At 37.5% G+C, this 65,536-nt stretch overlaps 1 protein-coding gene across 8 annotated transcripts; it reads left to right on the top strand.

Moving 5' to 3' along the window:
• Window positions 1–34,288: 34,288 nt before the first annotated feature.
• On the top strand, window positions 34,289–64,301 carry UAP1 (UDP-N-acetylglucosamine pyrophosphorylase 1). Of its 8 annotated transcripts, none has more exons than XM_069478409.1 (11): window positions 34,289–34,525; window positions 39,867–40,195; window positions 45,592–45,796; window positions 47,870–48,045; window positions 49,423–49,595; window positions 53,846–54,039; window positions 55,106–55,246; window positions 56,106–56,294; window positions 57,702–57,752; window positions 61,319–61,385; window positions 62,381–62,960. In XM_069478409.1, the coding sequence occupies exons 1-11, from the start codon at window positions 34,440–34,442 to the stop codon at window positions 62,471–62,473; spliced, it is 1,704 nt and encodes a 567-aa protein (XP_069334510.1). In that variant the 5' UTR covers window positions 34,289–34,439; the 3' UTR covers window positions 62,474–62,960. The 8 variants fall into 8 exon arrangements, with proteins under 8 accessions (XP_069334510.1, XP_069334515.1, XP_069334517.1 ...); XM_069478414.1 differs by having other exon boundaries at window positions 39,859–40,195; window positions 57,705–57,752; XM_069478416.1 differs by lacking the exon at window positions 57,702–57,752 and adding an exon at window positions 35,156–35,328 and having other exon boundaries at window positions 39,859–40,195.
• The last annotated feature ends 1,235 nt before the right edge of the window (window positions 64,302–65,536 follow it).

Genomic DNA, 65,536 nt, shown 5'->3' with positions numbered 1-65,536 from the left:
GCAAGTCAAAATTCAAGAGAGTAGAACCAGTATTGTAAAGACCTAAGCTCTCCTAAAACATAAATGTTTGTATGGGTAGCACCTTTTGTGGTGATGAGAAACATCAGGTTTTTACATACATACTGATGCATACAGAATACTAATGAGTTCTTTTTAAGGGCAAGTATTCTGGTTAGCACATGTAACTTTCTCACCCCCATTCCTGAAAAGAGAAATCCTTACAAATAAACTGCAGGTAGGCTTTTAAGCTTAGTCATGCAGTATGCTGCTAACATCTTAATGCTGAAGTTAACAGCATTCTTTGATTGTCATCTTATTGCTGATGTAGTCATGTGTATATTTAGTGTTTAACACTGTAGAATATTTTTACAGAAGATGCTAACTAGATTTCAAGGGAGCTTAGGGAATAATTGATGAGCCTTGAATTGAATGCATTGAATTAAATATTTTATGTTAAAGCCACAGAATTGAAAATAGATGCCTCCTATGGTCATTTTATAACTCTTAGCCCAGTCTACCAAAGATGATCTTAGCAGACTCTCCCTCCCTCCTCTGACAGTATCAGAAGTTTAATCTTAATATCTTTCTTAAACCAGAACCAAATATTATCAGAAGCTGCAATTTTCATGATTCTTTTAAGATGAAATATATACACAAGGATTTTGATTCCATATGATTATTGAAAAATCTCCAAATTTTCTTTTTGAGAGGCAGGGTAATGAGGTAAAGGTTCATGTAATTTAACGCCTACTCCTTTGGGCAAATTTTATCTCAGGTAGTTTTTCTTTTTCTAAATTAATACCTATGCTTCCTTGCCTCTCACCTTCCCAATTACTTCTTTATTCTGTGGTATTGCCGTGACACAATTTGTCCCTGAAAAAGCATAGAAAGTGATTATTCTATAGGAAATTTTTGATTCTTTAGAAACATATTTGGAGAAGGTGGCTAGCTAGCCACTATCAAAACTATAATGCTATATTTAGCAGAGAACAACAAGTAGAGTTGGACACCTCAGTAAGAGCATTAGCTAGAAATAAGTATTGACTGCCTTTTAAAGGAATTAAAAAAAATTATCTTCTTGCAATAAGAGATCTGCATGTATTACCACTGGATGTCTTCCTTGTTTTTTGGCCATCGATATAGCAACTCTTTTTAGAGAAATTCCCCTTCTGCTATGCCTTGAGCCAAAACTATAGCTGCTCTTAGGACAAAAACCATAAATATAGTTTTATTCATCCTTCTTTTTGTTTGCATTGAGAGACAATATTGCCTTCCTTTTGGTACTCCAGCTGCTAAAGAGTGCTGAGATATGTTAAATTAACCTTTAAAAGAAAATCTCTGAATTCTTATTTAACTTGCCTTCTAGATTCATGTTACTTATATTTTAACTTTTGAGCAAATTTATTGTAAGGAATGCTGCCAGAAACAGTGCTGCCATGTAGAGGAAGCTGAAGAGAAACTATGGGCATAAGCCTTTTTTCTATCTTATTACACTGGACTTTCACCCTGGTAAGGGCATCAGTTACTTTTCTGGAATAAATTAAGGTAGAGTTAGAGCACTTATCAGATGCTGTTTCATGGCTTTAGTTCTTTCATCATATGCAGATAACTAACATTTTGGCATCATTTTCTTAGATCTTATTTTCTGACTTTGTTAAATTAGGCCTATTTTACATAATTTCTACTATCAGTTACATTTGGCAGCATGACATTTTATTTTTTATAATTAATTTAATAAAAGTCAGCACCATTGTAATTGATAGTAACTATAATAACATAGTTACTGGGTGAGAGAGTGGGGGAGACACTCAGTATCCATGTGTTTACCTAAACTCTTATGCAAGGGTACATGCTAGGTGGCTTTATACAGATTAGGGTACAGATGGAATCACATCATGACTTTTAGTCTGATGGATGTATAGATAGTTAAAGATTTAAGCAAGTGCCTTGTGTTTCCTGGAAATGTTAAAATTCATTTGGGTGAAAGTTTCCCAGATGACCCAAATTAATTGCACCTCTGCCTTTCTCTTGGAATAACTTTTGGATTGAGTCACATAGTGTAAAAGTCCAAAATTTCCTTGGTTTGCCTTTTTTTGGTATGTGTAAAACTATTCATATTTGATTTTATTCTTATATTACATATGATGGAAAAGCCAGAGTTATCTGGCAGAATTTAATTCTCCTTGCATCTAGTTTCATTTTTAATATCAGATTCCTTCTTCAAATCTTTCTACTCTAGCTCTCTGATATTATTTATTTATTTATTATCAATTATGGTCATATACAGACCAGTCCTTGGTTACAATTAGCTGAAAAGAATTCCCATTTCTTAAGGTGCTCAGTAAATCACCTTTATTTTGAGATGGTAATCTTTCGAGTTAGTATCACTTACTAGCTTTTGCAATGAATATAAAAATGTCTCCATCATATGGAGCTCATCTGAGCCTCTTGTAGTATATTTAGATAAGTTCCATTCTTAATTATAGAGAAACATGGATATTTTAGTTTTTAGAATGCCCAGAATTTTAAAGATTTTGTTTGCTTTGTTTTGTTTTAGTTAGCTGCTTCTCTATCTGATACCACAGGATATATCATGTTTCTTACACAAGCCACTTCCCCCAGATGTTTTTCACTATTTTTTAAATTGTATGATGACTAGTAGATTCACATAGTGGCATGCAGTTGACAAATAAGTACTATGGATATTTAAGAAGGTAAATAATTTTAACTATTTTTGCTGTAATTTTATAGGAGAAATTGGCTGTAAAAGAAATATCTATAAACCAGAAAGCTTTTAGGAAATTTTATATTTTATATGTGGTCATTAAGGTGATCATCAGGATGTAAGATACATAGTTTATACAAACTTTGTTCTCCTGATGAAGTTTTTATTCATTTTCCTACAGCTCAGCACTTTTGTTGTTCCTTATACTACTTATGAGGATTAATGCTTTAAGTTTGCTTTATTTGCGCCTATCAGAGAGTTGTCATAATCAAGACAGTTGTGGTTGTGGTACCATCAATGCTAGAATTCATGGGAAACTAATCAAATGATTGCCTGGGTTTTATTTCCCATTAAATTGGGTAGCTATCACAATAACCTGAAAAAAACTAATGGCTCTTCTGAAGGCCATGCTTATTTTGTGACCTGGGTTCATAGTATTTTAATTTAAAGGCAAAAAAAAGCATTCTTATTTGCCTTATATGTTCATTAATTCTTGCGCAGAAGAGAGCTAACTTTGTTGTATTACATTGTATAATGAAAATAAGTCACATTCTGGAAAGAAAAACCAACTAGAATTGTTCATTTTTCTTTTTGGGGGGTGGGAGAAACCCTTATGTAAAAATCAGAGCTACTTGCTGCTATAAGCTCTTGACTCTCAGCAAGAGAATTATTTGTAATCATTTTTTCATCCCAGGTTGGAATTGCCTTTCCCTGCTTAATAATCTTCATGATATCAGGACAATGAGTATGTAAAAGCAAATGTGGTGAGGTATTCTAAAATCACGCATATATGGACTCAAAATCTCTTCAGTTATTTGAATTATGTATAGCTATATTATTTTATCAGCATGGGTTGTCAGAAAACTGCTGAATTTAAGAGTAAGGAGGAGAAAGATAAGTAATAAAAAGAAATGAGGGGAAGAAAATGGCTCCCTTACTGGTATTAGTAATGTTCCATATACAGAATGATCTAAAAATGATATTTATTTTAAAAATTTAGGTTTGGTACCCGTACCATAGAAACATTGCCTTTCCTACACATTCCTCATTGTTTCCCCAGAAAATTATTGTAAAAGTTTGTGAAACCAGATTAAATAAATATCCATGTTCAGTTTGGCCTAATTTTTAAAAATATATATTTGTACTCCAGCTTTTTTGTATTTAGTGTACATTACCACTCATGCAAATCAAGGATCAGAAAGAAATTGGGGATTAGCCATCTCCGTATTTCCCTTTGCACATTGGGTACAGTGGGTGGCATTAGTATGCACTAGCTGCAAAGTTACAGCACCTTATGGAGCTAAGTAGTGTTTATTTATTAAAATAAGAAAAAAGTTAAGCTGGACCTCTGTAGAATATTTACTTTGCATAGTGTAAAGCTGTCTTATCTTTTCCAGAAGGATTTACTCTTTCATTCTTAATTTTCTTTTGAAAAATCTTAAATAATTTAACATTCCTTTATATCCTCTTAACAATGTCAAATCTGGGGTAGAAGGGATTTTATTTTTCCCAAAAAGGGCTCCATCTTTGCTATCTTTGGATCACTCCTAGAAATCCAATTATGATCAATAAATTTTAACAGTTTATGGTGTCCTGTGTCAGCACTGGAGTGGTTGCTTGTGAGTATTAAAACCTAGTACTGTGTTCCCTCAATAACATGTAATTGCTATGTTTTTGATAAGAAAGTATGGTTAAAAAAAATGTGAAAGATCACTTAAACCAAAGCCAGTTATAAGGAGTATTCTCTCCTGTTGGTTTACCTTCACCTCAGAACTACAAGAATATTACAATACATAGTGAATAGTTGTCTATAACATTTCTATCAGTTGTTTCAATAGCATATTGGTCTTGGCATTTCTTGGCACCGTGGTTCTCTGTTCTTTGTGATGCCTTATTGTTTGTGAGGTTTTTTTTTTTAAAAAAAAACAATTAAATAACTAAGTGGGACTATAAATGTAGATGTGTGTCAGTACCAGGAAGTTCTTTTCTCAAATCCCTAAATTTTTGATTTCCATTCTAGTCTTTTAAACTTGTTTTTTCTTGCTGAGTAGCAAAGGACTTTTATTTTTCACTTTCCTATATACCTAAAAAGTATGAACACGGTGTTTCAGTTGACTGTATTGCATACTTTTTTGCTGAACACTTTTTCTGTAAACACAATTGCCTTGTTCAGTTTTGGTGTAAACTGACCTACCATAAGATGCACTGTTGATATGCTTTCTGATGTGTGTTTGATAGGAGTGATAAAATAAAGCTTAAAAATAAAGGAATTGCTTTTTTATTTCAACTATTTCCATATTCAGGATAAATATTCTGATAACAGGTAAATATATTTATTTTATGATTTAATTTTTGCTAAAAGCTACTATTGAAAAAATTTCCATGTAACTTCAACCATCTGTTTCTAAAGGGTATGAATTTTCGTTTTTAGAAATAGTGTATCAAATTGACAATACTGAAATGCAATCTTGTATTTTGGAAAAATGTTCCTGATATTAATAGTGTGGCAACAGCCTGATCTGATGAAAAGAACCAGAATTCATAAACCACCATCAATTATGAAGCAATGCCATTTTAGTTCATACTATATGTAATGTTCTCTTATTACATATGGGAACTAAGGCCCAAGTAGGTTAAGTCAGCTTGTCCAACATTTCATAAAACTTAGAGGTGATATTCATATACTGGTCTGTGTAGGAGTGGCATTGACTTTTTATTTTTAGGAAATCAATGACTGATCTGGATGATAAATTTAAGGGAAAGATGTTAGGAGGGATGCCTTAAGAGGCTGATGTAGTAGCTCTTAAGATTAGAGATAATGAATGTTTAAATCAGCAATTCTGACACCTCAGCATATAACAGAATTACCTGGGAGGGCTTGTTGGAATACAGATTGTTGGCCCCACCCCTAGAGTTCCTAGAGGTGGTTCTTTGTGGGGTTTTATTATAAATTTGCATTTCTAATAAGTTTACAGGAGGCTGCTGCTGCTGCTGCTAGTCTAGGGACCACATTTTGAGAACCACTCACTAGTCTAAACAAGGGTATTGGTTGTGGGATTGAAAAGCAGAAGTAGGCCCAATTCAAGAGCTACTTGGCAGTCATTCTCAAACTCTTCTCCCTGATCGTTGCAGTAATAATAGTAACTAACTGAGCATTATTTTGCCCTAGGCATTGTGCTAAATGCTTTTTGTGCATTACTTCCAGCCCCTTCCCCCCCCCCCCACACACACACTAAATCCATACAACAGGCCTATGAGGAAGGTACTAGTATTCTTTCCATTTATTGGTTGAGGAAATGGATATTTAGATTAGCTTACTTCCTAGATTTTACACAGCAGGCAAATGAATGTCTAGCTCTAAAGTTGTGCTCAATGCCACTATACTAGATTGCCTTCTATTCAAGCCAGTAATTCCCCTCAGATCCTGCTTCCCTGTTTCATTTCCTCTGGTACTGCTTAGTTCAGGCCTTGATGTCTCCTTACTAGAGCTTCTCAAAAGATCCCCATTTCCAGTCTCCTTCCCTCTAGTCTCTTCACGCTGCTGGCAGTTTTCATTCTTAAAAATAAGTGTTTAAAATTTATTTTGTTTCCTATCTTGCCCGTTTGCCTTCAAAATAATATCTAATCCCCTTAAATTGGCATGTAAGACTCCTAGTCTGACTCCACCTATCAGTCCTGCCATCTCCTTTTCCCCCATTTATACTTCATGCTTCAGCTGTTTCTACTCATATTTTTGCAAATTCCATGCTTTTTCCTGTATCTGAGCCTCTTATCAAAATGGCGTTCAATTCTCTGCCCCTTTTACCTGTGTGATGAAATCTGTTGATGTTTTAAAACAGCTCAATTGTCATTTTCTCTAGTTATCGTCCCTGTACTCCCCCTCTCCCTCCAAAATTATTAGTACCTCTGTACCAACTCTGTATTTGGCATTTATATGGTTAGATTTACCATTTTGTTTTGCCCCAAGTACAGTCCTTAGGTTAGTGGATCACTATATTCAGATCTGTATTCCTAGCACCTAGCACCATGCCTGGACTATAGTAATTGCTCAGTAAGTGTTTGTGGAGTTGAAAATGAATTCATAGAATCTGGCAGCCAGTTGGTTATGGATGACTCCAGTATTTCACAGAATGGCTGTTCAGTAGTTTCTATTCAATTAACTATAAAGAAAAAGGAAACAGTTACAAATTGTAATCTATTGATGCATGAATAATATTAATAACAATATTGGCAATTAATCAAGTAACTTACAAAAAAATTTGGAAAGGTAGACTTTGGATTTTAAAATACAGCAAATTATTTTTGTGAAAGAGTTTGCATAAGTCTTAAAGTCAAGGAATTGGGATTTTTCATTTCCTTCTGTTAGATAAAACTGGAATTGGGATTTTTTCCATTTCTTTCTGATAAAATTGTGCATCTGAACGACCAAAATCCTTAAGAGTCTCTTCTAGGCCGGGCGCGGTGGCTCATGCCTGTAATCCTAGCACTCTGGGAGGCCGAGGTGGGTGGATCACTCAAGGTCAGGAGTTCGAGACCAGCCTGAACAAGAGCGAGACCCCGTCTCTACTAAAAATAGAAAGAAATTATATGGACAACTAGAAATATATATAGAAAAATTAGCCGGGCATAGTGACGCATGCCTGTAGTCCCAGCTACTCGGGAGGCTGAGGCAGTAGGATCGCTTAAGCCGAGGAGTCTGAGGTTGCTGTGAGCTAAGCTGACGCCACGGCACTCACTCTAGCCTGGGCAACAAAGTGAGACTCTGTCTCAAAAAAAAAAAAAAAAAGAGTCTCTTCTAGGCATGAAGTATATTTCTAATTTAAAAACACGAGGTGTTATATTGTGACTTATAGTTCTCTTCACTAGTCTATAACTTTTAGTAAGAATTCTTGACTTAGAGGTTGGAAAATGAAGGAATTGCAACACATCTACATCAACATTTCCAAAAGCCTGTTTTTCATGGAGTGTATAATGTCATTTGCATATATATTATAAATTATATAACATCCATATGTATTTTTCAACATCTTCATTTACATATGACAAAAATAATGCTCAGATTAATTCAAACCAAAGTGCGTGATTGAAGGCTGCATATTTAAATACCAGCTACATTAAATGTCTTCCAGAGTTGTGAAGACCTGGCAAGAGGATCTCTGAACAGCCTGTGCAGTTAAGATTAATCTGCAAAGCAATGAGACATTGATGTTTCTTCTGGAAAATATTCATCAGACCAGTAGCAAAAGATTACTGCTATGTAATTAGAACATTTACATTTTTAAGACCACAGTCCTTTAAAGAGGGATCAGTGATAGATTAAGAAAAATTAAGTTGAGATTTTGGAATAGCTTTTTGAAGATAAAGCTCTCAAAGAGAAATGCATTTTAGGTGGAAATGAGCACTTTGTAAAGGTTGCATTTGGTCACCTGAGTGGGATGGCCCATAGGGTCTCAGTTTTGTACAGTTGGCAATAGAGAGCCACTTGGGAAGCTAACATGCTAACTTTTGTTTAAAAGGTAAACCATATATGTAAATGTATGTTAAAACATATTTAAATAAAATGTTCTAAGAGAAAGGATCAAGCCTGTCATCTTTAAAGTAAGAATAAAAGCCAAAGTTTCGTTAAATAGTAAGTAACTGAACAAGTTGAAATTAGAGAAGTGCTTATTATTTAGTTCAAAGTTCCCCAAACTATATCCTTGGAATATTAGCATGTTGCGTGATATTAAGAGTAGCTTTGAGGGGCAAGATAAGTTGGAAATATTCCATGATTAAATAGGTTTGGATATGCTACATACTTTTTCCCAAATTTCTCAGAGAAGCCAGGAGTCTATTTAAACCTATAGAAGAGCTGGTTACAGGTTGATGCCAATATACCCTTCACCTGTTGTCAACATTTTTCACATTTAATTTTATCTCTTGTTCTCTCCCTTTTTATATACATAAATGTAACTGTTTTTTCAGAACCATTTAAAAGTTGCAAATATCGTAACACTTGACCCCCTAATTACTTCAGCATGACTTGCCTAAGAATAAAATTATCCTCTGTAACCAGGACACCTTTATCACACCCTCTTAATTTAATGTTGATACAGAAACATCTGATACACGGTCTTAATCCATTATTGTTGCTATAACTGAATACCCGAGACTGGATGATTTATAAAGAATAGAGTTTTATTTAGCTCTTGGTTTTGGAAGCTGAGAACTTCAAGATTGCGGGGCCAGCATCACACCTGGTGAAGGCCTCGTGCTGCGTCATAACATGCAGCACAGGGAGAAGTGGGGAGGGAGAAGTAGGTGCCCATTAAAGGAGCAAAACCCAGGGGCAGCCTTGCTTTAAAACAACCCTCTCTCAGTAACTAATCCAGTCCCACAAGAGTGAGAACTCACTGGCTCCTGTGAGAATTAACGCTGTCTGGCAAGAATTCCTCTTAATGACTTAATCACCTCTTAAAGGCTACCTCACAACATAGCCATACCAAGGACCAAATTTCCAACACATGAATTCTGGGGGGACACACTCAAACCCTAGCATATAGTCTATATTCATTTTTTCCCAATTGTCTCATATAATGTCTATTATAACTTTTTATTTCCCAGCCCAGGACCCAATCAAGGCTCTTTTGTATTAGAAGTAGCTACTGAGAATTTGTGGAATGTTAGTGATCTGCAGAACACAGTTTGGGAAAACTACCTTAGGCTGAACACTTAAATCCATCCCTTTCCTTGTAATTTAACGAACATTCATTAAAAATGTATTTCCTTTGGGTAGATACCCAATAGTGGGATTGCTGGATCAAACGGTAGGTCTACTTTTAGTTCTTTGAGGAATCTTCATATGGTTTTCCATATAAGTTGTACTAATTTGCAGTCCCACCAACAGTGTATAGTGTTCCTTTCTCTCTGCATCCACAACAGCATCTATTGTTTTTGGACTTTTTAATAAAAGCCATTCCAACTGGGTTAAGGTGATAATCTCATTGTGGTTTTAATTTGCATTTCCCTGATGATTAGTGACATTGAGCATTTTTTCATGTTTATTGGCCGTTTGTCTTTCTTCTTTTGAGGAGATTCTGTTCATGTCTTTTGCCCACTTTTTAATAGAGTTGTTTTTTTCTTGCTGATTTGCTTGAATTCTTTGTAAATTCTTGATATTTGCCCTTTATTGGATGTATAGCTTGTGAATATTTTCTCCAATTCTGTAGGTTTTCTGTTTGCTCTGTTGATTGTTTCCTTAGCTGTGCAGAAGATTTTCAGTTTAATCAAATCTCATTTATTTTTGTTGTTGTCATGATTGCCATTGGAGTCTTCGTCATAAATTCTTTGCCTAGGCCAATATCTAGAAGAGTTTTTCCCACATTTTCCCCTAGAGTTACTCATCAACAAGACACCTGCACTTGAATGTTTATAGCAGCACAATTCACAAATGCAAAGATGTGGAATCAACCCAAGTGCCCATCAGTTCACGAGTGGATTAATAAATAAAATGTATACCATGGAGTACTACTCGGCCATAAAAAGGTGAATTATTACCTATTCAACAATCTGGATGAAACTGGAGACCATTCTCCTAAGTGAAGTATAATATCTCAAGAATGGAAAAACAAACACCACATATACTCACTATTAAATTGGAACTAACTGATAAGCACACATGTGCACAGAGGGAAGTAAAACTCAGTGGAAATCAACCGGGGGCAGGGAGGAAGGAAAGGGTAAAAACCTACCTAATGGGTACAATGAATACTATTTGGGTGATGGGCACACCTACAGCCAGGACTCAAGCATTACAAAAGTGATCCATGTAACCTAAAACATTCATAGCCCCTTAATATTTTGAAATAAAAAATATTAAAAAATTCCTAAACTTTTTAAAAGTGTATTTCCTTTTTCAGGGGAAGCAACACTGACTAGACTGTATGCTTGCAGGTGAAAATAGAACTACCATTGCCAAATACCTGAATATACCGGAGAAAATAGCAAATAATGCCTACAAAAACTTAACTGTCTTCAAGTATGGCTTGAAAATTTAATATATAGTAATTGCTGAAAAGGTATAGACTCAAGATACTTTTTTTAAAAATGCCATTTCAAATTACATTTTTCTCATAAATTCCATGCTCAAAGAAAATTTGGAAAAAACAGGATGCTTCTTTCCCATTCTTTTTTTAATGTCACTAACTATGGATTTGGGGGCAGGAGAATAGCATGCTGAAAATGTCATCCACTTCAGGGCCTAAACTTTAAAACATTTTTAAAGGAATGTGTGACTTTTTTTAAGAGAAAAAGGATGGAGCAAGTATGGTCCAAGAAACCATCATAATTGACAAATGTCCTAGTGATCATTTAATAAAAAAACTATTACACAAAATTCCATAACGAACAATGCTTAACACATGTTTGGAAATAATCCCAGACAAAATCCCAGGGCCACTGCTCATTTGGGAGGTGTGGCAAAGTTTTTGATTCAATGAGGCATTCTGGTCCTCCTTTGTAGCTAAACTATGAAATCATTTCCAATTTCTTTAGCAAAGTCAGTTATATTAATACTACATCCTGAATTTCTGCATCCTATAAAGCAAGTGCAAATAGAGTCGTCAAAGTTGTCCACTGAGTAGTTGGTCTTTCCTAAGAGGAAATGGAAGACATTGAGCATGAATAGTTTTACTACTCTGGAATAAATACTATGATTTGCATGTAGAGATTTTCTCTTTATTGAAGTCTGTCATTACTCATTACTTATCGTATTATTAGATTAATTATCTTTATAGGCCTTAATCATACTTAATAATTCCAAGAGTTAGAGAACGTCCTGTTTTTTGTTTGTTTGTTTGTTTTTCATTCAAATAAGTTTTATTGAATGCCTACTATGTGCCAGATACTACATTAGATGGTGGGGACAGAGTAATGTACCAGGAAGCATTCAGCTGCAGGTAACAGAAATCTGGCTGAGATAATATGGACTTTATTATGTGTTATGGGAAGGTCAGAGGTAGGCAGTTCAGTGATTGGTTAACTAAGCAACTCCACATCTTTCATTCTTGAGTCTGCCGCCCTCGGCCTATGTGCCACCAGGCAGGCTTCCCTCGTGGTCTCAGGATGGCTGTGTCACTTGCAGGCATTTACAGCCTCACAACAATTCCAAAGGCAGCAAAAGGACCTTCTCTTCTTGGTATTTCTTAAGATTCAGAAAAGCTTTCCCAGAAGCTGTCCTGGTGACTCCTCCTCTTGTGTCATTGACCAGAATTGAGTCACGTGCCCATGCCCAGGCTCCAGCCCATCATAGAACGTCTTGTTTTTAGCCACAACACCCAAAGGATCATTTTTAGTCTGTTGGAAATAACAAGTCTTTAACTTTCCTCGAGAATCATTTTAGTATCTAGATAGGCAAATATAAGCGATCTCCTTTTCTTAAGCTCAATCTAGGTGACTAGAGCCATTCTCATTCAACTTCCACCTGTATGCCACACACAGGCAAATAGTTCATCTTAGCCATTCCCCCTTTTTTATGTACCATACCCATCTAGCAAGGAGCCTACTAGATGTTTCCATGTGGGTGTTCCATGGATACTTCAAATCTCCATATATCCAAAACTCGATCTGTTGTCTTTCTCCCTGTATCTTAGTCTCTGCCTCTTCTTTTGGGGTATGCCTGCATCATTAGACTCTCTCTTTCTTCCTCTGTTCCTATTGTCTTCTCACTGCTTCCCCATCCCATGGTGGGATATGGCTGCCCACTGCACAGATGGTTAAAATTTCAGCCACATTTAAAAACTGGCTTTCTCTTGGTCCAATCACAAATTCCCAGAAGACAATATTTAATTAGCACAGTATGTTTAAATGTTCATCCTAGGACAATAAATTATGGCCAGATATTGATGCACATCATACAAAGACTATTGTGGACTCTTCCTTTGGAGAGTGGGAAATTCTTAGAGGAGGGAGAATTGCTCATTAAAGAGATCTCTCAAAACCTACCTTGACTGTATTCTCTTGTCTGATAACAACCCATCTGCCCAGTGCCCTAAGTCATGGGAGCCATTTAGTTCTCTTCCTCCTTCAAGGTCAACGTACAATCAGTAAGTCTTTCCCATCCTAAATCTTAAATTAAATTTAGTCCCTGAACTTCATACCGATTGTCAGCGGCATATTTTGGACCATCATAACTCTTGCTTAAACTATACAGTGATCTCCTTGCCTTCAGGCTCAACTCTGCCAAATGTTAAAAATTCTGTTCTGGTCAGATTCCTCCACTTCTTGAAGCTCTTTAATGGCTCCCCAACTTTAGGCAGTGTTTCCCAAACTTTCCTGATCAAAAATTCCTAATTAAAAATACAGATTTCCAGGATACTCCAGAGATTCTGAATCAGCAAATTTGTGAGCCTGGTAATCTGTGTTTTAAACAAGCATCCCAGTTGCTTCTAATCCTTACCAAACTCTTCTCCATGTGCCCTGCTCACTCCTCCCCAGCTCTACCTTGGATGCTGGACCCAGTGTTCTGATGTCTGCTATGTACTTCCTCCATTTTCTTGGCAAATATCTACCCATCCTTTAAGTGTCAGCCCATGTATCACCATCTTGGCAAACCTGTGGTCCCTGAGCTGAATCGACTATTCCTTCCTTGATGCCCCCAATGCATCTTGTGCTCCACCTCTTAGAATTTCATCACACTGAATAACATTTCTGTTTCTCCCCATTGCATGTGAGATCTTTAAGAAGAGTGACTGCATCTTATTTGTCTTACAGCTAAAAAAACATGTTATAATAGGAATGCTACATTGTTTCTGCCACATAATGAGGGTGCTAAAAAAATTATACCCCTGAACCTATTGAGATAAAGTAGTCAGGCAGTGGAGAGTAAAGGGCTATTGTTTACTGATAGAACAGCTGGAGAATGTAGCTTAGGTATGCTACAAGTTTCCTAACACTGTATCACAGAATTAGGCAGACAACACCCAGTCACAGCCTCCCCTTCAAAGTACAGAGCATTTCCCACTAGTGTACCAACAGGCTGAGAGTACATGCTTTATGCATAACCAAAGAAAAGAAGAGTTACATGTGATCGTTAATTTGGGTTGTCAACTCTACTAGATTAAAGGATACCCAGATTACTGGTAAAGCACTGTTTCTATGTATATCTGGGAGGGTATTTCCAGAAGAGATTGGCATTTGAATCAGTGGACTGAGTAAAAAAGATCTGTCTTCAATTTGAGAAGGCTCAATCCGATTGGCTGAGGGACCACATAGAACAAAAAGGCAGAGGAAAGGTGAATTCACTCTCTCTTCTGGAGCTGGGACACCCTCCTTCTCCTACCCCTGAACATCAGAACTCCAGGATCTCTGGCATTTGGACTCTGGGACTTGCACCAGCTCCTCCTCTCCTACCTCCCTTCGCCTCCCAAGTTTCTCAGGCCTTCCACCTCCAACAAGAAATTGTACCATCAACTTTTTTGGTTCTGAGGTCTGGGATTTCTCAGCCTCCATAATCACATGAGCCAATTCCCCTAACCAATCCCCTCATATATATATCTCTATATGCATATGATATTCCGTTGATTCTGTCTCTCCGAAGATCCCTTATTAATGCACAGTGCAGGCCTAGTTCCCATTCCCAAATTCAACAGTTTTCTGGAAAGAACTATGTAAGGTGGTAGAGTGATGGCAAGAGTGCTACTCTCTAGGAGCTCCTTCCACAGGGAATATCAAGAGTGGGGACTAAGCGTTCATCCTTAGCACTTTGAATCAGGATGGCTCCCAGCTGTGGTAAAGCACTCTCTTCTTATCATTGCTGAGACTCTTATCCTCACTACTTAGACTGCTGCACATTCTTCAAGAGCCTAAGCATCTGACTTTTGAACAGTAGCCAAGAAAGAGAATTTGGAGGTTGCCTCTGATGATGAGTAACATATGGAGCTACGTAGCCCCTAACCTAGGCTGCTTCAAAGTGGTGTTTTGAGAGTCACTTCTGTCTGTGGTTTTGATAAACTGGAATTCTACTGCTCAAAATGGCTTCCATCCACTTATTTACGTCTGTTCATGCACATGACACAATTGTTTTCTTCTTCGTTTCCAAAGAAATGGGCAGGGAAATTGGCTAGCTGGCTAACCGTTAAGCAGTAGAGAAGATCTGGCCAGGGCTGGTTATGTTACGACATTAGTTGGTATCACAAGTATGCGCAGATGGACCGGGGTTAAGGGACAAATGTTCCATTTTAATGCCATATTTCCCCAGTATCTTTTTTAATGGAACATCGGGGCCACTTGCCTGCTGACAAAGACCCAGTTTAAGTAGGGAAGAAGACAGAGGGATGATCAGGTGCCAAATGTGTGTATGAAAGAGAAAGACAGAGAGAGAGAGAGAGAGAGAGAGAGAGAGGGAGAGACATTGAGAATTAGAGATTTGAAGACCAGGCAAAGCAGGTGGCTTGGAAATGAAGATAAAAAGGTAAGTTTGAATGATAAAGGAAGTTGTATGAGTCTCCATCACAGTTCTGCAGTTGGGGAGACTTTATCACACATTAACTATATGACCTTAGCAAGCTGCTTAAACTCTTCAAGGTTTGATTTCCTCCTTTGTAACATAGAGATGATAATTGCATTTACATCATAAAATTGTGGTGAAGACTAAATGAGCTAATTCACGTGAAACACCAGTGAGGTGGGTTTTTTCATTTTCTTTCCTTTTGCTTTGTTCTCACCACTATCCTAATTACTCTTCTCAGGCTATAAGCCGAGCTTTCAAGAACTTTTTCCCTTCAGTGTTATCCCCAGTTTTCTGATCACGTTGGTTTGGTACACAGCTCATCCTGACTGTTTTTGATGGTAGGAACATTCCCTAATAGCAGAGTTGTTTTTTGGGGTTTTTTTTTTTTTTTTTTTGCAAACCCATACTTTTTATTTCTAACAAGTTTATATTCAGAAAACTCATTGTTACTTGCAACTGTGGAAAATGTGTCATCTACGATGGATCCAGAATGGTAGTTATTAATGCTTTTTGCTTTTATTTTCCCCATTACTACTGTTATTATTCTTTTTATTAGGTTCTTAAGCCTGGCAAGGAATGCTTAAATATAAACTATATTCTCTACCCTTTGATGTTGTGGGAAAAATTAATATTGCTATTATCAATATTTTTACTTCATATAAAAATTAGCATGTATTAAAGTTAACCTCATTAACACAACTTCATTGTCAGGTCTAAATGAAAATTTGGGGGCATTTTTTTTTTTTTTTTTTTTTTTTGATACAGAGTCTCACTCTGTTGCTCAGGCTAGAGTGCCATGGCGTCAGCCTAGCTCACAGCAACCTCAAACTCCTGGGCTCAAGCAATTCTTCTGCCTCAGCCTCCTGAGTAGCTGGGACTACAGGCATGTGCCACCATGCCCGGCTAATTTTTTCTCTATATATTTTTAGTTGTCCATATAATTTCTTTCTATTTTTAGTAGAGATGGGGTCTCGCTCTTGCTCAGGCTGGTCTCTAACTCCTGAGCTCAAATGATCCACCCGCCTCAGCCTCCCAGAGTGCTAGGATTGCAGGCGTGAGCCACTGCGCCCAGTCTGGGGGCATTTTTGTTTGAGATTTTAACAGCATCTTTTCCTTCCACAGAAAACGAGCCCTTCATTTTGCTTATAGCCTGTGGCTGTGTGAGTAGGTAGATGGGGATTATCACTTGAATGAAAAACTCAGTAAATTAGCTAATGATTAATTCACAAAGAAAAATTTACTATTAATGTAGGTGTGGCTCTGTGTGGGCCAATTGTTACTTAACCTGTTTGCTTGATGTGTCAGAAATAGAGTTTCGTGGCCTAATTCAAATAGTCTATCCCCAAAGTAGCCAGAATTTCAAGCCCTAAATCTCTCTTTAATTGTGCTTTTCATAATTGGCTTCAACCAAACTGAATCATTTTGTATATGTGCCCTACATACATACATAGGTTCCATGTAGATAGACTACATTTCTTTGATAAAATTCATACTGAATTCATTGCTCATAATATTTCTTTGAGTTCCAGGAACATGACCAAAGATTAATGTTCTAATTTTCAAGGAAAACACATACACACACGCAGAGGCTAATAATGACAGGCCTCACAGGTTATGAATTGAATCTGTCTCTAGTGTGTCTCAACCATCCAGTCACCTGAATTCACAGGCATTTCCTATTCTTGCACCACTTCATATTTGACCCTTCTGAGGTTCCAAACCAATCTGAAACAACACCCTCCTTATGAAAAAAAATACAGTTCTCAATTGAGGGTAAGGATGGCAACTGTGGTCTCTGTTAGAACAACCCAAGAAATGCTCACATCCCATGTATAGGAGAGGGCAGGTTTGCTGATCACACTGGCTTAGCAGCAGAATTAAAAGCCCAGTCTGAGCCCGTGGGTTGACATACTTTTCTTTCTTGTCTAGGGAATTTGTGTTACACATGAAAATTATATTTTCCTATTCAAAGATATTGTTCATAATAAAAAGCATACCAAATTTTAAAGAAAAATATTCTAGATGAGATAAGATCCTGGTTACAAGCTTTAAACAAGAAACCAGGAAAACCTCAGTCATTTAAAAACAGTTTTTGAGTGGTAGTCATGGATTCCAAAAATATTACAGTTTTACAAGCTGCATTTTATAGCTCCAGAGAGAATTTATCTTGTGTTTGGGGAAGCAATTCAATGGGCCTTTGGGCTATGTAAAGACAGTACTCACAGACTAGTGTGTGCAAATGACAAGAGTCAAACTTCTCTGTTTATTAAAGATTCTGTTCCTTGGGTACAGGCAGTGTCAAGTGATTACCTGATTTTCTGCTTGTGGGAAACCCAAAGACATGAAATTGGAATTATTTTATTTGAGTAATAAAGATACGGTGATCTCAGGAGGTCAAAAAAAGAAAACCTTGCTGCAGTTGGGGTACATATTGATCCATCTGAGATAGTTTGAACTCTGGTGCAGTATCTGCCTCCATCCTAAACTAATCACTTCCCCTAGAATTGACTCAAGAGGAGAACCTCACCATGGCCACCAAATGGGTTTTCAGAGTCCAGACTGACTGATCAATTAATCTCTTCATCCACACAGTCCTCTCTTCCCTCCATTTTCTGTTCTCTTGCAGCCTCTGCCTTCAAAATCCCTCAAATGCATAGACCCATGGCTATTGTTGCCTTGGGAAATTTCAGTCTCAACTACTGGAAAAGGAAATTTTTCTTCTTAGTCTCTTTGTAAGCATGCAGGGGAACGCCTCTGGCTTCGATAGTGGAGGCTGTCTTCCACTCAGTCTGTGTCAGCTCCTGGAGGAAGAGGAACCAGCTCTACTTCCTGGAGTGAAAGTGATGGGATGCAAGGTGGGGGTGGGCAGGTGCTCCATGTCCAATTCGGTTTACTCATCAGTGAGAACAGCCAATGATCTCCCACTGACTGTCACCTGGAAAATGAGTACAATTCAGACTCAGCAAGAACAGCATTTATTTTTCTTTTCTTTGAGGACATTACATCTAAAGGTTAAAAAACAAAACAAAACACTAAAGATTGTTATTGGTTTGGCTGTGCCTTTCAAACAACACCCCCTGGTTATTGAAGCATTTGTTCTTTCCCGGGCCTGTTGGCCTGGCGCTAAATCACTTTTTATTAATATTTCTTACAAAGAGAGGGGAGCACCACCTCAGATTAAAATGCTTTTCCTCTGTATTCCAAGTTTCCTCCTGATGGAAGTCTATCCCACTGTCAATAATTTTTAAGAGCAAAGCAATCTCAATCCTTATTTATATTAAAAATTTTCATTTCCACTGGTAAATTCTGTCTGTGCCTAAATTCCCCCCAATACATTTTCTTCGAAGTAGAGACAAGGAGAAGTAAAAGATAAGCCACCTTGATTGGCACCCTCTAAAGCTAGTGGTTTGTAAAAAATACTCACAAACATGTTTTACACACACACACACACACACACACACACACAAAGTACCCCTTACTCACACTGCTCTGATTTGTTTTGGCATCATGTAAAGATAAAGAATATGAAAATGCCTCAGAGATGTAATGGCTCTTTTTCAAATATGTGCAGGGATTTCACTTCTTTAGGAAAGCCCTTCTTGAACCACACCCTCAAACCAATGTCAACTTCACAATATGTCCTGATACAGCATCATAACAGTCTCAGAGTACTTGCATGTACTTTGATCCCAATTGTACTTCAATATTTATTAGTATAATTATATTTTAATAGTTGCCCCTTCTACAGCTCCACTTGATCATGAATTGCTTCTGGCTTGGCCACTATTGTATCCACTGTATCAAACCTGTTCCCTGATACATCATGAGAGCTCAGTAGTTATTCATGACATGATAAAGGAATGTGCTGAGTGGCAATATTCAGAAAAATGGGTGGAATCTCAAGCAAGGCACGTATTCTACCATAGTAAGCAGAAGCCCTCCCATCCCTACCCCCCCAGTTGCCTGTGCCCCAATCCCTGGAACCTATAAATATATCACATTACATGGCAAAAGGGACTTTGCGATCTAATTAAGATTATGAACTTTAGGCTAGGGAGGTTATCCTGGATTATCCTGGAGAGGGAGGCAATCCAATCAAGGAGCCGTTCAAAGCAGGGAACTTTCTCTAGCTGGCATCAGAGAGATGTACCAGAAGGGAAGTCAGAGGTTCAAAGTGTGAGAGGAACTCTACCCGCCATTGTTGGAAGGGGCCACATGGAAAGCATAAGAAGTGTGGGCAGCCTCTGGGAGCAAAGCCTGACCATGGGCCAACAGCAGCAAGAAAATAGGGGCCTGTGTCTTATAACCTCAAGGAACTGTATGTGGCCAACAACCTGAATGAGTTTGGAGGTGGATTCTTCCCTAGAGCCTTCCATAGATCCCTGCCAACAGCTTGATTCGAGCCCTGATACCCCAAGTAAAGGGTGCAATTGAGTACACCCAGATTTCTGATCTAGAGAAACTGTGATATAATAAATTCGCATTGTTTTAAGCGACTAAGTTTGTAGTATTTTTTTATAGCAGCCACCACAAAACTATCTATTCACAGACCAAAGAGATTTTATGACATTTATTATCTCATAATACCTAATTTATCATTTCATTAGCTCCCTCTCTGTCAAAGACATTGAAGAAGTGATTCATGCAATGGTTGGGAGGTAGGACACGATGATTTACAAATGTCCTTCCAGATTGATTCTGTCCTCCAAAAATGCATGTTTAATATGAGTAACTTGAGATGAATGATGTGGATAGTTCTAATAGTTGCTATTGCCTATATATTATATCTTAAGTATTGATAAACAAACACATTTCATGTTTATCTAATAAATCAACTGTTTTTGTCTTGAAAACTTTTAGAAACACCACAAAAGTCATAAATGCATGTTTATTCCTTTCCTTAATACAAACAACTGAGACCAAATATCTTAGGCATATGACAAAAAAAGCTCATGAAACTATATATGATGTGAGCATTCACGAAACAAGGAATGTTTTTGCAAGGTAAAATATAACACTGTAGTATGTTACTAGCTTAACAGGTAGGCTTATTCATTAGGTAATAGATACTGTCTTTTTGAGACATTACTCTGCAATATTTATCTAAATAGGTGCTGGAGAGAGTATTTACTATTTTGGAAGTTAAACGGTTGGAGATATGGATACAGTAAAACCGTGATTAAGAGTATGAAATGTGTAATCAAATATGTGTTCAAATTTGAAATCTGCCACTAGTTGAGAACTTGGAAAAGTTACCTAACATTTCTCAGCTTCAGTTTATTGATCTATAAGAAGAAAATAATATCAGAATCAACCTAATAGGCTATGAAGATGAAATGAGAAAATAAAAAATGCACATGAAATTTAATAAAAATCATTGAGTACACTTCAGTTGTTATTGAGAACACATGCAGGTCCTCAAGAAAAGGGAAAAGTGACTCCAAAGGCAATTCTGCCTCTTCCACTACAGTCCCAGGGGGCAGGGTTAGCTCCTCTTGGTTTTCAAAGTGTGGGACTACCTGTCGGGATGCTGTCCGTCAGTGGCGAGGCCACTCAGGAGCTGGGCCACTGCAGGGAGCCTTGGTGTGGGTGGTGCCTTCCTGACCTGCGGGATGACATTGCCACCCCAGTGGGCCTGGGGAGTAGAGCATCTAACCAAAGAGAATTGTTTTCCAGCTGTGGAATTGACCTTGCTAGGTTTTGGACTTGCTTGGGACCAATCACCCCTTCCTTCTTTTCTACTTCTTTCTTTTGGAATGAGAATGTCTCTCCCATGCCTGTCCTGCCACTGTATTTGGGAACCAGATAACTTGTCTGGTGTCACAAGTTCCCAGATGGAGAGGAATTTTGCCTCAGGATTAATCTCACCTTAAATCTCACCCATACCTAATTTAGATGATAGCTAACATAGGATTTTAGACTCTGGAATTGTTGATGGAATAAGTTAAGACTTTACGGGCTGTTGGGATGGAACGTATGTATTGTGCATGTAAGAAGGGCTGGCACTCTGGTCTCCTACTTCCCAGCCTGCACAACTGTGAGAATAAATGTCTGTTGTTTAAGTCACCCAGTCTCTGGTATTGTGTATAGCAGCCTGAGCAGACTAACACAGAAGAGCTCTGTGATTTAGAAATGCCCATGTTTTCTAAACCATAATTAACTTGGTGTGACACTCTTTCATTAGTATTATTGCTTTCTGAAAGAAGTTATAACAGCATAGAATCACTTAAAGGGCACTTTAAAATTTTTAAAAAGGTTATAAATTAGACCTAATGTTTCACAATATGCATCTAAGACACAATATAAATTTTTCTATAGTTATAAATCACTAAAGGATTTGCATACATTATTTAAACCAATTTTGGACTAATCCAAAATTTACTTCACTGTGCTTTACAAATGGCAAGTCACTATAGTTAATAATGAAATTCTGGAAATCTGCCAATCTTATAACAATAAGTAATGCTTAGTTCATTGATACTTTTACTTATCAATTGTGAAAAGATAAAGGGATAAAAAAAGACCAAAATAATTACTAGAAATGATCTTAATTTTTGTGATCAGAAAACTTTCAAGCACATAATTGGAAATATTTTACATTATTAATTTAATGTATGCCTCTCTCATTCCAAAAATAATCCAAATCAGCTATCATTGATGCTATGTCAGAGAGTCACCAACTGCCATTTGGAAAGTTCCATTTACTGCATATTTTTATATTCCTATATTACTTTTTAGCAAATTACTATTTTTGTGTACTAAATTATAGCCTAAAGGTGTATTTTTATGAACAATAATAAATAACAACTTCTAAAGTTATTCAAACAAAAATGACCTCCAAGTAAAATTACAACGTTTTTATTAGTTACAATCGAACTTAATAAAACCTAACACTAATAGAATAGTATTCAGTGACAAATAGATAAATTAAAGGACACATCAATCTTTAAAAAACAAACAGACATCTGTAGAATTCCATCATTATGTAATTTAATGTGATGTTCCGGTGAGGGGAAGAAAAATCTTGTATGTTCACTTCAGTCAAGAGAATTCATTCTATTCTTGGGTGGCCTGTTTATATTTTATCACACATTCATTATAACTGCTAGGCATACATGCAATTAAATTTATTCTTTTTCCGTCAAGAGAAGAATCCAGATTATTTTTTAAAAAGGAGCCTTACAGCCAAGACAAACCCAGTCAGAAGTTACCCCAGTGAAAAACCAGAAAGGCCACGGGCTCATGAGCAAACCCCAGGGTGTCTTTCTAAAACTGCGGGTGAGAAATGAGCTCAGCCAGGGCAGGGTGTGGTGAACTGCATGAAGTCACCGTGCCTCTCACGCCCCTTGGGAGGGTTGCTGCAAATGGTAGTAAATACTCTTTGTAAAGTACTTAGAATTTCTAGTCTGTAAAGAAACATACTGAAGTGTTAGTAGGAATTATTTTAGGTAGTAAGCCCATGGGGTGATTTTCTTCCTTCCTTCCTTCTTTTTCTCTTTTCAGATTTTAATGTTATATAATACTTGTATGATAAAAAAAATTAAGAATCTAATTTTTGTCTTTTAAAAATACTAAAAGTTTCAGGTCTTTGAATTTTCTGCTTTTAATTTTTCATTACAAAAAGGAAAATAAGAAAGGAGTCTGAAGTAGCATCAACTTGGATCCTAAGGGATCCTTTGTACCTTTGCTGGGTCAGCAAGGCCAATCATAGCAATTTTGTAACGTAAGGGCCTGATACCCATAGGGTATGCAGGTCTGGGATATTAACCGTCTATATTTTGTTTCACTTTATAGGCAAAGAAGACAGAAGGATGGCTTATAAAAACCCAGCAGGGGTCCCCACTGCTCTCAGAACAAATTCTAAGAGCCAGTCTTGCTGGAGTCTGGCAAACAGGGGCAGGAGAATGTGGAGAACATAAAGGGGAGAAGTTAGAGAGATGGAAGGAGTGGGCCAAGTGTTGGGGGGAATAGATCCTGTAGGACCTTATGGTCGTTGATGATTTTGCATTTTACCCCAAGTGAGACAGAAAGCCATTAGAAGGGTTTGAGCAGAGGAATGATGTAATTCTAGAGATTATTCTGGCTGCTGATTATACCCAGAATGGCCTTAAAAGGGGCAAAGGTAGAAGCAAGACCTGTTTGGAGACTACTACTGTAATCCAGGTAAGAGATGGGGATGGGAGAAAGTGATGGTGAGAACTGATAGGATTCTGGATATATTTTGATGATAAAGCCTGTGGGATTTATTATAGATTGGAGATTTTTGGCCTGAGAAACCACAGAGATAAAAGAGAAGCAGTTTTGTTTTGGAAAGGTACAGGAATCAATCAGGAGCCCAGTTAAAGACATGCTAATTTTGAGATACCTAGTAAGAATTCAAGTCCTGGAATGATGTCCTTGAGTAGGCATGAGGGGGTGGGATCTACTATTAATAATAGCTCACAGGTAGAGGGATTGGGCCATGGATATTTTATCCCAAGCACTTGGAGATAAGATAAAAATATGGGCGCAGATAGAAGTAGATGGGTGATTGTAGTGGTGGGAGCTTGTGGAAGTTCTCTGATTGCTTTTGTTTTTCTCAATGAAAGGAGAAGAAAGGTTATGTGTTGAGAGTGAGCATGGGGGAGAAGATTACAGAGGTATGAGAGAGAAAAGATGTGAAATAGTCATGTAGGAAAAGGGCAAAATAAGTGAACTAGAGAAATACATAGTATTTGTCTGGTAGAGATTTACTTCAAGTCAGAACAGCTAGCATGTGTGTTTGTCTCCAATCTGTTCACCTACAGGAGTCTCTGGTTCAGGGTCTCTCACAAGGCTGCAATCAAGCTTAGGTGGTTTAGCTGGTCGAGGACTTACCTGGGTTTTCTGCTTCAAAGTCTCACCAGGCTGCAGTCGAGGTGGCAGCTCTGATGCCTTCTTACCTGGAGGCTCGATTAGAGACGAATCCACTCTCAAGCTCACTCTGTCATCTTGCATGTGCAGGATTGCAATCTTCAGGGTTTGTTGTTGTCATTGTTTTGCTATTGTTGGTTTGTATTGTTGCTGGCTGGAGGCTACTCTCAGCTCCTAGAAGCTGCATGAGGTTTTCTGCCCTGGTCCTTCCCAGAGGCTATTCACGACATGGCAGTTTGCTTCTTCAAGGCCAGCAGAGTGGTGAAAGTGAGTCTGCTGGCAAGAAAGACTCTTACATAATGTAACGCTATCTTGGGAGTGGCATCCTCTCACCTTTGTCATAAAGCAGAATGTGCCCAGGGGATATAGCCCATCGCTTTTTCCATATCCTACTATTAATAGTTAGAAGCAAGTCCCAGGTCCTGACCACACTCAGGAGAGGGTAAGATTATACAACCCTGTCCAAACCCACACCATTCTACTCTCAATACCTGATACCCAATAAGCCAAACTTAGCAAATATTATTTTTTAAGCAAAAACTTACAGAGCTCTTATTCTGTGTCAGAAACAGCTCTAAACACTTTAAAAATATTAATCCTCACAGCAACCCTAGGAGGTAGGTCCTATTATTATCCCTGATTGGGAAATGAGGAACAGAGACACCGATTAACTTGTTGAAGGTCATTCAGCTAGTAACTGCAGAGCCAAGATTCAAACGCATGCTGCTGGCTTCAGAGTTCATGTTCTTGCCTATTATGCTAAGCAGTCTAAGACAAATTAAATGAATAAATGAATGTTGTATGGGAACATGGGAAATAATTGCCCAGCAGCTCTGAGAACCCAGGGAAGTTTTGAAGCCACACCTTTATACTTCAGTTTTGACATCAAGCCAGTTACCACTGCCAGGCTTTTATTGCAACACCAGTTCTTTCTTCCATTAATATCAAGTAACACAGGCCAAGGGGAGATAATGGGCCTAGAGCAAGAAATATTGAGGAATTTCTTGCTGTACCTGAGATATTTTAGAAGTGACATCCCATTTTGATCTTTTCCTTAAAGATATTGCCCGGAAAATATAAAACAAATTTCATCTGTCAAAGATTCATAAAGAAGGAATAGGTGACTAGGAAGTATCTCCAACAAAAATAACTTGTGATACACCTTGTGTGTGTGTCACTTGTATTGAGTTGAGAAGCATCAGAGATAAAATGCACAATAAATTCAAACATACTGCACTTAAAGTAGAGCTGAGAAACCTGATCATGAAAACCATGTTATGAGAGATAATCCACATCTGAGAAACCATTTTATGAAAGGTCGACAGCTAAGCAGAGGTGGTGTCTGAACAATGACCAGATAGGTGGAGAGGCAGGTTTGGAACAATGTTGCCCTTCTAGTTTCGGTGTAGGTCAGATGCCATCCCAGGCTGAGTTTCTGAGGAATTTCCCCTGGAGACAGCATCACTGAGTGGCTACTTGCATTGGAAAGAGCCTGCCAAGTGGGCTCCTGAGAGCAGGTGTTAAATATTTGACCTACAATCCATAATGGTAATGAGCCCTGTAGCTTTAAGAGAAGAAAATATGGAATCATATATTATGGTGGTTAAGATTTTTAATGATTGGATTATTTTTACACTCATTACCTCCAGAGAAACCCTGTTAAATAGCAATAGATTGACTTCTAATCTTGCTTCTGCTTTTTAACTGCTTGTCCTGGGCTTCAGTGAACCACTTCGCTTAGGAGAAATTTTGTCTCCTTATCTATGAATTAAGAGAGGTAGATCAGATAATCTCTAGCCAACAGCGCAGGAATGGAATTTAAAGTCCACTCCTTCACACCATAAAAACCAGACCTCAGTGTGGAGTCCTGAGGCTGTGTGTCTCCGTAATTATCACACACCAACACACTTTTAGATGCTTACTCTCCAGTTCATTCCATTTTGCTCCATATCCACTTCTGAGGTTACAGTTTTGAGGGGTTGTACATTTACTCATTTTTGTATATCACCCCCAGCATCCCACCCACTGTAGATGCACAAAGACCTCTCTGACAACTTTAGAGATCAACATCCTCTGAAGGATTGCATATACTTTATTTGAGAGGATGTGGAAAACACTGAGTAAAAAGATTTGTCATTTCATATGGTGTATTTGTCATTTCACAGTATTTCAAAACACACCCTGAGCTACAGAAAATCTCTAGTGTGGGAGGAGTGGTGAGCTAAGTCAGGATGATCTCCTGGGAGGAAGAAATACTCATGTCCTAGGAAACTGTCAGCAGGAAAGTCAAAGCCCTAATCCCTCCACCGCCCATTTGTTTGTAGGCTCTTGGAAATGGTGATCTCACTAATGCTCATATCTTGCCTTGAACTGAGACTTGAGCTGGGCTAGACTCTCTTGGGGCATCGTGTCTACTGCTGGGGAATAAGCTGGGCATTCTTAAAAGTTCTGTGGACTAGCTGAGGCTATTGCATTCAGGACAGTGGAGGGATGACAACTCTGGTATAGCCAGGCTCACTTTCAATCCACTGTTAGAAAAACCTGGATGCATCATCACTGGATGTGCAAGGGAGTATGGACAGACTGGCACATGTCTGGCACAATAGCAGGGAAAAAGAAGCAAGCAGCTCTTCTAGTTGTTAACATACCTTCTTTTCTGAAATTAAAAATTATATATTATCCAAATTATAAAATAATTTCCACTGTAGCAAATTTGGAAAATACTTCTCAAAGAGCATCCAAAAGAATATAAAAATCACCATAATTCCATTGTTCTTAAAAGAAAAAACATACTGTTGTATGTCTTTCTGAATTTTTGACACAGGGTCTTGCTTTGTCACCCTGGCTAGAGAGCAGTGGCGTCATCATAGCTCACTGCAACCTCAAACTCCTGGGCTCAAGTGATCCTCTTGCCTTAGCCTCCCAAGTAGCTGGAAGTATAGGGCCCCGCCACTGCACCTGGCTAATTTTTCTATTTTTTTTTTAGAGACGGGGTCTCACTCTTGCTCAGGCTGGTCTTGAATTCCTGAGCTCAAGTGATCCTCCCCCCTCGCCCTCCCAGAGAGCTGATGATTCTGTATTTTTAATGGAGGACTATTCCATTTCACTTCTTTTCTCTCTTTCTCTTTCATCTTTCTTTTCTTCTGTCTTTCATTTGTTCACCTAACATTTATTGAATAGCTACTGTGTGCTACACATTTTCTCTTTCAATTCTCTTTCCAACTTTGTGGAATGTATTATTACCTTAGTTTTGTAGATGAGAAAACTGAAGTTCAGGGAATTTAGGTGACTTTTTTCTAGGTTTCACAGCTTCTATCTACCCATTCTTTCTTTCTTTCTATCTATCTATCATTTATCATCTAGCTGTCTAATAGATGAAAGTATTATCCATTTATCTTTTTAAAAATCAAGCTGAGATCATAACATACTACTGAAAATACATACCTTTTGGTAAATATTCCCTTTTTGTTGCTTCAAATTTCACATCTTATTTAATAGCAACCCCTAGGTAGATATCTCACTTCCTAAGTTCTTTACCTGAGTACAGATTCCTTGGTCCTTTTTTATTAAGAAGGCAGCAGGAATTAGAAAAGGTGATGGTGTTGCCAGTGGGAAAACATGTAAAGGCCTCCGTCACCAGGCTGAGTATCAAAGGGCAGCCTCCTATAAGGAGCAAGGCTGTCCCTCACCTCCCACCTCTTTCCCAAACCCTATTGGGCTATCCTTTTGGGAAACTTCATTCCTCTAGTCTCTCCCTCCTCTGAGATCCTAAATCCTTTATTTGTGCATTCACTATGGCACTTACTGCTCTTTATCTTGAAAAAGGAACATCTCTTCTATCTCTATTGTTGCCCTATAAATTCCTTGAGGACACAGACTCTTGATTCCCCATGGTGTCTGTTACAAGGTCTAGCACAGAATAACCCAATAAACAGATTTTGAACAAACATCAATTTGTTCTTTATTGAATGCTGAAAATATGCCTGTTTGCTCTTAAGAGAATAGTTTGGTCTCAGGGACATCCACATATAAACACAGAGGGATTCCAGGCAATCTTCACCGTGTACAAGTTCTTATACTCTTCATCTAAGCCTCACTGTTTCCAACTGGAAAGTTGAGACTCAGAGAAAAACACTTAATCATTATTCCTGTCCAAAGGACGCACAGATGCCACCATAAACAGCACTGCTGGTGGCATTTACAGCTTCTCAAGTGGTGTGGCATTCTGAGTGGACGCCAGAGGGCATGTAGCACAGGGCAGGCAAACTACACTGACTATCACACCCTTCTTCAATCCTTTTCCTCCAGAGGTGTGTGCTCAGTGGGTTAAAGATTTTCTAATGGGTGTGGTGCATGCTGTCTGGGGGATGGGCACGCTTGTAGCTCTGACTCGGTGGTACAAAGGCAATTTATGTAACTGAAGCATTTGTGCACCCATATTAATCTGAAATTTATCAAAAAAGCTTTTCTTTTGTGTTTGGACTGACAATGAAGAATTCTACCATTAGGTGTATTTTAATCTTTTGTATTTTACAATTTTTATATAATTTCAATTTTACAGAGAACTTGCAGAACAATACAATGAAGTTCTATATACCCTTTACCCAAATTCACTAATTGTTAGCATTTTCCTCCATTTGCTTTATTATTATTTACTGTACCTCCCAAATTTCTTCCTCTCCACCATGTGCATGCACATATATTTCTTTCTGAACTATTTAAGAATAAATTGCAGGCGTGATACGTCTTTACCCCTAAATATTGTAGTGTATGTTTCCTAAGAACACATTCATTTACATAATCACAGCACAATGATCAAAATAAGAAAATCTAACATTAGTACAATGCTATTATCTAGTCCAAAATCCATATTTGAATTTTGTTAATTATTCCAATAATGTCCTTTATGGCTATGTCTTTTTTCTAATTGTAGGATACAATCTAGAATCACATTGGCATGTATTTTTAGTCTCCTTTAATATGGGTCAGTTTTTCAGCCTTTATTTGTCTTTCATGACTTGGACGTTTTTGAAGAGTAAACCAGTTATTTTAACAAATCTGCAGTCTCAGTTTGTCTAATTTTTCTTATGATTAGATTGAGGATATGCATTTTTGGGCAAAGAAGGATATTGTATCCTCAGGGAATCAGATCAAGAAGCACATGAAGTCAGCTTCTCCCATCACCGATGATGTTAACTTTGCTCATTTGGTTAAGATGATGTCCATCAGGTTTCTCCTCTGGCAAATTAATATTTTCCCTTTGTAATTAATAAATAATTTGTGGGAAGATACTTTAAAACTGCAAATATCCTGTCCATAACTCCAGTTCCACTCACTGGTTTTTAGCACCCATTGATGATTCTTGTCTGAATCTATAATAGTACTATAATGATTTCTAACTGCATCATTTCTTCTACATTTATTAGTTGGTGCTCTGCTGAAAGGAAGTGCTTTCCCTTCTCTGTCATTTATTTGTTTATTTATCTATATCAGTGTGCCCTATGAACTCTTATTTTATTCAATGGGTAATAAATCATTTTTATAATGTTTTTTTCTTTTTTTTTTTTGAGACAGAGTCTTGCTCTGTTGCCCAGGCTAGAGTGAGTGCCGTGGTGTCAGCCTCGCTCACAACAACCTCAAACTCCTGGGCTCAAGCGATCCTACTGCCTCAGCCTCCCGAGTAGCTGGGACTACAGGCATGTGCCACCATGCCCGGCCAATTTTTTTTTTCTATATATATTTTTAGTTGGCTAGATCATTTCTTTCTATTTTTAGTAGAGACAGGGTTTCACTCTTGCTCAGGCTGGTCTCGAACTCCTGACTTCGAGCGATCCACCCGCCTCGGCCTTCCAGAGTGCTAGGATTACAGGCGTGAGCCACCACGCCCGGCCTATAATGTTTTAGCTTTGATGCTCAAATTGTTTTATTGGCTTAAAGATGGTTTCTGTTTCAATTTTACATGCCCCCATTAGTTTGGGGGTACTTTCTTACACTACGAGAAGTTTCTGACCTACCTGGACTTTTCCTGTCCAGCTCTGGAATCACACATTTCTCAAGTAGCACTATTTCCTTTTAGAGGGTAATGATATTTAGAAACTAGATCTGGGTGATAGGTATGCTCATTGCAATTGCTAGGAGTGCTCATTTCTAGCCCCTCTTAGGAAATACAACTGAGAAGTATGTATGTACAATGTACACATACATCTCTAAACATGTATATATATACATTTTTTTTTTCAGAGACAGGGTCTCACTCTGTCTGCTCAAGCTGGAATGCAATGGTGTGATCATAGCTCACTGCAGCCTTGAACTCCTAGGTTCAAGGGGTCCTCCTGCCTCAGCCTCCTGAGTAGCTAGGACTACAGACATGCATCACTGCCTCTGGCTAATTTTTTAAATTATTTTTTGTAGAGATGGAGTCTCCCAATGTTGCCCAGGCTGGTCTTGAACATCCGTCCTAAAGTGATCCTCCCACCTCAGCCTCCCAAAGTGCTAGGATTACAGGCATGAGCCACTGCTGCCAGCTAAATTTTTATATGTACATTTCTATCATATATACACACATATCTGTATCTGTTTCTGTATTTAGATCAAAAACCATGAGTTAATACTGATAAATTCAACTCCAATCTGGCACTAAGGAATTAATTCTAGTCTCTTTCCCTTTCCATATTTGTAATTTTCTTCTGTAATAGTAAAAGAATAGTATCCCATTATCCTCCATATATTTAGTCATTTACTGACATCCACAACACATGCAAAATAGTTCCAGAATTGCTAACCCATATCACTGTGAAAATTACTAACTAGAGTTTAATATTTGTTTACAGTTCTTTTTGTCTTTAAATTCAGAGTCTATGGTTAACACACTGCACTCATGGATATATTCGTATGTCAAAAATCATTAAATTATTCACTTCAAATATCTATAGCTTATTATAAGCCAATTTCAATAAATTTTTTAAAAAAATACTGTGTTCAAAAGTTACTTGAGTTAGTTCCTTGGGGTCCCCTTCAGAGAAGTCATGCTATTTAAGATACTGTTAGGTTGATTTATTTTTGTTTGTTTTTTATTTCAGGGTTTGACCCCCGCCCCACTTGTTCATTTTATTTCACTTTTTGAATAATATGTAAAACATTAACATTGTTCCAAAAATAAAACTATACAGAGAGTTATATTTAGAGACATACCACACCCCCTCCCTCCTTCCACTTGATTCATACCCCCCCTCCCCGCCCCCAGGTAACTAATCACACTGGTGTTTTGGGTTTTTTTGTAAATAAGCAGATGGATGTATATTTTTCTTATTTTTCCTTCTTTCATTTATGTATGCTCTTTTGCACCTTGCTTTTTTTGTTCATGTAACAATACATCCTCAAAGTCACTCTGTATCAGTTCATATTAGTCTCATTCTTTTTCTTTTTGTCAGCTGTATAGTATTCCATGTTTTCTTCTAGTACTTCTATGATTTCGTATTTTACACTTAGATCTCTGATCTATTTGGAGTTTATTCTTATAAATGATATGAAGTATGGATTGGGTATTATCTCTTCTCAAGTGGCTATGCAGGTGTCCCATTTATTTATTATTGTCCTTTTTTTTTTGCTCTGGTGGTTTAAGATGCCACCTTTATAATATAGTAAATTTCCATATGCACTTGGGCTCATTTTTGTACTTTCTAGTCAATTCCACTGGTCTATTTATTCACGTACCAGCACATTTTTTTAATAATAGAGGATTCATGGAATATTTTAATATCTGGTAGGTAGGCTTCCTATTACAGCATTTCTTTTTCAGTGTTTTCCAAGCTGTTCTTGCATGTTTTCCATGAGAACTTTACTATCAATTTTGTCTAATTTATAAATTCATAATTTAACATGGAGTGTAATTTAAGAATCAATAAGAGATATTTTTCCATTTGATCAAGTATGTTGGGTGGCTTTCAGGAATGTTTTACAGTTTTCACACAGGTTTAGCACATTCTTAATTTTCTTTGTTGCTATTGTAAATGGGATTTTCTCTACCATCATATCTTCTAAGTGTTTATAATTTGTCTATATGAAAGCTATTGATTTCTATATGCTCATTTTATAGCCTGCTACCTTATTGAAATCTTTTATTGTTTGTTAGTCTTATTGACTGTCTAGGGTTTTCCAGGTATTATCTCATGTCATTTGAAAGTCAAAGTAGGTTTATTTATTTTTTTTCTAATTCTTAAGCCTCTTATAATTTCTCTTGTCTAATTGCATTAGCTGATACTTTTAATGTAATGTTAAATAATCATAGGTGGGGTGAGCATTCTGGCCTTGTTCTCTTCAATCAGCTCGTAAAAGACCACATGTATATTCTAAGATTACACTGAAACCTTGCAGAGGGTAGGAAATAAAGACCACATATATAAAAAGTATTTTGAAGGGCAGAAATAACTTTTTAGTGTAAAAGTAGCTGGACATTTAGCTTGTAAGATGAGGTTAAGGCTCTTCTTTTGTCTAGTAACCAGAAAAAAAAAATAGCAATAAAGATAAAAGTAAAAATTTGATTTTACAATACATTTGTGCTGGACTCCATTTCTACCTTTTTTCTTTAAATAGTTTTAAAACAATGACTTTGCTCTTTATTAAGGCATTCATCTAAGATTTACAGAATGCCTGTAATAGTCCAGGCACTATCTTAGGTTCTTTCTCACTTAATTTTTACTACACTCATATGAAGTAGGTATTATCTTCATTGTATAAAGGAGGAAATTGGAGTTTAGAGAGGTTTAACGACTTGCTCAAAGTCACACAGCTAGTAAGTCTAGAACTATGATTTTGAATCTGGGTCTCCTAGTTCAAATTTTTCAACATAGAATAAGCGCTCAACAAACAACAATAACTAAAATTTATTTAGTGTTTACTCTGTTCTATATACTTTATTTGTATTGATTGGTTTAATCCTCACAACAGTCCTAATGGCATTTTTATTATTGTTTGTATTCTATAGATGAACAAACTGATGCACAAGAACTAACTTACTTGCCAGAGATCACAAGCAATAAAGAAGCTGGAATTCTGTCTTCAGATCCCCTGCTCTTACCCAATTGCTACATTATAAAGCTTTCCAATACATGAATGAAGTTCTGGGATCATGAAAGATGGAGAGTATTGAATCTCCTGAATGTAAATCTATCAGCATTACTTACTAAGTTTAAGTTTTGCTGCTGTTACTTGATGTGGTGGGTGATTTTGCAACTGATAAAAGAAATGAAAAGGCCCTTGCACTCAAGAAAGTAGAAGAAAGGCATCTAAATGCCTGAATTTCTTTGGTTCTATGTTAAATCTAGGTATTTTTGGCACTTTAACATACTGGACTTCTTGCAAAAACTGTGCAAAATGCAACACAACTTTAAATGTAAACACAACTTCTAAAGGTGTAGTACTGAATATATAACCTGCGCAAGCACACCCGCATTAGGTTATATAACAGGACAGTAAATACTGGCCCTGGAATGGCCTTGGAGGTCGTCCAGTCCAACCACTATCTTCTCGCAGAGTACTGAGGCCCAGCGAGGTTAAGTCCACAGACAGGCAAAGCTGAACTTGGGCTCACTCTCATTGGCGCGCATATTACTAGCTCAGGTTATCTAATACCTTTGCTTGCCATTTCCTCTTTTCTTTTGTGTCTGCTTGTGCAAAAGGAAACTGGCCTGGCTTCACCCGCTTGGAATCCAAAACCCCACCAGAGAGCGAGTTAGGGGCCCTGCCAGGCATCTGGCGAACTCGAGATGAAATAACTTGCCCAAGGTCAGAGAGCGCGCCAGGCCCGTCCCAAAGAGTTCTCCGCAGAGAAACCCGCCGCTCTTTCCCAACCACCCGCGTGGGTGTTCAGAAATCCGCCACCGAGGACACAGCTCCTTGCCCAACTCCGCGGCCCGCTTCTGGACAGGGCGTGTCCCCCGCGCCGCTGGGCCAACGGGACGACTAAGAGCGGCACAACCCAAGGTTCCTGGGACCCGCCCAGCGGTACCCTAGCGGGGCCGGGCCTCTGCCCTCCAAGCGCACGCAGCTGACACCCCTTCCCACCCAGACCTAGAGCGCTGGAGGGGCGGGGCCGTCTGCTGACAGGACTCCCGGGGCCGTCCCCATTGGGCCAGAGAATGAGTGACGCGCCAAGCCCCGCCCCGCCCCGGCGCCCGCCTGGCCGCCTGCGCTCCAGGCGCTGACGTGTCTGGGCTGCTGGCTTCCGCTCCTCCCCCAGCTGGCAGCCACTAGGAGCGGCGAGAGGGGCGGGGTGGCCGGGGCTGGCGCTCCCCTCGGCCCCCGCTCCCGGCCCGCCCTACCGCCCCGGCCTCCCGGATGAGGGTATATATTCCAAGCGGGTGCGGTACGCCGATGACTGGCCGTGCGGAAGGAGCCCGAGCCAGGCGCAGCTGCCGAGGACGGTGAGGGGCTCCCGGTGGGGTAAGAGGGCAGCGGCCTGAGATCCGGGCGGGCGTAGGGCCCGGTCTTGCCACACACACGCTCCCACGACCACGCGTGCAGACGTGGATACGCGTCTCACGTATGTGACACGCTGGCAGCCTGGCACGCGCAGAGGATCCCTCCTGCACGCCCACACCCTACCCGTGCGCCTCGCAGTCGCACCCTGCCCTTGGCGACCCCGCTGGAGCGTGTGTGGGTTGGGCTGCCGGTGGGTGAAGGGGCCGGGAATGGGATGGGGGCTCCCCCTGAGGTGGACTGGTGGCGTTGGGGAAGGAGCTTTGAGCCAGTATCTGGAGTCAGAGGGGATCGTCAAGGCGGTTGGGTTGGGAGTGGGGCCTCCCCTAGGTGGGCGATAGGGACCTTGAGGTTCTCAGGCAAGAGCCTTGTGGACAGTTATACCAAGTTTTGGGGGCCTTCAGTGGGGACAAGCGGTCGTTGGGACTGTCAGGTGGGAGCGAGTTGGTGTGTCTTCAATGTATGAGGAAACGAATTGGGAGTGCTGGCAAGAAGGACAGGAGATACTTGTGGGGGACCAGACAGTAGGACAAAACCTGCTTGCTTGCTACTTTGTTTTGTTTTAATACTGAGAGTGAGAGAGGATTGAAATTTCTGGGTTTCCCCTCATTTTGCCAAGCAAAAGGTTGGTGGTATTGGAGGGCTGAGAGCACACATGCTGAACATATGGCTTCTTGAAGATTTTATCAAGTTTGGCCTGATGCTGTGCTATATTTATTTGTACATGGTTTACAAAATCTGAAATCAGGTAATAGTGATTATGATCACACGTGTGTCATTATGTGGTGCAAAAGTTTAAGGCCTTTCAAGTGAAATTCACTGAGTGTGAACCCAAGGGTTTGCAGGAAACTCAAGGCAGTTGTCTTTTCCTTCACAATTAGTCAGTTGGCTCACTTAGCTGGGACTAAGAAACACTTCATAGGCTATGCTGCCAAGCATATATAGGATTCAGTTAGTGGTTGATTTTCAAAAGCTCTGAGAGGTTTACTTATCCATTTGGGGTGCATATGTATAGCGGTACAGATAGAGGTGGGGAGGAGAACAGAAAAGGAGGGGGAAATACTGGATTTCTTTAATACTGGTATATAAATTCTAATATTGATAATGGTGAACTATTATTAAATTTGTCACTTATTAGGCTATGGTCATATACCAAATTTTGCATAAGGCTATGGGCATATACCAAATTTTGTCATAATTTCAGGGGCCAATTTTTCAGATTTTGGTTGTCAAAATAAAAATCCTTATCTTTAACTTTCCGATTCATTGCTCCTTATCATTACACACACATTCATCTCTTACTAGGTTTAATGTGAAATATGGTACTATTTTTATAGCATGGAGGTGCTTATATCTACCTCAGATAAACATCATAGATAGATTATGTTTGTCCAAAATTCAAGTATGGTTTTCATATTATGAACATTACACATGTAAATGAGCACGTGGTATCTTGTCAACCTTTGCAGACCACTGGTGGTTTAGGCCCAGATATCAAAGTTGAACCTATGTGTTCTCTTATTTTCATGGATCCATTTTCTCAAGCATCTGAAGGCGGATGGGTATCTAATAACTCTTAAGGAAAAGTTTTATAATATATTTGCATATGCTTTTTAGTAGACAGCGTGCTCTCCACTCTTGACTCTCTTGAGAGTATGAGAGAAAGGTTGGTTGTCTTACCTTCATGAGGAAGTGTATGCACAGGGAGGTAAAATGATATGCATAGGGTCTTTGACCCGATAGGGAGGGACCAACAACTAGGACTTCCTATTCTTCTGTTCCCTGCTGATCTTCCCACCATTATATACTTTCTTAAATCTGGGCAAAAGTAGTAGTATAGATGAACTCTTAGGAAAGATCTCATTCCTTGGAAAATGATTTAATATAAATCTATTCCTCTTAACTGCCTTTTATGTGACTTAAAAAATGACAAACAATAGCATCATAACTCTTGAAACCTATATAAATAGAAATGCCTTTTAATGCCTTAATGAGTGTTCAAGGCTGTCTTCTGACTTCTTTGCTTTTGTATCTGTGTATGCTCCCTAGAGGATCACATTCAGTCTGTAACTAGGTCATGTATGCTGATGACCTTGAAAGTTTTATTTTTAATTCTGGTATGACCTCTTAAGTCTAGACTACTATGTTTTGCTCTTTCATCAGCTTTTCTATTTGGATGTCTAATGGGCATCTTAAACGTAACATGACCAAAAATGCGATATTGATTCTCCCCACTCTCTACACATATCCCTGAACCTGCTCCCTGTCGTAGCATTTCCCCGTCCTCAGTGAATGACACCACTATTTGGAGTCATCGTTGCTTGATTCCTGCCTTTCTCTCTCACTCCACGAATTCAATCCATTACCTAATCATTTAGGACCACCTTTAGAATCCACTTTCACTACCACTCTCAGCCATCATCATCACTCATCTAGATTACAGTAGTAGTTCTCTAACTTCTGCCTGTTTCTTTCTTTCTTTCTTTCTTTTTTTTTTTTTTTTTTTTGACAGAGTCTCACTTCTGTTGCCTGGACTAGAGTGCTGTGGCATCAGCCTAGCTCACAGTAACCTCAAACTCCTGGGCTCAAGCAATCCTACTGCCTCAGCCTCCCAAGTAGCAGGGGCTACAGGCATGTGCCACCATGCCTGACTAATTTTTTCTATATATATTTTTAGTTGTCCAGATAATTTCTTTCTATTTTTAGTAGAGATGGGGTCTCGCTCTTGCTCAGGCTGGTCTGGAACTCCTGACCTCAAGCGATCCACCCGCCTCGGCCTTCCAGAGTGCTAGGATTACAGGCGTGAGCCACCACGCCCGGCCTGCCTGTTTCTACTTTTGCCTTCATTATCGTCCTTTTTTTCCCCCACAGTACAGCAGAACAATCCTTTTATAACCTGTATCAGACCATAATATTCCCCTGCTCCAAATTCTCCAGTGGCTTCCAAAACCCCACAGTCCTTACCTTGACCACAAGGCCCTACTTGATCTGGTCTCTGCTCGCTTCTTCTGCCTCATTTCCAGTCATCATTTGCCTTAGCCACTCGGCTCCACCTGCATCGACTCTCTTGCTCTTCCTTGAACACACCGAGCACATTGCTGTCTTGGGACTACTTCCCTTGCAGCTTTCTCTACCTAGAATGTGCCTCCCTGAGATACTGACTTGGTTTGCCCCCCTCTTCATTCAGGTGTATTCTCAAATGTCAGTTCTACAGAGGCCCTCCCTGACCACCCTGTCTAAAATACCCACCATCACGCCTGTTGCTCTTTTAGCCCCTTATCCCACTTTATTTTTCTCCACAGCCTTGTCTCATAGTACTACCTGACATTTTATGTTTTGTCTCCTGCACTGGAAGTACGCATGCACGTTGTCACTTTCTTCACTTTGTGACTATCACCCACATAGTATCTGGTGAATAGTAAGTGCTCACTAAATATTTGTTGAATGAATTAATAATGGCACATGAAAGTTAAATAATTTTCCTTCCTAAATTATCTGTTAACATACATTTGCACATTAAAAGGAAATTTTTAGGAGTAACTTATTTACATAAAGAAGTGAGGAGGTTTTTTGTGGGCCCACAGCCATTCAACAGAAATAGCAACACTGGGGCTTTGGGTATGTTCTCTCTGCCTCTGTAAAATAATCCCAATACCAGTATCTTAGAGTTTTTTTATGGATTAAATAAACTAGTATCTATAAAGCAATTCGAGTTGTACTGCCACCCTGTGATATGTAAATGCTAAGTGTCATTATCATCTGAGGGAACACACAGATGTAGGTTCTCTTGACCTGAGCTGCTAAATGGTGTTTGATATTTATGGTGCTGATGAGGTAGATAGTAGTATTAATCTTATTTTGCAGGAAAGGAAACTGAGGCATGGGGAAGTTAAGTGACTCAGCTAAACCTAGAAATTGTGCTCTGAACTACCACATATAATGGCTTTTCACTATTCCTCTGGGAGGAGAAGTGGGTTATTTCTTTGGACCTGCTCCTCCTCTATCCCTCACATCCAAGGGATTCTTTACAGTGACCCTCAAATCTGTCCCTTTCACTCTTATTTCCTCTGCAACTAATTTGCTTCAGGCCTTTGGTTTTTTATACCTGCATTTGTCTTTCAACTTGTTTTCCTGCTTCTAGTTGTCCCTTCTTACAATCTATTCTATGCCATTGCTCCTTTCTCTCATCTCTCCAAAGCATAGTGACACTGCCCTGTTTGGTAATCTATTTCTGGCTTCCTATTATTCTATCAGGCCTAAATTTTTTTTCTTAGTTTTCAAGGCTCTCTGTGGTCTAGCCCTACCCTACGCCCTTTCCCATCATTCTTCATAAGACATTAAGTTAACTTTCTTACCGCTGCCTTCCCTCCCCTGCTTGCTTCTCATGGCCCCCAGGCTCTGCTTGTTTCCTAATCTTATCTACATAGTCTGCTAAACCCTTGATGCACAGCTAGAATCACGCCTCTTTTGCGAACTCTTTCTAGACAATGACTGCCTCCTCTTACATTTTTCTCTGTTAGCCTGGTAGATTAAATATTTCCTCATTTTCTCATTTTTTAGCACTATGCAGTTTAACATTTTACTATATTATCACAGAATGCTCTGTAAAAAACATTGTCTGATTCACTATTATCTATATATTGCTTGTCTCTAGGGTCCAAGTTCTTAGTGAGTAGACATAACGGATGTGTTTTTTATTGCTTCTCTGCAGAAGTTGCTGTTGAAATGAAATGTGCTTTTCATGATTATAGGCGGTTCTAACTTACTGAATATTGCTGTATTCTTAACATAACAGAGTTGTTTTCTATCATTAGAGATAAAAGAAGAACAGATGAAATTTGAAGCAGTTAAGTATTCTTTCAGTGGTAGTTCAGTGATCCGAGGAGTAGTACATAGGCATCTCAGTGTGGTAAAGAGTTTTAGCCCTGGAATCAGACTGCCTGGGTTCACATCCCAGCTCCACCAGTTGGCCAGCTTGCTTGGCCTCTCTCTGCCTCAGTTTCCTCAAGTGTAAAGTAGTGATAATATAATAATAGTATCTATGCCACAGAGTTGTTGAAAATTAAACACCACCATGAAGGTGAAGTACTTAACGCAATGACTGGTACATATTATTGTCTTACGGGTTTAGTCTCTTACAAATATTGAGTGATGGAAAGACAGAAGTTAATTTCCTTAATATCAAGTTTTAAAAATGTACTTATTTTCTAGTAGGGAAAAAACCCTTCGAATTTGGAGGTTGGACTTTGACCTGCTATTAATTCCTTTTGCCTTTTAGGTTTACAGGTGCATAAATTATACCACTATTGTCATAAAGCTTGACTATAAGAGCATTATGAATGTTAATGACCTCAAACTCAGGTTGTCCAAAGCTGGACAAGAACACCTCCTGCTTTTCTGGAATGAGCTTGAAGAAGCCCAACAGGTAGAACTTTATGCAGAGCTCCAGGCCATGAACTTTGAAGAGCTGAACTTCTTTTTCCAAAAGGCCATTGAAGGATTTAACCAGTCCTCTCACCAAGAGAAGGTGGATGCACGAATGGAACCTGTCCCTCGAGAGGTGCTGGGCAGTGCTACCAGGGATCAAGATCAGCTTCAGGCCTGGGAAAGTGAAGGTACTGAGCATGTGCATATTTGTTCTAAGGTTTGTTATGAGATCTACTCAAATTGTAAAGTAGCTGGATCATGTAACTAATATTTTGATTATCATACCACCTTAAACCAGGTGACCATGCAGAAAGTGATAAATTATCTTGCTAAGACCTCTGCAATATCTCCTGTTGTTACTCCCTACGTTCTCTTTTCATTTCTGATGTCTGATTCAAGGCTTCTCTCATTCAGGTCTTGTCTCCAGTGTCTTTCTCTCCTCAATTTCCATACTTCTTCTAGATTTCTTTTTCTGATGTACAAGTTAAACATTTCAACGTAAGCCGGCTTAGTCTGAAAACCTGCCTTAATCTGGCCCTAGCCGGTATTGCCAATCTTGTCTCCTGCTCTATGCATTTTAGCTGAACCAAATAGTTCACCTTTTTCCTGAACATTATGTTCTGCCTTTGCTAATGTTTATCTTTACCTTGGTCTGGCCTTTGCCCTTTCTCTACCTAGCTGGGACACCTTGTAAGGTCATCTCTTGGAGTTGTGCAGTGGCTCTGCCACTTGGGGAGCTTACACTCAATCTTTAAAGTTCACCACACATTATTTGATCCAGGACCTTTTCTTCCATGTCCCAAGTTGAAATTAGTTGTTCATGCTTTTATTTCATTGTGCCATATAATAAGAGTCATTTACCTCTGTCTTTCTCATTACATTGTAAACTCTTGAAGAGCAGCCCATGTCCGTGTTATCTGTTTATGTCATGTAGCATTTAGAATAGTTTGGCCATTATAAATTGGTCAATAAATGTTTGACTACCCCAATGCTTTTTATTCTAAAGTATATCATAAAATCTGTCCTCATAACTAATCCTAATTTGTGCTTTTGTGAACAGCAAGATAGCTCAACTGTAGGTTTTGGTGGAGTTGAGAGCTGTGGTTTTTATCATCTATTATTCCTCTGTAAATAAAAGGTTGACTAAATATTGTGGTCAAGGCCCTTGAGTATTTGTACATGATCCTTGTCAAATCTGGGCCTCATTTCCTCAACTGAATGAGCAGAATGAGCAAATAATTTTCTTTCTTTTTTAAAAGACATTATTTTATTGCAGAAATAATTTCAGAATAACAGAAATAGCCCATAACCTCATCAAATCTGTTTTTATTTGCTCACATTACCACTCAGTACTTGATTGTATTATATTTACTTTTATAGATGTGCAATATTATAGATACAATCTTATAGTCTATATTTGCACCACATTGTGGTTATTTTTATTAATATTTTGTCTTCCACACTTTGGCGCTCGGCTCCAACTAAAAGAAACATAACTGGCATTATCAGTTTTCTGTATACCTCTTCGTATCCTTCTCTAGGCTTATAAATTGACTGATTTTCAAACTGTTCCAAAGAGCCCTGGGGGTTCTACTGCTGAGGAGCTGTCTCCTGTAGGGAGGGGGAGAAGGTAACTAAGCAGGTAGGTCTCCCACCCATTTATCTTCCCACTACAAGAGCAGTTCTACTTTCTTCTGTTTTGTGTTTGGTCTTTACATGAAGTTTTGTTTAAAAGGGTTTGGAGATTTAAAAAAAAATAGTTCGAAACTAATTGGATGTTCTTCAAGGAGGTGTCTTTCAGATCTGAAATGCTTGGTAGCAGCTGACTAGCTTTAAACTTAGGATAGAGCTCTGCCTCTAAGATATGAGAGAATGACTTCCAGATGAATGCTTGTGAATGGAGAGTTTTAGTGATACCACGACTCCTGTTAATGTTGGGTTCACAAACCCTTCCCTTCTTCCCTGAGTTTCAAAAAGGTTACTACTCCATATAGATGAGAATAAGTTTCAAAAGAAAGAAAGAAAAAAGGCTACTACTCCAAACTAGAAGCCATACACAGGTCTCTTCTTACCCTCTAATATCCCAGCTGCCTGTATTTCTCCTTGGGATTTTAAGGGGGTGAAGTCTTAGTATTAACTCTTATGGAAAGTCAAGTCTTTGACCTTGTGTAATGGGGAACATAAGCAACAATCAAGGTCTCCTATAATTTTAATCTTCTTTGTGTCCATTTTGTTGCACTGTGTGGAACTAGTCTACATTTATGACTCTCATTTAAACTATAATCTGGAACTATTACCAAGTATAGTATAAGAAGGTGCAAAGCAAACTTCCTTTTGGCTTACTGTCAAGGGAACAATATTTGTGGCTTACACAGTAGGGGTGAAGAAGGAGACTTGTGCTGACATTGTATCCTTTTCACTTAGCCAGAAAGTACCATGTGTTCACAATTCATAACAAAGTGAAGTTTCTGTGGTAAATTCTTAGTAGTACACGTATCTGCAGTAAGTGTAAAGATTATGGCATTATATTTCAGGTAGTAGGAAGATCTTGGCAATTGTATCAAGGACAGTTTTTTACCCCCTCTGGATGGGGGGAATAAAAGCGTTGTAGAGTAATTTCAAAGTATCTGGGGGTTATTGACATGATAGTGGACATTTTTAACACCTAGAATGGAAAATTCTTTACTTCTGAAGCATAAATACATAAGTGCACTGTGGTCCTTATTGAAGAGAACATTTGCCTTAATTTAATTCTTAAAGTTTTCTGGCCAGTTGTAGAAAATGGAATATAGAGGAGCAATTGGAAAATCCTTATTTTGCAAAGCTGAGATTTTAAAAGAAAAGTAATTAGAAGCTTTGAGAATGTCATTTTAGTAACAATACACTGGGAAAATATGTTTGCTTAATAATAACCACCATTCTTTATTAAAACAAACACTTGCTTGAACACAAAACAATCTACCAATTTTATTATAATAGCTAATTACTATTCAATCTTGGCCTTTTTATATTTTTGCCTCTGAGACATTTTCCTATTAATTGTAATGGCATTTCTCAACCATAGAGTAGTCGTGTTTAGAAGAAATGGATTCATAACATCATCTCCTCTACATTTTCTGAATTCTATTATAGTGATATTTTTAATAGATTGTTTTCTTTTAAAAGTAATACGCTTATTTTAGAGAAATTGGAAAATACTAAAAATTACAAAGGAAAAAATACAAATCTTTGGCATTTCACCATCCAGAGATAAATACTCACAAGTAATATTTTACAGTATTTTCTTTCACATATACACATATGCACACATTGGGATTATGGTCTGTGTACAGTTTTGTAGCCTGCTCAAGAATTTGTTAGGAAAAATTCCAAGCATATTTTGAAATAAATATTTAGAGTCAAATTTAGTATAGTGAACCTGCACATATGCCATCTTGATTAAAAATTATCAAATTTTTGTTTCTTTTGTTTTCTCTCTCCCTCTTTCTTTTCTGCAGTATTGTAGGCCAAATCCCAAACATCATTTTATTTTTACCCTCATATAGTTCAAAATCCATCTCTAAATATATGGGTGTTTTCCTACTAATCACAATGCCATTATTATGCCTAATGAAATTCACAGTAATCTCTTAGTATCTAAAACCGGTTCAAACAGAGATTTCCCTGATTAGTCTGCTTTTTGTGCTTAACATTTTGGGGAAATAAGTTTCAGCTGTAACATGTGATTAAAAGTTAAAGACTTAAAATGTCTCGTCTGACTAATTGTCTTGGATAGCTTTCCTTCACTTCCACTGTTGAATAGCCTGTTTACCACACTCCACTTATTCTAGAGTTCTGACAATTTAAATGAAAGTTCTTACAGCGTTCTAGTTTGCAAGGACCTATGCTGTCTTCCTTGTTCCAGGCACATGTCCAAGTTAAAATGTATAGGAGGAACTAGTCCAAGCAGGAAGTTATCCAGGAAGCATTTGACTTCTGACAAACCACTGTAAACTCTTCTGTCTCTTGTAACCTCCTACATCTGCTGGGAGCAGGAGTAAGCTGCAGGCAGTGGAGTGAGAATGGCAGTGGGACACCCTATGTTTGTCATGCAGTCTACTTAAAGGAAATGATTGCCTCAGACAGAAGTCACCCAAAAAACTGCATTAGTGTCTAACATTCCTTTCCACCAAATTAGCCAGGTTTACAGAAAGGGTCCCACTGGTATTCACATTCTTATTAATGATCATAGTTTCAGAACTTTCAAGATGAGAGTTCCTTTTTATTCTCCACAGCAAAACCTCAAAATGGAGATGGTATCCACATAATTTTGACGTGATATCTTATGCAGGCTGAACTACATCTGGTACCAAATAAAGTCATGCTTAAAAGTGTGTGAAGACTGAATCCAAAAAGTCTTGGGATTAGATTTTACCATATGAAATGTTTCCTTTTGGAAACACAACATGACCTTTCTGATGAGCTGTATGAGAGGTGAATCTCCTGCCAGAGACCCAGTTTCCACGTAGCCTCTTCCCATAAGCTACTTTGCCTGTGGTGCTGAGACTGTATACCTTTGAGTGATGAGAAAGGTCTTAGAAATGGAATATGGCAAGATTTTGATATTTCTTAAATTCAAACTGAGAGCCTCTTTAAATAGCTTTTATAGTTTCATTTTGTTTGTGTCTGGATCTTGAATCCATTTCGAATTTATTTTGGTTCAAAGACTAACATTTTTATTCAAGCATTGTTTGATTATTATTTATTACTAAACATTCAACTGATGGAAACTGACAGGCTTCCAGACAGAAGTAAATCAGTAATGAAAAGACTGAATCTCACATCCTTCTGAGCTGGTGTAGATGGCCCATTTTTTTAAAAAGGCATTTTAATAAATTTTATTAATATATAATTACATATAATAAAATGCACTCGCTTTATGTTTTAACAAATATATATACCCGTATAACTATCACCCCAATCAAGATATAGAACATTTCCATCAGCCTACAAAGTTTTCTAAGGCCCTTTGCAGGTGATCCCCTGAGTTCATTCGGTTGAGTTGGATTTCAAATCAAAAATTCTAACTTCAGAGCCTGGATTCTTAACCGTTACACTTTACCGCTTTTCTAACTGAAGCTTCCTTTTCTTTACATTTACAGGGTAGTAGTTTGCCTAGTATATTTGCATTCTCATTGATTAATTATTTATTATTGATTTATAGGCTGGATTTAATTGCATCATCATTTATCCTGAAACTTTGGTATCTTTTTTTTATCTTTTTTCTTGACTTGCCACATCTAATAAGTAGTCGAGTTCTTGCAAAACATTTATAAATATCTCTTGGTTTGTGTCTCCTGACATTATCAGCAAAAAATATTTTATTAATTCATTAAAGTATATAATTCATTGTTTGGGTTATATAAATGTAATTGTTTTAATAATAAAATGTTTTCATTAGCAAGATAGTCTTCTAGAGTCTATGTAGATTCCATGTTCTCTATACCTTATACAGATAGGGTGAGTCTTTGCTGGTACCTATATATGTTTAATATTGAAGTATTGAATTGTAGAGGTTTTGTGATACAAGTGTTTTCTTTTCTAGGACTTTTCCAGATTTCGCAGAACAAAGTAGCAGTTCTTCTTCTAGCTGGTGGGCAGGGGACAAGACTTGGCGTTGCATATCCCAAGGGGATGTATGATGTTGGTTTGCCATCCCATAAGACACTTTTTCAGATTCAAGCAGAGCGTATCCTGAAGCTACAACAGTTAGCTGAAAAATATTATGGCAAAAAATGCATTATTCCATGGTAAGATATGTCTCATTGTGGGAATGTGTCTGGACAGATATTGTTTTATAATATTCAAAATGCATATATACTGTATTCATAAGGAGACATATTTCTTGTTACTGTTTTCTTGGGAGATAAATTTACTATATATGTTAAAAGTAATATATATTATAGCTTAATAGATGACCACTATGGACTTAATGAGCAATATATACTCAACACCAACTTTTATAACAACCCTGGGTACAGTAGACTCTTTCAGTCTAGAAACTTTATACTGATTGATAGTTCATTTAGATACAGAATTTCTGATTGAAAATCAGTTTCCTTCTGAAATGTGAAAGCTTTGCTCTGTTGTTTCTGGCATTGCTATTGAGGGATCTAATGCCATTCTGATTCCCAGTCTTTTTTTTTTCCCCCTCTCTGAAAGCATTTAGGATCCCTTCTTTAGTATCTGAAATGTCATGATGCTGTGCTATGGATCTATTTTCAGCCACTGCTCTGGATACTGAGTGGGCTTTCTTAGTCTAGAAAGTCATATCCTTAAGTACCTAGTTATCTAGCCCTCACCTCTTCCATGCACACGCCAGATGAAAACTGCATTGATTTCTCTGCTGTGGGCCAAACTTGTGTCCCCAGCCTCTACTAGTATGCTATGTTCTCAGGGTCTCTACCTTGGTCAGTGTTTGTCTCCTAAGCACCAAGAGGTTACAGGAAATTCTGCTCTGCTTTTTAGGAGTTTGGGGTTAGCTCTTTAATCTCTTTCCCAGAGCAGTTTTGGAAGTTAGCACATTTTGGAAGGGAAACCGCCTGTATGTTTGAAATCACTCAAGTCCTCAATCTTTTTTTTCAGTCCCGTGTGATCAACACAAGCTCTGCTGGTTTCTCTGTCCCTCAGCAGCAACCTTTGGTCCAAGCCAGATTCTCCACCATGAGCCTGTACCCCAAATCAGCAGATACCGTAGGACAAGGCAGCTGCACATTCTTAGCTCCCTTTTGAAAGATTTCTCCCTCTCTGGAATTTTAGTCCGATTCTGTGTTGCCTCTGGAGCTCTCTGATGCCTTTGAAGATACAGTTTTTGTAATTTTCCCAGCTTTTCTAGCTCTTCTCAACATGAGTACTAGCCTGCTGTGAACTGTTTTCTTCATCTTGTTTCCTGTGGGGTTTTCTTGAGGAGTATCTGTGTTCTAAGCAGCCAACATTCCAGTTACAGCTCTGGCTTCCTACTACCATATTGGATTTTCTTCTTTCTCTTTCTTCCCTGGCCTTACAACTCAGAATTTCTGTTCTTTCCTTATGCAGAGCAGTTTAGCCACCTCTTTTGTCATCTTATAAATCATGTCCAAACCTTTTGTACCCAAAGTTCCAAATACCCAGGATAATTTTTTATATAGACAGATACCTGCTAGGTATCTATTGTGGTGGAAAATTAGTTTTCTTTATTCATTTATTCATTCAACAAATATTGAATGCCTGCTTCTAGGTGATGGGGATAAATCAGTAACCCAGACAGAAATCCCTTCTTAGATATGTGTTTACATTCTAGTAAGGGCAAAAACTACTGTAGTCACTAATTGTGGTTTTAGATAGAATTTTTTTCCTTTGCTCCACTAGCATGGGTTGGATTTTTGTGACAACAGAGGCTATAATTATACTTTTATGATTCTAAATGGAGGGTTAGCAGAGTCTAGATTCCATTTCAAATTTTAATGAAAAGAACCACAAGAGATCATTAGACTGTATTGCAGTTGTCCTTTTCTCCCTATTTATTTAGGAGTTTTAAACTTAGAATACACTTTCACAGAGTTCTAAAATGTTTACTTAAGCCCTTTACAGGTTCTCTGTTGAAGGAGGTATGTTTAATATTGCTAAATAAATTTATTTTATACATAAGGATTGATGAAATTACTGGAAGTAATTCCCCTTGGGTAGCAGCTAATGAATGTGTCTTATCCAGGAAAAATATGAAGGAAGTCAAAATAAGCAAGTGCTCTCAGATTTTCTTTAGCTTAGGAAATAGACAAAACTTTATTTTGCCCCAATCCACGTAGCACCACTATTGCTTAGAAGATCTACTTTTCTCTTGCAAGGTATATAATGACCAGTGGCAGAACAATGGAATCTACAAAGGAATTCTTTACCAAGCACAAGTACTTTGGTTTAAAAAAAGAGAATGTAATCTTTTTTCAGCAAGGAATGCTGCCTGCTATGAGTTTTGATGGGAAAATTATTCTGGAAGAGAAGAACAAAGTTTCTATGGCTCCAGGTGTGTAATCATCCTTATTTAATGGTGACTAGAAATGGTAATAACATAAATCATTAAATTTTGATTTTTTTTAAATATGGCAATTTGGATATTTTAAAAATATTTTTTGGTAATTTGGAGAAATGATTTAAAAAGATGAAAATTGCTGAAATGGAGATACTTTTATACTTTTTTGTGCCAGTCTTTGTGGATGTCTGCCCTAGGGAGCAATTTGAGTAGGATTCAGGGTATTCATTCTTTTTAACCGGTATTTTATATATTCAACAATGTTCATGGCTATATTATTTATTATAGTGAAAAATTGGAAACCGTATGCTGTTTAGTAAATGAGAGTCTAAATTATGGTTTATAAATAGCATTAATTCTTAAATAGTATTAAAATAATTGGATATATTACATTGACAAAGAAATCATTTTAATAGGTTAATTGAGAGAACACAAAATACAAAACTGCGTACACAATCTGATTAGGGCTACTGCTTTGCACAGTTCCAGGTATTGAATGCTCATTGTAGTTTATTAAAGGCACCCACCAGAATTGGGCAGTGTACTGTCTGTGTAATCAAATACAGTGGCCCTGAGTATGATTGCAACTATAAAAATAAACCTACTGACAGATTTGTATTTATGTGAATCTGTACTTGGAGGAAAGGCTGAAAGAAAGAATAGTATTAACAGTAGTGCTCTACAGATATAAGCTTTTATTTCATCTTAGTTCTTTTTTAATCTTAATTTTTTTAATTAATGGAAGAGTTACTATTTTTGGCTCTATTTTGTGAAGTTGTCTAATTTTTTGTTATCATTTAACTTATGGCTGAGGTGGAACATAGAAGTATGTTAAAGCAGAATTAAAAATAGATGCAGAAAGAAGAGGCTTTACTTGGTTTAAATCACCACAGACCTTCGTATCAGTCTGTCTTCTTAACAAGTGATTTGATATAAAATGCTTATGTATTTTTATTTTTGAGATGAGTGAAATTGTCATTGTTGGGGCTATAAATATAGAGTTAACTTGAATCATACACATTAATAAAACTTGAAATGTTATGAAATCATTGCCTGATAATTTTATGTTTCATAGTATAGGTAGATTATTAAAAGGAGCTGAGTCAAAAAGAAATATCGTTTTCAGGGTTGTCTGGTCTTACATTGATAATGTTACTCCCCGGTTGCTTAATGCTAAATAACCTTCAAAATCTTGTGGTATAACTTTTTGATGCCTGATTCCTTTCTTGTGGATATTCAGTTTTCTTGGCTCTGTAATGTGAAACTGTGGTTTTCAGAGATCTTTACTCCAATTTGGAAACATTAAACAATCTTTGGGTTATCTTTGTCATGGGTTTTGGTGTGCTACTAATGGGCTATTTTATTTTCCAGATGGGAATGGTGGTCTTTATCGGGCTCTTGCAGCCCAGAACATCGTGGAGGATATGGAGCAAAGAGGCATCTGGAGCATTCATGTCTATTGTGTTGACAACATATTAGTAAAAGTGGCAGACCCCCGGTTCATTGGATTTTGCATTCAGAAGGGAGCAGACTGTGGAGCAAAGGTAATGCCTTTCTCAACTGCAGTGAGGCTTTCAATGATCTTTCTCTGTCATCCATTATTCCAGGAGTCAAGCTAAGTTTATTAGGCTGATTTGACTATTTTGGAACCATTCATCTCTCTAAAGTAACTAAACTGTCCCATACCCACTTGTCCTTAAACTGGCAAGACTTGATTTTAGAAGTAATGTTGCATACTTGTCAATCACAAGTAAGAGTTTAAAATATGTGAGGATGATTTATAAGTACCTAAGAAAGTGAATGATCATCACTAGACTTGGGATGGATTTATTAATATCAAAGTGTGTTAAATCAGAGTAGCCTAATTTTTTTCCTTTGACAAAGTTATTGGAGTTATAGGTAAGGGAAAGATGGTAGAAATAGAAGATACAAACTTCAGTAAGACATTTGATGGGGTATCTCATGATATTCTTGTGAATAAGATGGAAATATGCAGGTTGGGGATAAGAACAATTAAGGAGATTAATAACTGCATGAATGGCTGCAAATACACTGATATTAAGATGGAGGGAGGTTTACAGTGCTATATAATAAGAATCTGTCCTTGGCATTGTTCTTTTCGACATTTTTTAGTTGCATAGATGATACAGGAGGCATGTCTTTATGGTAGCAAACAAAATATATGGTATAGCTAGGAATAAAATAAGAAACATGCAAGACCTTAAAAGCACTTTAGAAGACTTAAAAATATTGATATAAACATTACTCACTAGAAGTCTGTAAAGTTTTCCATTCTCATCAAATAAATGTAATGCAATCCCAATTGAAATCCCTATAACACTATTTTGGAGACATTTGACAAAATGATTGCAAAATTTAGAATAAACATGTAAAGATATCCAGGAAAGTGTTGAAAAAGAAAGATGATTATAAAGGAGGATGGGAGATTAGAGACAATCTATCAGATATTAGAAGGACTTGTAAACAAAGTAACTAGGAGTGTGGTACTGGAACCATAATGGAATGACAGATTAATGGAAATAGAACAGTCAGAAACAAATTTGTCTGTGTATATATAAGAATGCATGATATAAAAATATGGCATTTCAAAACAGGGAAGGAAATGAATGAAATAACTGGCTAAAGATAAAGTAAGATCTCTCCCTCGAAGCTCATACCAAAATCAGTTTCAAATGGATGACACAGTTAAATATTAAAAAGTGAAACCATAAAGGTATTAGAAGATTTGGAATAATTTTATAATTTTGATGTGAAAGGAAGACCTTTCTGCCAAACACAATAACCATACAGGCTTCTGACAGAAACAAATTAGATTCACATAAATTTGAAGACTCTGGATTTAGAAAGAAGGCCTGCCATAAGATATATACAGTATCCTTGGTTAGAGATTTTCTATAATAAAGATGTTATTTCCCTTAAAATTAATCTAGAAATCTATCTAATGCAATGATGTCTAGAAGCTGAAATCTTAAATTTACCAGTACAACTTTTGAGAGATTGAGCTGATAGGCCTAATAAGACTCCTCTTAATTTTGAAAATAAAAAAGGAGTTGGTTTAGTTCATTTATTTAAGACCTCTATCGGGTCTAATACTCTCCAAGTATTTGTACTGTATTTTAAATAGCTACTAACCTGTAATAGAAACAGTGTAATGGATCATAAGTACTAAGTTTTAAAAAAAATAACAGTGTATTTCTGACTTTGTTCCACTTGGTGTCACTCTGTTTTCTAAAACAGAAACTTAAAGTTTACTGCTATAAGCTTTAGAATCAATTTAAACTTTATATGATCAGAGAATGTTGAGCCTGGAAGGGACCTCAGAGATCATCTGGTCAACCCCTTTGATCTCACAAATGAGATCCAGTACTTCATGAGTCCCAGGCTCAAGGTTCTTTATCAGATTAGCAGAGCCAGGATTAGAATTCATATTTTTCAACTCCTAGTCTTGATATTATATCACATATTATATCCATACTTTTTAGACTAGTTATGCTTTTGGTGGTAGCTCAAAAATCTTTAAACTGACGTGCTAACTTTTGTGAGTACACAGAGATGCAAGTGTTAACCAGTCACTCTTCTCCATCACCTGTGGGCTCTCTAGGATAAATCCAGACTTAGTCTTCCTGCAGACTCACTGTTTAGTCATGTGTCTGCATATGATGTAGTAGTCACTTGGTGGATGAATAAGTATTATGATGGAACCAAAATGACTAGAATGGTGTATATTAAAAACCTTTAGAAATGTTACAAAACATTTATGTTATCTGTCCTCCCTCTTTTTTTAATATGAAAATCAAGGTATTAAAATATATATTTAAAAACAAGTAAATTAGAGTGACTCATAGTGTGATAGCAGAAGTTTTTGCAGTACTTCTTTGATAGGCCCCTATCTTGAAGCATTAAGCATTTTTTGTGGAGTGAGAGCCTTGAGAAAAGACTTCAAAGAGTGAGGTAGTTTGCCAAGTACAAAGCTAAAAGAGTAGGAACCATTGTTAATTGAGGATCATTTTGTAAAGCAATTGCAGTAACTTTGAGGTTAAAGTGTTATTTTGGATTCAGCTTTTCAGGATTTAACTTGGGAAATATTGAACAAACCTCTTAATTTTATATTGTATATCTTTTCTGTAATATAAACTGATTTCCAACTTCATGTACTTTAAAAATTCTTTATTCTATAATTTAGACTTCTGTAATATTTGGAGGTTCATAGTTGTCATAGAAGTAAACCTTTGGGAAATGTAAAATGTGAATATGCTTATTTTTATTTTCCATGGCTGGTTCAGAGTAGGAGTATATAGAGGTAATTGGAAAATAAACCTTGTGTGCATTTAAAAAAAGGGGAATGAGAGGAATCTATTTAAAATTCCCTGTCTAGTAAGATACCCATGGTAGAGTACATGAAGAAAGAGGTGGTGATGGGTTGACAGATAAGAGTTGCAAATAAGCGTCTGATTGGGTGAGATCATTTTGCTGTATAATGTTTTCCTCCAGTTTAATCTACTTCCTTGGTAGAAAGTTTCTTTTCATTGAATACTGTGTTCCTTTCAGGTGGCAAACAGTGAAACTACACAGCAGGCTACTTATCCAGTAGCCCTGCCTCCCACAGCTAGACTCAAGGCCTGTATCTCTAATTGCTGTGTAAACCAAGTTCTCAACAGTGGCTTTCGTTGTCTGGAAGAAACTGCTACTGGCTGTATTTATTTTAAGAAATCAGTTGCTGAACAAAATTATATTGCATGTATGCTTAGGATAGACTTGTCGAATTGGGGACAGATGTTTAAAAAATACTTTGAAGCATGCTCAGTTGATAACTGTACAGGACAAAAAAATAATAACTTCAAATATTTTTTATTGATTGATACTTCTGTTGGATATTCATCTCATCTGAACTTTGATTTTAGTGCACTGAATTCAGTTCTTTCATAATTTTCTTCTACATAATTTAGGTCAGTGTTGTGTAGGATTATGGTGGTAGCATGTCAGAATCACCTGTGAAGTTTTTTAAATTTATGTACTTTTACATTTTCCCTCTGATTTTGATACATTCTTTTCTCAGATCCCCCACCAGCACAGAGCCATTGATAAATTATCAAATCACTGGTTTTCAAACTTTTTTTAAAAAAGTACAGAATCTCCTATTTCAAACAAAATCTAGTATGCAAAACAGATAAATATGGGTAGGTTTTCTGATTAAAGTTGGCATGGCAGCCCAGTGACCTACCTGCTCTAAAGCTTCTTCTTATCAGGTCCCTGAAAAACAATGAAAATGCCTTATTCATGAAGGAAAATTAAATTCTATTTTCAAATGAAGTAATGATTTGGGCAATAGAAAGAGAGACAAAAATGCCTTCCTTATGTCTTTTGTCTTGTGAAACTCAAAGAAATTTTATTTCTTTCATTCTCAAGTAATTGAGGGTGGTTAAGGATACATTAAATAATAAAAAATACAAGATATTTCTGGGATATAGACTCCTCATTTAATTATTCCCCGGCCAATGTGACTTCCTCTGTGCTATATATATATGTATGTGATGGAATTTCTACTCCATGGTTTTGTTAGGTGATACGTAGGAAGGAGATAACATACCTCATTTCCAGTTGGAAAGTAAGTCTATCAAAGTATACAAAGGTGCATAGTTGATTGTCGAAGGATTCTTCTTGCCTTAAAGATAATGCAAACAAAATTATAAATGTGGCCTCTGACAATGGCAGATCTCCAAAGACGGATTTAATGAAATTTCTTCCTTTACTGTTGTCTTTCCTTGCTGGGCAGGTGGTAGAGAAAACAAACCCAACAGAACCAGTTGGCGTGGTTTGCCGAGTGGATGGAGTGTACCAGGTGGTAGAATATAGTGAGATTTCTCTGGCAACAGCTCAGAAACGAAGCTCAGATGGACGACTGCTATTCAATGCGGGGAACATTGCCAACCATTTCTTCACCATACCATTTCTGAGAGATGTTGTCAAGTACGAACAAAATGGAAACCTTTTAAAATTGTATTTATTGTTAATCAGAAACTAAGTCACTTGAGCAGTAGGCAGTTCCCCCAAGTCCATATCCCACAGAATTCATCCTTTCTGAGGATCACTTTTATCAAATGAACATTTATCTCACACTGTGATTGTTTCAGTAAGATATATTAATACCATGAGGTGGGGATTAGTAGGAGCCCACTCCACAGTGCATTAACTGGAGTCCAAAGCATTTCTCCTTTTTCTTCTTACCCTCCTATCACTCAACCATGTGCTAGGTTCTGTTGAAGTGAAAAATAAGAAATGAAACATTCTCTTCTACAACTGGGAGCTTTTTAAAAATATAGATGTTTACCCTACACCAGCTGAATCTGAATTTCTGGAGGTAGATCTGCAGCATCTGTATTTTTTGAAAAGCTACCCATACAACTCTAGTTCAGCTGGCATTTAGGAACTAGTACATTAAAGAGTGGGGAAAAAAAAAAAAAGAACTTGAGAGGTGCATGAAAATCAGCTTGGTGGTGCCCCAAAGGATGAAATAAGAGCTATTTTATCTCACCGTATTTTAAAATGAAGGATATTCTTGCTTTTTGATTGACTTGGTGGCTTTTAGACATTCGAGATGACTGTCTACTTTTTACAAAGTTAATAAGCTTTACTTTAAAATATCAACTCCAGTTCTAAAATATTTCCCATTCTATTATGTCATTTGTAGCTGTGTTATTAATTCATAACAACTTTTAATACTCATCTTTTTATCCCATATTTGAAGAGATTTGGGCAAGTTAGGACATTTTATAAAAGACAAAGAAATTATGAGAGAGATATGGGGAGTGTGTATTTTTAATGTGGAAATTATTATTTGATTTTTTTAAAAATAAGGAAATGAACCTGGAAAAACCTATTCACTTATTATTTAAATATGAAATGAAACTTAGCATGTGCTCCTCACCTTGAAAATCTTAGTTCTGGTTGTTGCGCATTTGCTCCTGAGTGTTATCAGATTTTCTAGCATTTTAAATCTGGAAAGTGATTATATCTTTTTCTCCCTACTTCTTAGTGTTTATGAACCTCAGTTACAGCACCATGTGGCTCAAAAGAAGATTCCATATGTGGATTCCCAAGGGCAGTTAATTAAGCCAGACAAACCAAACGGAATAAAGATGGAAAAATTTGTCTTTGACATCTTCCAGTTTGCAAAGTATGTTTTGAATAGCACCAGTAAGATTTTAAAAATGTCTTGAAATGCTGCTTTTTATTCTGATAGGCATGAAACTCTTTGCAGGAAACATCTGCTAGCATATATCTCAGATACGACATTTTGATCATGAGTGTGGAGTCTAGATGCATTATCATTCTCTGGAATAAAACCACCACTCCAGGAGTATGGTCTGAGTTGCCTAATAGAACATCTTTCTTTTTATCGACTAGTTCCCGGGTCTCTTGCAGAGTTGTTAAGGTCATTTATTTTGACTGAGAGATTAAAAGGATGAAGATAAAGAATTGACCCATTTTGTATTTAGGATATCTTACTACCCTGTGAGTAGATGTTTCAGTAAACATGTTTTTTAGATTATATCATTTTCTATAAAGAGCACATTTGATGTTGATTTGTATTTGAGAATTTGGCAGTAGGAAAATGCAGAAGAAAAATTACCTGTGTAAAATTAATCTCCCTATATTTATGAATCATCTTTTTTTTTGCCTTTTTTTTAAAACCCAAGACAGATACTAATGTGATCTTTGTTTATTTTTTTTTACCCAGCACAGATACCAATGTGATCTTTGTGCATTAGGATTTCTAATCTTTCTGATGCACAAGAAGGAAGTGTTTTATAGTTGGAAATGGAAACGATTTCTCATTTTACACTGTAAAAGAAAATTTCAACGTTTTTTGGGTCCAGGGATGAGCATTATTTTATTCAGCATTCATTTGAAATAGGGTTAGAGGAGCCTATTTTTGAAGACCAAAGGCTTAGCTATAGAGGGAGGAGTCAGAGGCTATTTATGTATTTTTTTTAATTTCATAATAAAGAAGTCTTTGTATGGTTTCACTCTAGGAAGTTTGTGGTGTATGAAGTATTACGGGAAGATGAGTTTTCCCCACTAAAGAATGCAGACAGTCAGAATGGAAAGGACAACCCTACTACTGCAAGGCATGCTTTGATGTCCCTTCATCATTGCTGGGTCCTCAATGCGGGGGGACACTTCATAGATGAAAATGGCTCTCGCCTTCCAGCAATTCCCCGGTAAGTCAGTATCTTCTCTCTTTTGTATAAATGCTCTCTTGGACTTCTTTCTTTCTCTCTCTCTGATATATTCCTAGATTGTTTTTAAAAAAGCAACATGTTGATGTGTGGGCAGTTCCTGATGTTGAATAACAACAGCTTTGCTATTACAAAGATAATGATACATCCTCTTGAAGAGGAGTCTCTTCTAAATCTCTTCTTTTTTTGGAAACAGCCCCACCATGGCAGTGAAATGACTCCTACTACGTAATGGTCTCCTACTAAGTAAGATAATTGTTTTTGTATGCCATAGGGGTAAAGCCCGTTAGCAACACACTATGCCACAGGGCAAGTCCTTCAGCCACAGAGGATTGGTTGTGGCTGCCTAAGTCATCTGTCGCCTCATTACAAGAACCATCTATGAGACCCACCCAAAGCCCTGCCAGCCCCAGGCTACCTGCGAGATGTAGGCCCATCACAGTTTTCATCATAGCCCTTTTAGATTAGAGGGAGGTGCAAAGAAGTTAAGTGAATGGCAGTCACATTCACTAATACTGAGACTCTAGAAATGTTTTCCGTTTTCAGAAATTAAAAAAAAAAGTAGGTACTTGTAACTATTCAAATTCAAAATAAGCACCTTTAAGCACAGTGGCTCATGCCTGTAATCCTAGCACTCTGGGAGGCCAAGGAGGGTGGATCATTTGCGCTCAGCAGTTCAAGACCAGCCTGAGCAAGAGTGAGACCCCATCTCTACTAAAAATAGAAAGAAATTATATGGCCAACTAAAAATGTATATAGAAAAACTTAGCTGGGCATGGTGGCGCATGCCTGTAATCCCAGCTACTTGGGAGGCTGAGGCAGGAGGATTGCTTGATCCCAGGAGTTTGAGGTTGCTGTGAGCTAGGCTGATGCCACGGCACTCTAGCCTGGGCAACAGAGTGAGACTCTGTCTCCAAAAAAAGAAGAACCTTATTTATTATGATGAAACCTTCATTGGCACCTAGAATTTCCCCTTCTGTATCATCCATTGTTTCTGTACTTGTGTAAAAGCATTTTGTCATTTAATTTTATCATTAAAGGATACAGTGGATGGCTGCAGGAATGCCTGAATAAATATTAGAACATTGGACATTGCAACTTCTTGGTCCGAAACTTTTTTACAAGAAGGAGCGGTAGCTTCTGTCTCCCAGTCCAAGGCCATTTTCAGGCTCTGTATTGTCAACAAGCTTGCTCAGCAGCATGTCACATTGTCCTCATGTTTCATCTTTAGCCATTGAGTTTGTTTTTTTACCCCTTTAGGTCTCTTGTGTCAAATTTATGATTTAGCATAAATACATGCCATTCAGTCAAGTATATTCTATGACTCCACTTCATTGTTATTGTTTGATTTGTTTCCATTCCCATTAATGCTTATTTATTCCCACATAGCAGTGCTACAAATGGGGAGTCAGAGACCATCACAGCTGATGTCAATTACAAGTAAATATACTAGCCTGCCTACAGTGCATGGTGATGGGGCTGTGCTTCCCTCTGTACTAACTGGCGTTGTAGTTTAGTGCTCTGCCTTTTGGGGGTCTGGAGGGAGGAGGACGGTTGAATCATTGGTGGGGGCTCACTGCTTACTTGGTGGCAGGTCTCTTTCTGGATGGCACTAACTCAGAAGCTCAGTGCATGCTGGAAATGGGGGGCTGCTTTACTAAAGAATCCGACCATAGGTGTTAGAGCCCTCAGTGACAAATTTACAGATGATGGATAAGATCCAGAGCAGGTTACAGGCCAGGGAGTAAATTTGGATCTCAACTTACACCTTTTAGCATAAGCTTAAATTAGATGATAATAACATTCTAAGGATGTATCTTACTGAATTAGATACATGCTGTCCGTATGAAGGCTAACTGTTCCTGACATACATGATGGCTCTTAATACTGAGAAAACTATTCTTTTGATTTATTCCCACACTAATAGCTCTCCTTTTTGGTCACTGTCCATTGATTTTAGTTATTATCTTCTAAAGAATCTCTTTGTCTTAACAGCAGGTCATTTTTAGTTAGAAGTAACATATGCCCTCTCTCATCTGGGTGCTGATAGATTTTGAAAAAGCCATTATCTTTGTAGCTAAAGAGACAGCTTGATCTTCTTGTTACACTTTGAGAGTTATTAGGTTTAGCTTGGATTTTAAGTTGTTAAGATAGTTTGGGAAAGTGCACAGGGTAACAGATCTGGAGATGGAAGTCATCTCGGAAACAGAGTAGCACTGATGTCAGTGTCATGCATGTGCTTTTTCCTGTCTGAGCCACTCCTCTTTGCCCCACGGAGTGTTTCTGGGATGTGGCCCTGTAGATAAGGAAGTGCACTCGACGATCTGGTTAGTTTCTTCTAGGAGCCATAGATGACTATTGCCCCTCATGCTATGGGAACTGGGATGCAGGGCCCTTTGTCACTTTTGGTCTCATCCATTTTTAATATGTGGAAGCAAGCTGCTTTTATAACTTAAGAAATAAAACTTTGACCTTAAATTTCTTTCTCATTGAACCACAGCTTTTAACCTAAAAGTGAAATAGTGTCTTAATTATACAGCCAAAAACAGCATCCAGCTATCTTAGTTAACATACAGAAAGTTGTTAACATTATTTACAACGTTTTTCAAATGTCTTTTTCTTCTATTTTGGTCCCCTTCCAATTTACTTCATTTTAGCCATTTGTAAAATAATTAAACTGAAATTAAAGTCTGGCCCTAAATGAGATCATGGACTTAGGAATAGTTCCTGCTGAAACTCTTAGCACCAAAGGATGTCCTCAGACAGTTGGAAAAGATTACTTACAAGTGAGAGATGAAAAGGAAGTATTTTGTCTAAAAGAGGGAGGAAACTGGAGATATTCTGAAAGAATGGAAACGAGATTGCTGAGTTTTGATAAATGACCTTGTCTTTATTTTTCACCTTAATGCATATTGAATAGTGTTAGCTACCAAAAGGATGCTTGGCTAAAGAATTGGGGGGCAGTAGTGTTATTGGGCTAATTGGCCTGTATCCTGAGATTTTACATTTGGTGATGGTAGCTTCTGTCTATCCTCCTTCAGGGCATCTAACTTTGTTTACTAAAGTTGACTTTCTTAGTGTCTTTGGGTATCTTTGTGGTACTTAGAATGGAAGGTTCAGGGAAGCTATTCAGGGAATATTCAGGGAATATTCAGGGAAGCTAAGTATGTGTTCCTCAGGATCCTGGTACACTGAATCCTTTAGGGATTGAGATGGGACTGGGTTATATACATCTTATCAATGGGGTGGGCCCCCATTTTCCCATTTTGTTTATTAATAGTATGACTTTGAGCTGCCCCCAGAAGGTCTGGACTAGACCTCTTGGTTTCTTGTGATAGAACCTGGCTCATATCTGGAGCAATGTGTACCCAGCCTGTGCCTTCTCTTTTGTCCTTTAGTCTGTCATCTGTCTACCCTCATAGTTCATTTACTATTCATTCAGCCAACAAGCACTGGTGAGCCTGCTTATAGGCCTACAGGTGCTGTTAGTATCCTAGGTGCTGAAGCATCTTACACAAGAGGAATAAATCATTTCTTAACAATGTGGCAGTTCAAGATGCACATACATAAAAGTTAACATTGTCAGGCGGTATGTGATTGTGTGCTCAATGTGTGGTAGAAATGATAAGCACTCTAGGAGGCAGTGACTTAGCAGTTATCTGATAAATTATTTTTATATGAACAAATCAATGGGAGCAGTGACTATGAAATGCAGCCGTCAAGGAAAAGTTAGGTTTGAGCTAAATCTTGGAGGATGGGCATGGTTTTTACCAGTCAAAGGGACCATAGTTGAGGATGACTTGGAATAATCCAAAGAGTGTGACTGGCCTGGACTGAGTGGAAAGTAGCAGGATACGTAAGTTGGAATGGGATATGGAGGAAGGTTGACCGGTGGCTGAACTCAGAAGCCTCTGATTTTATTGACTTCACAAAAGTTTGAGACTACATACTTGGGAAAGCAACGAAGAGCTACAGTTTGACAAAACACTGGATTTTTGTGTGCCCTGTATCCTATTGGTAAGATTCTTGAAATGTCAAGTAACACAGAGGTCTAATGACTGTAAATGTATTTAAAACACTACTTATTGACTTTTGTGTTAGATAATTTAGAAATTGAGGATTGCAAATGACTATAAATGTTAGATTGTCACCTAGAAGAAGCTAATGGTGACTTCGGCCTTGCCTTTGCTTGGATGCATTCTGGTTTGGGTCTCTAAAAAAGGAATTTTGGAAACAGAAGTACTTTGAAACATTGAATAAATCAGCTCAGTTAATCTAGAAGATTTGGGTTATACAGAAAAACATGTACTGGGAAATAATTTAACTGACCTTTAGAATAGTACTATCTAATGTTAATAGAACTTCCGGTAATGAAGGAACTGTTCTTTATCTGCGCTGTCCAATTTGGTAGTCATTAGACATTCATGGCTCCTGAACACTTGAAATGTGATTACTAGGACTAAGAAACTGAACTTTAAATTTTTAATTAATTTTGAGAATCTTAATTTAAATTTAAGTAGCCACATGTGGCTATTGGTTACTATATTGGATAGTACGGCTTTAGTATGTCTGTCAACATTAGTACCTAATTTGCAAGGCCGTGGTGAGGATTAAAATGAAATATGAAGGATTCAACACCTAGCAGTGGGCCTGGCATGTAGTGTAAACTCAGTAAGTAGTTCCTTTCTCAAATGGGAACTTGGAAATGGTAAAAAAGTGAGATGTACATTAGAGGATAGTGTATAAAACTGGTGAAGTGCTGTAAAGAGCTACTAGTAATTATGGGCACTTGCTCCAAATGGTGTCTTTCTGGCCTTAAGTAAGCATTTCATGTTTACTTAATACTCAGGGAATTTAGTGATTTGAGTAGTATCTATTCCACTTTTTTTTTTTTTTTAACTAGGAGAATTTTGTTAGCTTCTCAGAGGAAAATATGGTGTGTACTTTCACTCTGGCAAGTAACATGGGAAGCAAAATCTTTAACACATATTTGGTTTTTTCCTTAGCTTGAAGGATGCCAATGATGTACCAATCCAGTGTGAAATCTCTCCTCTTATCTCCTATGCTGGAGAAGTAAGTTTGCTTTGGTTTTTCCCCCTATTCTTTTACAAAGTATTGTATATTTCAAAATAGCTAAAAAGGTGGATTTTAAATGTTCTCACCACAAAGGAATGATAAATATTAGAAGTGATGGATATGTTAATTAGCCTGATTTGATCATTCCACAATGTATACAGCATTGAAACATCACATTGTACCCCATAAATATATATAATTATTATTTGTCAATTAAAAATGAAACAAAACTTTTTTTAAAAGTAAGATTCTGGTGTTGTCTTATGGTTAGGTAGAGTTGCCGTTAGAGAAGATGTCACATTTTCTGATAGCCCTGCCCCGAGGAGTCCTTCCTGGGGTCAAGCTGAGAAGCTGCATTTATTCTGAATTCTTCTCTTTGAGAATTCCTGCATGGCTTTGCATCTATCCCACAAGTGGGTTAGTTGCAATTAACAGAAATCCATTGTATCTAGTCCATTTCACCTACTCATTGAAATACAATAGACTTTTAAAATAGAATAGCTTTGTTCTTTATTTAGGTAAATCATCTGGCTCATTCTAATGCATGTAATTTTTCTTTCAAAGGCTCTACTTTGTGCATATACTTAGTTCTGTCACTTTTAAAACCTGGAGATTTCAGGGGTCCCTACTATTGTAATTACGTAATATTTTTTTGGAGATCCTTGTCAGTATTGCTTAGTTGTAGCTTCAGAGACAGCTATCTTGCTTGGAAAGTTAACTATATTGAGAGATGATTATGGGAAAAGAATATGATCATATTAACTTTAGAAATTATAATCAGAATAATTTCTTGTTTGATTTATGCTTACATAAATCGGTCATTAAATCTAGTTTAAAAAGTATTTTAAATAGGTTTTTGACTTTTAAATTCTGCATCTCAATCTAACTTTTAGGCATTCATGCTTTAAATCATTATTACAGCCACTAAGTCCAGCATGAATAGTGCCCACCCACCAATTTTCTCATTGTGTTTCATTTCAATCCTTTCTTAGGGATTAGAAGATTACGTGGCAGATAAAGAATTCCATGCACCTTTAATTATTGATGAGAATGGAGTCCATGAGCTGGTGAAAAATGGTATATGAACCCCAGATATCAAGTTCTACCACAATAGGAATAGCTTTTATTTTTGATAGACCAACTGTGAACTTACAGGACCTCTCCTGGAAGACTGAAGTTTGAATATCCACAGGGTTTCATTTTACCTGTTGAACTCTTGTAATTACTACAAACTTCCCAAGATTCAGATTACTGAACTTCAGGTGGCATTTTTATGATTCTCAACTCATTGAAGGTCTTATTTATATTTTTCAATTGTATAATTTTTTTTCCAAACCAAGGAAAACATTGGCCATCCAGGAAATTTCCTACAGCTTAACTATCGTCAGGATGTTCAACATCACTTTACTTGTAGCTGGAAGCACTTGTTTTTCAAGTTGTATATAGTACTAAAGTCATTGTACATGTCAAAAGGTTTCTATGGTACTAAAAGTTTGTTTTATTTTATCAAACATTAAACTTTTTTAAGAAAATAATTGGGCAATAAAACAAACTTACGTTCTTGTCTCTGGAGTGTCATTTGCACCTTGAAGAAATTATTCCACTGGGAAAATACGAAACTTGGGAGAAACTTTAAGATAATGCATAAAAACGAATTGATGGTTCTGTGAGGTTACAGAGTCATAGAACTTTTTTCAATGAATATCTAACTTCGGACTTTTTCTTCTTATCACTTTATAATAGGGGATCTCAACTAAAGATGATTTTTCCCCTCAAGGGGCCTTTGGCAATGTGTGAAGATGTTTTTTGTTGTTACAACTGGGAGGGTATGATGGTACTACAGGCATCTAATGAATAGAGACCAGGGATGTTACCAAACATCCTATAATGCACAGGGAAGTCTCTTACAACAGAGAATTATCTGGCCTAAAATGTCAATGTCAAGGTTGAGAAACCCTATTTTAGATCATCCATTTACTCTCTTTTGCTCAAATATTTGATGGTACTTAGGAATCCAAAAGAATATGGTTTCTGGATTTCCTCAGCCAAGTTAACCACTACCATTACAGTTTTTTTTGTTTTTTTTTTTCCAGCAAAAAGACAAAGGTGGTTCTTTAAATATGAGCCATAGATCATTGGTCATTAGTAAGGTTTCTCTGTGTCTACACTAGTTTGCATGAAAATACTGAGCTTTCAAATGCATTTTATATAACATTTAAGTTTTGATCAAAAGTATACAAACTAACATCTGGATAAATGAAATATTCTAAAAATTATGTCTAGAGAAGCGATGAATAAATTTTATTTTTTACTAACACAAGATAGGATGTCATGGGTGGGTCTTTTGTTTAAGGATCACTTTTTTTTGAAGAACATATGATATTGATATCCATCTAAATTTTTTTTTTTACTAAGACCTAAGTAGTTCATCTAGCATATTTTCTGTTTTGTTTTATTTTGATAACCGCCCAATTTTGCTATTGTTATCCATTCCATTTTTCAAAAAGATTTATAAAGTTTGAGTTCTCACTGGAATGAGCTTCAAATGGATTGTGAGAACAGAACTGCAGAATTTTTAGCTTCTGAATGGTGCTAATGGTGTGATTCATCTTTTTTTCCTGAACCTTCACTTGCTGTTTCCTCTCTCCCTATCTTTATGATCATACCAGTAATGCTAGGGAAAGGGAGGAATGGAAGCATGGGCTTGTGGTGGTGATTGTGTTGGAGAGGTGCAGTAACAAGAGAACCTTGGATAGTTAAGGACAAAGAGTCTGAGAGCCTCTGAACTGTGAAGTTATAAGGTTATATATAGCATTATGTATCTTATGAGTCCTTGTGAAATAATTGTTATAAATTCAAAAAATGCAGAATTGGGTAAAATGCTTACAAAAATATGAGAATCATTTGGCAATAGTGTGGTAGAATTTATGTGAGAGTTAATAATCACTTTGAGTCTGGTGAAATCATACCTATTGTGATTTGATAACTTTATTCATAGTCACAAATGAACATATAAGCCCAATGGGTGTTTTATCTGAATATTTGATTTTTCTTCCTCAATTTCCCTCTTGCCTCTCAAATTTGATCCAGTTTTCATGCCCAAAAAGTAGTTAATAATAATGACATCTATTGGAAGGTACACAAAAAATTCCATTTTCAATTTCTAGTCCTTTTATTCCCAGAAATTTTGGCTGTTATTGGTAATTTTGAATTCAGTTCTAACCCTAACTTACTATCACCAGTGTTTCCTCTTGATGATTCATCATGGTGTAGTCAGAGCTCACTTATCCAGGTAAAAAGAGGCAAGGAAAAGTCATGCATAATCTAGGAGACTGACTGAAACACAAATCATTCAGTTGGCTTGGAAATCTGTTTTTCTACTGGCCAAGACTGATGTTTTTGCAATTCATGGTCCTTTTTAGAGCCCTGGTTTGGGAAAAGCATGTTGAGAAGTGATGAATGAATGAGTCACTCAATCAAGACTGAGTGCTTATCATTAGTAGGGACATAAAAAGTATAACACAGAGTCCTCTCTTTAAAAAGCTTGCATTCTGGTTAAAATTAACCCACTTAACACAATGAAAAGATAATTTGGAACTAAAATGTAAAGAATTAAGTTCAGTAAGAGTTAAACAAAAGTAATCATTATAAATTGGAGTTTAGTGTGGCAGAACTCCTCAACAACCCCGTTGTATTCAGGTTTTCCAGAAAACCAGAGCCAATAGGATGTATATAGATACAATGATGCCCACCCACATTGATGAGGGTGATCTTCTTTACTCAGTCTACTGATTCAAGTGTTGTAATACTATCTTCCAGAAATACCCTCAAAGACACACCCAGAAATGTTTTACCAGCTATCTAGGCATCTCTTAGCCCAGTCAAATGGACAGGTAAAATTAACCATCACATCCATCACTGTGAGAATAGAGCTCTCCTTCTCAAATTGGGGTCAGAGGTCTATGTAATAACAAGAAAATGTACCTTAATAATTCTAACACATACTATAAAAAACAGTGGTATTTTCAGTAACCAGAATCATATTTTTCTCATAATAAGCACTCAAACATTTTACCTTGGATTTATTGAATTTAATTGCCTTTCAGTGCAAATGTGTCTTGTGATTCAGAAATGGATCTTTAAAAGGA

The sequence above is a fragment of the Eulemur rufifrons genome, chromosome 8, assembly GCF_041146395.1.
Source record: "Eulemur rufifrons isolate Redbay chromosome 8, OSU_ERuf_1, whole genome shotgun sequence".
NCBI classification, from domain to species: Eukaryota; Metazoa; Chordata; class Mammalia; order Primates; family Lemuridae; genus Eulemur; species Eulemur rufifrons.
Note: the sequence above shows the minus strand (reverse complement) of the source record. Positions and strands in the feature narration are given on the sequence as shown.

Excerpts from the sequence above, each read along its gene's own strand:
- UAP1 (XM_069478409.1), top strand. The coding sequence starts at position 34,440 with ATGAGGGTATATATTCCAAGCGGGTGCGGTACGCCGATGACTGGCCGT. Across the intron at positions 54,040-55,105 it reads TTTCTGAGAGATGTTGTCAA|TGTTTATGAACCTCAGTTAC; the intron begins GTACGAACAAAA and ends CCTACTTCTTAG. Across the intron at positions 55,247-56,105 it reads GACATCTTCCAGTTTGCAAA|GAAGTTTGTGGTGTATGAAG; the intron begins GTATGTTTTGAA and ends GTTTCACTCTAG.